This window comes from Micromys minutus, assembly GCF_963924665.1.
Source record: "Micromys minutus genome assembly, chromosome: 32".
Taxonomy (NCBI): domain Eukaryota; kingdom Metazoa; phylum Chordata; class Mammalia; order Rodentia; family Muridae; genus Micromys; species Micromys minutus.
This window is the reverse complement of record NC_137967.1, coordinates 190397-262485: the sequence shown is the minus strand read 5'-3', so window position 1 is coordinate 262485 and position 72089 is coordinate 190397.

The following is a 72089-nucleotide window of genomic DNA, read 5'->3' as shown; positions in this document are numbered from 1 at the left end:
AGATTTCCTGTATTCTGTGTGTCATGATACATACCAAAAATTCAACCACTGGCATGATACAATTTGTAATTTTGAATCAACATGGTTGAGTATATATATGTCCTAATAGCTCTGGGTAGAAGTGACACTAGAGAAAAATTATTTTTGACTGGAGGGTTGGGAAGAAAAAGTACAGTAAGATTCAGTGAGAAATTCCCTTAAATTGGGTTTTGGAAAGTGACAAATGAGTCCAATAAGGCAGTACACTCCAGGCAGAAGGACTAGCATTTGCACTCACATGTACTGTGGGGAGGACAAAATAAGTGGGGCCCATGGAGAAAAGACACAGGCATTAGAGGGATGGTTGAGAAGGACCATTCCTGATAGGTCAACAGTGCTGGCATTTGTTCAGGCCTCTGGGTTTGGCTCACACACCATCAACAGTATCTCTCTCACTGTTGTTCTACAATACTCAGCATGATCTCCTCTGCTTCAGAAAGTTGCTGTCTTAGCTATAAGTCTTTATATATCTCCTGAGGCTGGGAAACCTTTGATGTGAGCAATTAAAGGTTGTAAAATCCTTCCATCATGCCCTCTCTCTTTCCTTTCATTCAAAGTTTAAGAGGGCGTGACTTCATTCATTCGTTTGCATGCATGTTCATTGAATAGTCATCTATCACCCCCAAAGAAGGAGGTACTGGAATAATTGGTGTCAGTCATTCTAACTCTCTTTTGCCTTCTCTGTCTCCTTTTTTTCAAAGATAGCTTTCACCCAATCACCTTCCTTTTTCTCAGATATAACATTCCTCATTTATACTGGCAGAAGTATTGTTTATTTCCAAAGTAAGTGCACAATGTCTCAGTCTCAGGATTCAAGTATTTCCTTCCGCAAAGAAACTACTGTAGAAAGATCTCACTTGTGAACTAACAAAAATCAGTTGGAACTTGAGAGTAAATTTGAGAACCGTGGACTCACTGAAGAACATTGAAACAACTCACATATCAAGACTTTCACACCAAGTTGGCCATTGGCCATAACATCTTAATTGTTTTCCTACTTCAAACTGAACTTTGAAATCTTTCCTTTTGGACCAAAGTATGAATTTTAACTTTCAAATGGAGATTATGAAAGTATGCTTTATACATTTATGGCATTAGCCTTACATAAAAATTAAGGTGAGGATTAAAAGGTAAAAATTGATATGTTAATAAACTTTTGAGTTTCAATGATTCTTGATCACTTCAGGATAAAAAAAAACACAAGATACATAGTGGAAATTTAATTTAAAAAATTTGAAAAACAATATAAATGTAAATATATAATAATCCTCTGCTCCTAAGTTTCATGTGTTGATAAACTCCTGTTGTACTGGCACTCAGGAGACAGAGCAGGAAGACTGAGCATTTGAAGTTTGCCTGGGCTACATAGTGAGACCATGTATTTAAAACTGCAAACCCAGACAAGACAGGGTTCTTGTTCTCTCTGCTCTAGGTGATATTTAAAACACTATTGGTTGCTATTTTGAAAGCATGGTGGAAGAATGGCCAACACTGTGTGGAACAGGATTCTCACATATTTCCAAAGTACTTATCTTCTAATTTATTATAGCATTTGTGTTATCAAAAGTCTCTCTTTTCTAAGATAGACATACAGTTGCCATATCCATAGAACCAGGAGGTGTTCTGAAGAATGTGGTGTCTAAGTACGGCCATGAGATTGCTCACTCGTGATGGAATTTATTGGTTGGCTGAGGAGAGTACAGTCAGCTTAGGGAACAGTTTTATCTATATTAGGACATACTATTATCACTTACTAATGCAGTCTAAAACCACTTTTGTAACTATTTCTTCAGGCCATATACTAATAATGGCTTCAAAGGCCCCAGATTTTTAGTGAAGAAATTGAAAACACATGCCAAAAAGACTGCATTGGATCAGTAAAAACAGTTTCATGGTAGCTCTTAGATTTTTATTTTGTATCTGTTTTACCACTTTTTTCTAGTTAAAATTTTATCTTGTTGAAGTTAGTGGCCATATTCTTAAAAGTCAAAATGACATTATAACCACATAAGCTAAGAAGATGTCAATAATCTATATTTTATGTAACTATTTGTGTATATGTAACTTCAGAATGCTGCTTACTCTGTGAGCTTGATACTATCCATCTATAATACCCATACTGTCTTATATAATCTACAATGGGAAACACATGACACATTCAATATAAATATACATTAAAGTTTGTAAAACTCTAAACCAATTGTGAGACTATACTTCTCACCCTGTCATATACACCTTAAAACCATTCAGTATCTGAGTCTAATATCTAAATTTATAAATTAGTAATGTTTGTGTTTTGTCAGTTCCAAAAATCAATTTAAATATTACCATAAAATACACATGCTGATAATTCCACCACGTAGCAGATATTCAACATGTTAGAGTGAATATAATTTTAAAAGGGGGACTTTAAAAGATTGTAATTATTATGATGTCATTTTCCCTTTTTACTGTGAAAATTTTTTAGAAGCTATGGTGAAAAGATTTTTTAGCTTTCAGCATGGAAGAAATGGGTCCCACAGTGGTCATACTGTGTTGAAGGTCTGCTCTATGAATTTTACAGCCTTATACCAAATACAGGTTTCTGCCCAGGCAAAGAAAAAATGCAAAATTCTCACTCTCCATCCAGAGAGAATTCAAGCCAACCCAAGTGTGAAGGCCAATGTCACAGCTGAAATAGAAGTCAAGAGGGTGGCTTTGAATATAACTAAGCCATGACAATTTCTCTCAGATCCAAAACCCAAACACCTAGAAGGAGAATTTTCTCAAAGGTGGGAAGATGAAAATAAAATGTTTCAGGAATTGGGCTTTGAGCCCAAAGCAGTGAATTTCCAACTGAGTTATAATTATACAGAACTTTGACCATCAAAAAAAAAAAAAAAAAAAAAAAGATTTCAGAGATGATATTAGAATTACATGGACATCTCTGAAACTATTTCTATATAACTGTAACATTCTTCCATTTTTCTTTGTAGTGTTTTGGGATAGGAGACAGTATGCCACAACAATGTGGAGATCAGAGGACAGCTAATGCTTCCTCTTTCACATGAGAATGAGAGAAGGGTTAATGCTTCTCTCATTCACATTTCCATGGCTAGTAGTGAATGGATACTCAGGCTTCCAGGCTTACATGACAAGCACCGTTATTTCCTGAGGCATCACACTAGCCTATGTGGAAATTATTATTATAAAAAGGAGGAAAAGGGGGTTTCAACTGAGGCATTTTAGACCTCCATCCTTTAAGCAGTCTTCTGGGTTGCAGGTCTATTCTTTTTGCTTACTTCTGCCAACATTACCAGTTATGGCATGAGAAAATACCAGTATGAATTGTTTACATTTAACACTGAAAATCAAAATGTGGATTTTGTTCTACCATGGATCCCTCTTTCTCAGAGGACTAAGTTTGCTAGGTGCAACGCAAAAGACCACAAAATAAAACCCAGGTGAGAAAATCGCTTTGGTTGTGTTTGTTTTTGAATACAGGTGCTAAAATACACATTTGTGTTATAAAAACCCATGTTATTTACTGCTTCACAAAGCCCACATGCTTCCTACTCTTCTTACTTACCAGTTCTCCCACTATGAGCACAATATCAATGGACAGAGAAGAGAACAGCTATCTAGAGAATGACAACCACTGTCTGCAACCTTTTGCCATCTTTTCCAAACCTGGATTTGGTCAGGAATCTCCTGAAATACATTGTGACACTCTAACTCTTTAACACTCTGGGCAGTGATGTCCAGTAGCCAAAGTACCCTGGAAAAGTCTTCATAAATTATTTTGCTGTGTGTGTGTGTGTGTGTGTGTGTGTGTGTGTGTGTGTGTGTGTGTGTGTGTGTGTTCTACTGCATTACTGAAGCCTCTCATATTGTTTAGTCTCCCAAACTCTATCTGGCTAAGGAGTATTTTCTGGTAAGTACGGAGCTATAGGTTACATGAAAAGTGTTCATTAAGCCGCATCACATCTCAGGGTTGCCAGGTAAAGTCAGAATAGAGGGAAAGTGCTTGCTAAACAGAGATATAGATTTGGGAACTGCAGAGGAACTTGAGCTTCCCAGGCTCTAGGAGTAACCACTGGAGGCTTTAGAAACACAGGGTCAAGTTTTAAATTAGTGTATAAGGAAGGGTTTCCAACCCATGTTCCACATGATTGATCAAAGTGGCAGACTGACTCTGGATGCTTCAATTTACCTAAAGTGATGTGGATAGAAACCATCTTTTCAGACACTAAATTAAATTGCATATCCGTCTGCTCTGCCATTGCTGTTTACTTTCTAGTCCATCCTGATTGGTGGTGTTTTCTATGTCTTAAAAATTGTTGCAGCAAAAATGAGCATCCATGATAAAACTTGTAATCATTAACCTAGCTTGACATAAGTTACTGAGTTGAAATATATCTTATATCTTGGGAACACAAACAGCTAGTCTTTGTCTGTTTTTATTGTTTGCCTCTCATTTGCAAGAACTTCTACACACACACCTCTTATGATACAGACTGAGTCAGAAACCTTCCGAGTCTCCTTTTGACCTTCAGAAGACTCTGAATCTGTTACCATAACCTTTTTTCATACTCCACTTAATTTTCTTATCTTTCTGCAAGACTTTCTTCAACTTTTCCCCAAATACAGCAATCTCTTAGACACAGGTTTTCATTCCTTAAGGACTCTTACACTTTGTACCTGGGTGCTGTGTTGTTTTGCATATCATAGCTGTTGCACTGAGTATATTTGAACAGATATAATAAATCCTTGGAATAACAAAAACACAACGGTAGATCTTGTGTGCAAGTCCATTGGAATTTGAGCAAGGATTAACTGCTTTCCAGCTATTTGAACTGTAAGGAATCATTGGAATATACAAATTTTTTGGATTTACAGAAGGACGGTAAAGATTGATGAAAATATGACCATCATGACAAGTGACACATAGATATTTAACAAATATTGGTTCTTTCTCCTTGCCTCAATTTTTTTTAAACAAAACACTTTATGGTATTTTTAACTACTTAAAATATAGGGTTTCATTACAATATTTTTATGAATATTAATATTAACTTATAAAGATAAGCTATAAAAGAATGTTTTCTATACTTTCTTTAGGAACCTTTAATTATTTTAATATTTACATAAAATGCTCAAGGTAATTTAAACTTAGTCTATAAAATGATATTCTACCATACCAAACTGAAATTTAACAATCATCATAAAGATGATTGGTCTGTTATAAAGTCTTAACAACCTTAACTTTGAGACATATCTGGTTATAAAGCACAGGTTGACTTTATTTTTCAGCTTCCTAAGTTCTGGGATTAGGGTAAAGAGCAACCACACTTTCTAAGATTCTCATATAATGTTTATTTTAAAAATTGTTTTCTGTGATGATAATTGTGTGTCTAAGTACAAAAATTTCAATATAGTCCAAACATTTGTGTATATTGTTCCATATCTTGCTAACATTTTATTTATTTTATTATTTATTAATATATAAATAAGTACTCTATGTCTCAACAGCAAGCTTAAATTTTTTATATGTATGTATTATAATTTATGATTCTTTTATTAGCATTAATTTCTAAATAATTTTGGAAATATATAAAATGTTATGATAATTATGTGTGAGAAATTAATTATATGGCTTTGTACATTTAGGGAAGGAATTATCAACTAATCAATATTCCTAAAAGAGAATGTAGGCCTTTCCAAATAACACTTCAAATTTGTTAGTTTAATAAATAGTTCTATTTACAATTAATGATTTTTTTACTTTCTCTAATACCCAAAACTAGTAAATATTTAAATCTCTGCCAGTATTTTCAACATAATAGCTGATTATTTTGATTTGCCTATATTTACTTAGGTATCTAGGAATACAGAGGAATCATATTATACTTTCAAATCATATTCCTAGTCCAGAAAGTTGGGTGTGAGTGCTGTGTGTTCAAGAATAAGAACAGACAGAATTTGTGAGACATTCATCTTATGCTAGACACTGCCTTAAACGGATTTCTCAGACAGCATTTGTCACCACAGTTCTGACACAGGCAGTCAGAGAATCCTCCTTGTGTATGTAACTAAAAAGGTAGACAGAGAAGATGATATTTGGATCTAAATGCCCAACTTCAGGACGAGACAAAGCCAACCAACAGCCATAATAAAATGCCAATGACAGTGAATAAAACAGTAAACAAAACCCATTTTCCATTTTCCCTAAGAGCAAAGTAAGGAGTCAGCCAACGATTATTTTGTTAGTGAGGGCTTCTATTACTGTGATAACACATGACCAAAGAAACTTGGAAAGAACGGTTCCATCTTACAGTTATCTGTCACTGAGGGAAGGCAGGAACCTGGAAGCAGCAGCTGATGCAGAAGCCAAAAAATAACACTGATGACTGGCTTGCTCCTCAAGACTTGCTCTGACTACTTTCTTTTAGAACCCTCTACCTGCCTAGGTGAGCAACCCACAGTTGGCTGGGCCCTCCCACATAAAGAATTGATCAAGACAATACTGTGCAATCTGGAGGAATTTTCTCAATTAAGATTCTACATTTTCTGATGACTCTAGCTTGTGTCAACAAACAAACAAACAAACAAAAAAAACATACCAAAACACCAACCAGGAAATTTCTCTTTAACAATTCATCATTTCTTAAAGTAAACCCATTTTCTCAGTTTGCTGAATACAAACCATACTGGCAATGACTGATTTCCATTGCTGTACTTTGAACCATTAATAACAAGTACTCAAATACCTAATGACTGCTAAAATGATGAACGGTTTCATTTACAGGAGTGTCTTTCCCAACCCAACTCATTAGGTTTGAAGTGGGACAATTAGAGCATGGGGGATGGTCTGGGAGCTGAGGTTGGGGAGTTAAGGAGAACTGCTGTTTTAATTTTAATTTGTGGGACTTCAATTCCAATTTTTTCTGTTTTCACTTCCAATCAGAGCTGTAAACTACTTTTCTGTGCACTTTCTGCAGCATTCACTAAGCATCTCACACTTGCTCTCCTGTCTATTAATGTGCGATTTCTCCTCCTGTTTCATTATGTAGGGCTCTGGGTAAAGCAATTGAAGGCTCCCTTTTCTTTTCACCCTGGTAAATAAGGAGATCTTTTTTCATGCTGACAGTGGGGCTCTGAGGCCAGCTCTCTTTCAGAAATGCGCCTTTCTAAACCTCAAATCACTTGACCATATGTCCAGATCACATGTTGTGCTGGCTGGTTAACATAGCCCGAGCCAAGCTCTTTGCTTGGGGTGAATGCTGGAGCAGTAGCCTGCTTGCCAATGATTATGAATGTGTAAATTTGCAGGTCCCTTGTGACAGCCTCGGGTGATACACTGAGCTGTGACAGACACCTCTGCAGAGTGATTGCAATGAGAGATATTTAGAATTTTAAAATGAAATGCTGCACTCAAGTCGGATGCCTATTGTTTTATTTAGCTCATACATTCAAAGAAAATTAGTATTTTACAAATCACAATTACATTTGTGTAATTTGTGTACATTGATGACATCCAACATACTGAAGCACATGTATATGTAATGCCACTGGGTAAGATATATGTCTGTGTGACATATATATAGCACACACACATACACACACATATATTTAAGACTGAGATACCAGTGACATAATTCAATTAAAATTAAAGAATAAAGAAAAATCTGTTCTCAAAATTTACAACTGGTGGCTCCTACACCATTGCTGTGGTGTACATTAAATTACTTTTTCAACAAAACAGAGCAAAAACTTAAAGGAAAATCATTCAAAACTTATGATATATATAAGATACAAGCTGTGAAGTTTCACAGCAGTACATTAATACCCAGTAATGTGATCTGAAATAAGTTTCTGTGGGCATGAGACACTAATGTTGTGTAATGGGATTTTTCTGTGACACTATAGTCACTAATATCCTCTATGATAAATATTATAGCCAATTTTTTAATATGCTCACATATGACTTGACCTCTTTATAGTCATTATAATACATCAACATAAATTTGGTAAGGGACATAATCCAGTTGCTCATCTCTGGCAATTGCTCATGCAAGAACAAACTGTCAACTAGACATAAAGAAAAGGTAGATATAACATTGATAGAAGAATATTCTAGAAATGCATCTTACACAGGATTTTGATTGTGACTAGTATACAAAGAGACCTGGGTAGCTATCCAGCATGAAGATGGAGATCAGACCATGTTTTAATAATCAATAAAAAATAGAGAATAATATTTTAAGGGACTATCTTTCAAAAACATGTTGCTTATTGAATAGTGTTCTTCCATTGCTTCTAGATGGAAGCTACAGCAGGCTGCAGGGAGTGAGAACCAGCTTGAGTGTTGTCAGGCAGTAGGAACTCACTACATAAGAGGCAGAAGAACCTTGGCAGAGAGGCTCTGAGAGGCACACTGGACTCCTCAGAGCCATAAAACAGTGAATTGTTAATGTTCCTTCTCAAACCACAGGTTATGCTTAGGCCAGCCGGGTCTAAGCCTGGAATAGAGCCAAAAGAGTGCCCATTGTCTATATTACAAACCCGGTATGTTCCAGGATGATCAAAAAGTAAGTACCTTGAATTTCAAATACTTTTCAAATCCAAACCTACCTCTGTCACTGAATGGGTTTCATTGTACAGTCTGAAGAGTGTATCTACTTCCTGAAAGCCTGTGGTCTTAAATCCACTACTGTCAGTAGGAACATGCAAATTCTTGCCATACATTCTTCCCCAGAGACCAAATCTATCTGTCATTGTAAGCTAATATCTTGCCATGTTCCTGATATCAAACAAGACTCCAAATATTTCTGTTTAGAACAAATGCTAGTATGTGTCTTGTCATATGTAATGACATTACTCCTCAAGGAACCACTGCCATCTCATCTTGATAGTAGATTCTGACAGAGACTTCTTAACGAGTCAATGGGAAAGAAGCCCCTATGTGTCACTTCTGCAGACCCCATAGCTATCCTAGCACACTGAATAGACTTCAACTGAGTACTGGTAGTTTGCTCTGTTGATCATGGTTTAACTATGTATCACCTCTGTTGAAACATGTCTTTTAAGAATATGGATTACTGGACTGGAGAGATAGCTCAGCCATTAAAGGCTAGGATCACAACCAAAAATATAAGAATATGGATTACTTTTCGTTCATTTCTATATCACTGGAATCCTGAAAATACAGTTTAGGATGTTTTTCAAATTCTTATAAGCTACAACGAGCTACAGTCTCCCCCAATTCCATGTGTAAGCAGGGGCTCTGAGCAACAACAATAACATCCAATTGTTCTAGAGATTCTCACTAAGATCTCTGTCTCTCTGTCTCTCTGTCTCTCTGTCTCTCTGTCTCTCTGTCTCTCTCTCTCTCTCTCTCTCTCTCTCTCTCTCTCTCTCTCTCTCTCTCTCTCTCACACACACACACACACACAAACTGAATCATGTTTCTATGAGTTCTTTCATCCAAACATTTGGATTTGTTAAAAACATGCTTATAAGGAATCTTACTTAATTAAGGTGCTTCCCATGATCAACTGCTAAACACTAGAATTGCTGGCATGATGAGCCATACAAGTACCTAACGTCACACGGCTTCTAGAGTGATTTTCCCCATTTTTAAAATTTTACAACCAACAGTCAGTTCCAACTGACTATTCTAGAAAGAGATCATAGGTTGATATTGTTTTGTTCTTCTGGACCACAACTAGCATATTTACTAGAAATTGTATGGTGTTCTAAGAGAAATAATGAAAAGAGCTTATTCCCAACATGTGACCTGACAGATATTCATATAACCCCATGATGTCTGCCAAGATGGAAGTGTAACCAGGTGTCTGGGAGGAGAGGAATGGGGTGTTTTAAGAGGACAACTTGAGAGGCATTTGTTCTTAGAACTGCTTATTCTGAATGTATAAGGTCATATGGGGTTCCAGGTTATCACCAGCAGTCAGAATTAGGTGGTAGCCCCTGCAGGTGATGTGACTGATATCTGCCTATGAGAATAAAGGCAGAGCTCAACTTTTTTTTACCTGTCTTGCAATAATAATTGATTTATATAATACATAATCACATCACCATAGCTCTGGGTTGGTACAGTTTTTTAAAAATAAACACCAATCTCATAGTTGAATGTGTATGTGCTTGAGGTATTGACACTCCTTTTCCTGCTAACATAGAGGTATTACATAGGGGTCATGGGCAGCCTTCATATATCCGTGATAAAAACAGTTGAGCTTTAAGATATGCCAGGATGGTACCATGATATGGCCTCTCACACCTGCTGTTTGTATCTTTTAATGACTCTATAAAGAAAGCAGATAAATAAATCCCACCAAGCCTATTGCCAGAATTTACTCTTGAGAAGTGGAATAAAAGATCTAGGCCTGAATAAAGAGTTCATTTATTTTTCCTTTTGCTTTATGAATACTCAAGGCTGACCTACTTCTGCAGCTCTCCAACCTTCTCATTTGGGGAAACATAGCAAAGATGATAAACTTGCTATTTTATTGTTTAGACTCAATTGTTTCAAGGATTCAAGGCTAGACACACACACACACACACACACACACACAAATACACACATGAATATTTATATGAACAATTAAAATACAAATTCTGCAGCATATCTCAGGCATAACAAGAACATAATTATCCATCACCATGACATTGCTGAGTGCACATAGACTTAGATTACATATAATTAGTGTCACTTTAAGGGCATTTTAAAACTATCACACAGCCTGATGTTACTCATCTATACATCTGTAGGAGTATCAGGACCTTATAGAGCATGATCTCTGGGTTATGACCTGTACAACTTTGGATTTGACCTGACTGGGACAAATACAGAATGAAGGAAAGACATGCATGGAGACATGCAAAGAAAACACAGACAACAAATGTGGTATCCAGTGGGATATTCGCTGTGATGGAGATACACCAGAAGCTTGAAGAATTCAACTCTGAAACAAGGAGGCATGTTTATTCTATACAGATAAGCACTGGGATGGGTTTGTTATAATACAACTGACCTTGGAGGAGAGCTGTCAAATCATATCTTGGTACCAGGTCTCTGTAGAAAAGGAGTTTTAGGCTGTAGTCATCCTAAGGAGGAAAGTATGATTTATTTTTTTTAACGACTTCATTTTGAAAACAAAGATAAATGTAAAGATTTTAAACATTTTTTGCTTAAAATTATACATTTTTGTCAGTACTGTTTTTTCAGACATTAAAATAAATTTTACATAAAACCATGTGAATATGTTTTTTAGTCGGTACTTGATTTTTTTCAAGGGCTTGACAGTATGCATTGAAAACGTACTAGTTGCAATAAGCGTAAAGTACACGCAAAACAAAACGCAACATGGAAATAGTCAAAGTCTTCTTGTTTTGTGAATATATGTATAGTTTTTGTTTTCTTTATTTCTTGGACTTCATACAGTCTGTGAGTTGTTTCTGGGGGAGTGCAAGCCTCTGGGGTTAGCATCCCACTATCAGTGACTGCATATTATGTCTGTTCTTTTGTGACTGGGTTATCTCACTCAGGATGATCTTCTCTAGATGCAGCCATTTTCTTAAGAATTTGGTTAAGTCATTGTTTCTGGTGGCTGAGTAGTATTCCATTGTGTATATGTACCACAATTTTTGTATCCATTCATCTTCTGAAGGACATCTGGGTTCCTTCCAGCTTCTGGCTATTATAAATAGAGCTGCTATGAACATTGTGGTGCATATATCTTTGTTGTGTATTAAAGTGTCTCTGGGGTATATGCCCAGAAGTGGAATAGCTGGGTCTTCAGGTAGTACTATATCCAATTTTCTGAGGTATCGCCAGACAGATTTCCAGAGTGGTTGTATTAGCTTGCAACCCCACCAACAGTGGAGAAGTGTTCCTATTTCTCCGCAGCCTCGCCAGCATCTGCTGTCATCTGAGTTTTGGATCTTGGCCAATCAGACTGGTGTGAGGTGGAATCTTAGGGTTGTTTTGATTTGCATTTCCCTGATGGCTAAGGATGTCGAGCACTTCCTCAGATGTTTTTCGGCCATTCGGTGTTCCTCAACTGAAAATGATTTGTTTAGCTCTGTACCCCATTTTTAATAGGGTTATTTGATTCTCTGGTGTCTAGCTTTTTGAGTTCCTTGTACACCTTGGATATTAGGCCTCTATCTGATGTGGTGTTGGTAAAGGTCTTTTCCCATTCTGTTGGTTGCCGTTTTGTTTTCTTGATGATGTCCTTAGCCTTACAGAAACTTTGCAATCTCATTAAGTCCCATTTGTTAATCTTTGACCTTAGAGCTTGAGCCATTGGTGTTTTGTTCAGGAAATTTTCTCCTGTGCCTATGTGTTCTAAGGTTTTCCCTACTTTCTCATCTAATAGTTTCAGTGTATCTGGTTTAATGTGGAGATCTTTAATCCACTTACACTTGAGCTTTGTACAAGGAGATAAGAACAGGTCTATTTTCATTCTTTTGCATGTTGAGTGCCAGTTGGACCAGCACCATTTGTTGAATAGGCTGTCCTTTTTCCATTGAATGTTTACTGCTCCTTTGTCAAAAATCAGGTGACCATATACATGAGGGCTCATTTCTGGATCTTTTATTCTATTCCATTGATCCACTTGCCTATTTCTGTACCAGTACCATGCAGTTTTCAGCACAATTGCCTTGTAATATAGCTTGAGGTCAGGGATAGTGATTCCCGCAGATGTTTTTTTGTTGTTGAGGATGAATTTTGCTATTCTAGGTCTTTTGTTATTCCATATGAAATTGCACATTGATCTTTCCAATTCCATGAAGAACTGGGTTGGAATTTTGATGGGGATTGCATTTAATCTGTAGATTGCTTTTGTTAGGATGGCCATCTTTAAGATGTTGATCTTTCCAATTCATGAGCATGGGAGATCTTTCCATTTTCTGAGATCCTCCTCAATTTCTTTCTTTAGAGGTTTGAAGTTCTTGCCATACAGGTCCTTCACTTCCTTAGTTAGAGTCACACCAAGGTATTTCATAGTTTTTGTAACTATTGTGAAGGGTACCTTTTCCCTAATTTCTTTCTCCACATGTTTGTCCTTTGAGTATAGGAAGGCTACTGATTTGTTTGAGTTAATTTTGTATCCGGCCACTTTGCTGAACTTGTTTTTCAGCTGTAGGAGTTCTCTGGTGGAACTTTTGGGGTCACTCAAGTACACTATCATGTCATCGGCAAAGAGTGATGTTTTTATCTCTTCCTTTCCGATTTGTATCCCCTTGATCTCCTTTTGCTTTCTAATTGCTCCAGCCAGGACTTCCAGTACTATGTTGAATAGGTAGGGAGAGAGTGGGCAGCCTTGTCGAGTCCCTGATTTTAGTGGGATTGCTTCCAGTTTCTCGCCATTAAGTTTGATGTTGGCTGTTGGTTTGCTGTATATTGCTTTTATTATGTTTAAATATGGGCCTTGGATTCCTGTTCTTTCCAGGACTTTTAACATGAAGGGGTGTTGGATTTTGTCGAATGCTTTCTCAGCGTCTAGTGATATGACCATGTGATTTTGGTCTTTAAGTTCGTTTATATGGTGGATTACATTGATGGATTTCCTTATGTTAAACCATCCCTGCATCCCAGGGATGAAGCCTACTTGGTCATGATGAATGATGGTTTTGATGTGTTCTTAGATTCGGTTTGCAAGGATTTTGTTGAGTATTTTTGCATCAATGTTCATAAGTGAGATTGGTCTGAAGTTCTCTTTTCTTGTAGGGTCTTTGTGTGGCTTAGGTACGAGGGTTATTGTAGCCTCAAAAAATGAGTTGGGTAATATTCCATCTGATTCTATCTTTTGGAACAGTTTGGTGAATATTGGTGTTATATCCCCAATAAATGTCTGATAAAATTCTGCACTGAACCCGTCTGGACCTGGGCTTTTTTTCGTTGGGAGGCTTTTGATGACTTCTTCTATTTCTTTAGGTGTTATAGGGTTATTTAGATGGTTTACTTGGTCCTGGTTAAACTTTGGGACCTTGTATCTGTCTAGGAATTCGTCCATTTCCTCCAGATTTTCCAATTTTGTGGAGTATAAGTTTTTGTAGTAGGATCTGATGATTTCTTGAATTTCCTTAGTTTCAGTTGTTATGTCACCACTTTCCTTTCTGATTTTGTTAATTTGGATACTCTCTCTTTGCCCTTTAGTTAGTCTGGCTAGGGGTTTATCAATCTTGTTTATTTTCTCAAAGAACCAACTCTTTGTTTTGTTGATTTTTTCAATGGTTTTTTTTTGTTTCTATTTGGTCTATTTCTGCCCTAATTTTGATTATTTCTTGCCGTCTACTCTTTTTGGGTATATCTGCTTCCTTTTGTTCTAGGGCTTTGAGCTGTGCTGTCAGGTTGCTGATGTGAGCTCTCTCCAGTTTCTTCTTGGAAGCACTTAGGGCAATGAGTTTTCCTCTCAATACTGCCTTCATTGCATCCCATAGGTTTGGGTATGTTGTGTTTTCGTTTTCGTTGAATTCTAGAAAATCCTTAATTTTTTTCTTTATTTCTTCTTTGACCCTGCTATCCTTTAACAGAGCGTTGTTTAGTTTCCATGTGTATGTGGGCTTTTTGTTGTCTTTGTTGTTGTTAAAGACCAGCCGTAGACAATGGTGATCTGAGAGGATGCATGGGAGTATTTCAATCTTCTTATATCGATGAAGGCTCGTTCTGTGTCCAATTATGTGGTCAATTTTCGAGAAGGTGCCATGGGGTGGTGAGAAGAAGGTGTATTCTTTTACTTTAGGATAGTATGTTCTGTATATATCTATTAATTCTAGTTGGTTCAAAGTCTCTGCCAGTTTTGCAGTGTCCTTGTTCAGTTTCTGTTTCCCTGATCTGTCCATTGGTGAGAGTGGGGTGTTAAAGTCTCCCACTATTATTGTGTGGGGTGAAATGTATTTTTTGGGCTTTAGTAGGGTTTCTTTTATGAATGTGGGTAATTTTTTATTTGGAGCATATATGTTAAGGATTCAGAGTTCCTCCTGACAGATTTCCCCGGTAATGAGTAAAAAGTTTCCTTCTTTATCTTTTTTGATAACTTTTGGTTGGAAATTTACTTTATTCGATATTAGAATAGCCACTCCAGCTTGCTTCTTGGAGCTGTTTGCTTGGAAGTTTTTTTCCCACCCTTTTACTCTGAGATAGTGTCTGTCTCTGTCTCTGAGATGAGTTCCCTGTATGCAGCAAAAGGCTGGATTTTGTTTATGTATCCAGTCTGATAGTCTATGTCTCTTTATTGGGGAGTTGAGACCATTTATGTTAATAGATATCAAGGAATAATTGTTTCTGTTTCCTGCCATTTTTGCTTTTTTGGGTTGAGTTGTGTCTGTGTTTTTTTCTTCTTTTAGTTTTCTTGTTTAGGAGTTTTCTTGTTTTTACTAGGCTGTATTTTCCCTCCTTGTATTGGGTTTTCCACCTATAATTCGTTGTAGTGCTGGGTTTGTGGTCAGATATTGTGTGAATTTTGATTTGTCTTGAAATAACTTTGTCTCTCCATCGATGGTGATTGATAGTTTTGCTGGGTATAGCAGCTTGCGCTGGCACTTGTGCTCTCTTAAGGAGTGCATGATGTCTGTCCAGGCTCTTCTAGCTTTCATAGTCTCTGTTGAGGAATCGGGTGTGAGTCTGATTGGTCTGCCTTTATATGTTACCTGACCTTTTTCCCTTACTGCTTTTAGTATTCTTTCTTTACTTTGGGCACTTGATGTTTTTACTATTATGTGTCGGGAGGTATTTCTTTTCTGGTCCAACCTATTTGGAGTTCTGAAGGCTTCTTTTATGCTCGTGGTCATCTCATTTTTGAGGGTAGGGAAGTTTTCTTCTATGATTTTGTTGAAGATATTTACTGTGCCTCTTAGTTGATACTCTTCTCCCTCTTCTATTCCTATTATCCTTAGGTTCGGTCTTCTCATTGTGTCTTGGATTTCCTGGACATTTTGGGTTAGGAGCTTTTTGTTTTTTGCATCTTCTCTGGCTGTTTTGTCTATGTTTGCAATGTTTTCTTCTGCCCCCGAGATTCTCTCCTCGATCTCTTGTAATCTGTTGGAAATGCTTGCTTCTGTGACTCCTGATTTCTTTTTTTGGTGTTCTGACTCTAGGGTTATCTCTTTTAGCGCTTTCTTTATTGTGTCAATTTCTGTTTTAATTTCCCTCTTCCATTCCTTTATTTCTTTGGTTCTGTTTTCGTCTCGTTCTTTGAGTTCTTTGAGTGTTTTCTTGTTTCTTCTTTAAAAGCTTCTGAATCTTTTTGCTTTTCCTCCCTTTCTTGTTTAAGTAACTCTATCAGCGTCTTGAGGCATGATTTCAGGTCTGTGTCTTTTTTCTCTGGAGTGTTTGGAATTCCAATGTTTGCTACTATCGGAGAGCTGGGTTCTGGTGTTGCTAGATTGTCTTGGTTTCCTTGGGATATACTTTTTCTCTTTCCTCTTGCCATTTTGTTGTCAGTGATATGTTCTTGCCTTTCCCTTGTATCTGGTCTGTGTCCCTGGTACACTTCCCATGTGCACTCCGCAGAGATCTCTCTACTCCCCGGCAGCCTAGGTTCCGGGTGGCAGCTGGGCCAGGCTCCGCTCTGCGTATTGAAGTCGTCTCTGGGTGGGAACAGAAGTTCCTAAGATCTGTTCCCGGTCACTGGATCGGGGAGGACAGGGCAGGTCAGGGCAGGGAGTGCCCTTTCCGTGTGCACTCCGCAGAGATCCCTCTGCTCCCCTGCAGCCTAGGTCTCCCACTCACCGGTTGCTCAGCCTGTACGAGCCGCCTTTCTGGCTGGCGTTTGGGCCAGGCTCTGCTCTGCGTCCTGAAGTCGTCTCCGGGTGGGAACAGAAGTTCCTAAGATCTGTTCCAGGTCACAGTTGCTCAGCCTGTACGAGCCGCCTTTCCCGGAAAGTATGATTTATGACTTCTGCCCACACAGGTTTCAGATCAAGGACAATCATTCATATCAACTGTAGTTGGACAAGGGAATGTGTTGTCAGTCCTCCAGGCCTCACCTGAGGAAAGGTTTGAGGACCTTGATATGGCTGTGCTCATGTCAACAACACACATCCACTCAGAATTTCATTCACTCCTCACAATAACACACACAAATGTGCTAGCAGATATCAATTCACTTCCCCTGCAACAGCCATTTCAATCATATTCATCTATAGTCTGACCAGAGGGGTCCTGATTTCCGCCTACTAACAACCTTTTCTTCTTCATCGGCCACTCTTCTCTCCCTTTTCTCTCTGCCTCTTTCCTTTTGTCTGACTCTTCTTTTCTTTAATCTTGATCTTGTTTAGTTTCAGAATATAGCACTTGTGCTATCTTCCTTAAAATGAAGAAGGACTTTCCTGCCATCCCAGTTTATCCTTGTACAAGGGGAGATGGTTCCATGGAATAAGAGTGTTTGTTGAGCAAGCATGAGGACTTGAGTTCAGATCCCAATACACATGTAAGAAATCAGGCTCACTTCCTATTCCTATATATCCAGGGCAGAAAGGCAGAGCCGGGAAGATCACTAGGGCTCTGTGGCTGCCAAACTAGTTCTAGATATAATGAGAGATCAGATGTTAAGGCACTAAAATACAGAGTGAGAAAATTGGGTACCCAGTACCTCCTGTAGCTTCCACAATTCTTTGCAAGGGTATAAATATCCACAAGAAAGGAGGTGAGCACACATCACACAAAGGAAGAGAGAGGGGGGAGGGAGGAAGAGAAGGAAGGAAGAAAAGAAGTAAAAAATAAAGAAAAAAGAGGGAGGGAGAGAGGGAGGGAGGGAGGGAGGGAGGGAGGGAAGGAAGGAAGGAAGGAAGGAAGGAAGGAAGGAAGGAAGAAAGGAGAATGTTTACTTATCTGGTTCTTAGCTGTATCCATGCAGAGTGTGGGTGCCAGTGCCTTAGGCACCTCCTCCATGCAGAGTCAGTCCTGCTTAGCAGAAGAGCTAATTCCCTCATCTGACTTCTTACATCTTCAACTAGACTGTTTCATGCTTTACTGTCTACTTCATTTTTTTTGATGCTCTTTTGTTCTTGCTTTATTATTTTTTCTTAAAACGAAGTTGTCATATCACTTATATTTTTATATAATATTTTTATTAATTCTGTTTTATACATGCATTGTGTATTCTGATAATAGTCCCATGTGATCCCTCTCCTCACCTCCTCTGAGGTCCACTCCTACCTTCTACCAGTAACCTCTCCCACCAAATATTTCTATCTTGCTGGCTTGTCAACCGCTAATATACTTCTAAATAGGATCTATTTGAAGAGGCACAAAACAGAAACTTCTTTTTCAGAAAAGAAGGAACTAAGGTCATATACATAAGATCTGGAGTCAAGCATAAATATGAGAGAGAGTGTGATTCAACATCTAATGAAGAAATGGAACCTCAAACTCAACACTGGAATGGAGGTAAAGGCATTTGTCTACAATGGCTGCAGTTCAATTTCATGGGTACACAGTGAAAGGAGAGAACTGATTCCTGAAAGTCCTCTAACTTAACATGTGTTCCATGGCACACATGCACACACATGCACATGTGTGAATGAATACACATGCCCATATGCGAAGACACACATGCATACACATATATACACACAAACACAAATAAATGAACACAATAAAATGAAATTTTTAAAATGAGGTTTTATCATCTCAAATGAAGGGCTATTTTGTTCTACTGTGGCAGTCATCTCCTCTCTAACACTTCTTTCCCACTTGCTTTGCCTCTCAGCCCCTCCCACCTCTCTTTCTCTGGGAAGCCCTCACTGATACTGCTGATACCTCCTGGGGGCCTCAAACATAAACAATAACTCATTAAACTCATGATGCATTGAAAATCAAGAGGCTTTCTTCATTGTGTATTTTCCTTGTTAGGCTCAGTTGATCCTTCAAATTTACTAGTATCTTTTACTCATTTCACTTGGGGTCAAATTAGTTAGGTATTAAAGCCACGGGGTTCTTTTGTCATAAAGCCACTACATTACTCTTCTGATCAGTGAGCTCCATAATCAAGAACAGAGGAGGTAAAGACTTTACAAGAAATATTTCCAATGATCCTTGAGCTAATCTCAGTCAACAGCTTTATGCTTTTGAAAGACTAATGAAGACAGAAAGACATCAAAGGATGTGCTTGGTCTTGGTGTTTAAATAGAAACACCAGATGTTAGGGTTCTACCTATGACTTATTTTCAAAAACACTGCTGTCTTGGCCAAGATCTTAAAGTGTCTAAAATACTAGCCTAAGAAAGCTAGGTATGCACACACCTAAAACACATGTACACACACATATAAACAGACATATGCACACAAAAACATATGTATACATTAACATACTGGTATGTGCACTTATGAACATAATGATATGCACACATATGCACATAAATCACAAATGCACACATTTGCATTACCCACAGATTAATGTACAGATGTAGACGCACACAGCTACACATAAGATATACTTGTGCACATATGCACATGCATATGCAAACACACCCAATGGTGCATGTGCTCATACACACACACACTCAGCTCCAAAATTTTCCCTGGCAGTGTTTTGAACACAGCTGCTGGACCTGGTTGTGAATGTTGACAATGGGAGAGGCAACGCAGCAGACGGTCAGCACATTCACTCAAATGTCAGACAGCCGCATCATTAACACACTGCACTGCCCAATAACTTCCAGCTCCCTGTGGATGCAACTGTGCAGGAATAATTACTTGGCCATCACATGTACTTCATCACTTCCAAATTAGATTTTAGTAATCCACCGCTTTATTTTCAGAGTAATCTCATTAGTGCAGTGGTGTTTCTGCCTCCCCCATGTCTCAGAAAATTTATTGCCTTAAAGCAATAATAAGATTTAATGTTTATCGAAGGATGCCTCATTTTAAGATTCAGACAGAGGTGCACATCCATCCCGTTTCTCTTCTCTCTCATCCTTCACACTACAAAAAAAAAATTGCAGAGTATAAATTTCGATGTCTGTATCCTGGCTTTCCTTTATTGAAACACAAATAAAATCATATTAAAAACTGCCATGGACTACCTCAAACAAAAGAATTGGTTGGCAGATTATTAGATAAAATTCTTCTGCCTGTGAGAAATATCTGAGGAAGTGCTCGACATCCTTAGCCATCAGGGAAATGCAAATCAAAACAACCCTGAGATTCAACCTCACACCAGTCAGATTGGCCAAGATCCAAAACTCAGATGACAGCAGATGCTGGCGAGGTTGTGGAGAAAGAGGAACACTTCTCCACTGTTGGTGGGGTTGTAAACTGATACAACCACTCTGGAAATCAGTCTGGCAGTTTCTCAAAAAATTGGACATAGTACTACCTGAAGATCCAGCTATTCCACTTCTGGGCATATACCCCAGAGACACTCCAATATACAACAAAGACACATGCACCACAATGTTCATAGCAGCTCTATTTATAATAGCCAGAAGCTGGAAAGAACCCAGATGTCCTTCAGAAGATGAATGGATACAAAAATTGTGGTACATTTACACAATGGAGTACTACTCAGCCACCAGAAACAATGACTTAACCAAATTCTTAAGAAAATGGTTGTATCTAGAGAATATCATCCTGAGTGAGATAATGCAGTCACAAAAGAACAGACATAATATGCAGTCACTGATAATGGGATACTAATCCCAGAAAGCTCTGAACACCCCAGAAAAAACTCACAGACTGTGTGAAGTTCAAGAAAAAAGAAAAGAAAAAAAGAAAAAAAAACATTTTGCTCAATCCTTACACACCAAGAAAACTTTGACTAATTCCGGGTTACATCCTGTTTTACATGTACTTTATGCTCATTGTAACTAGTAAGACCTTAATGCACACTATCAAACCTTTGGGGGAAAAAAAGCCAAGCACTGACAAAAATGTATTCGTATACTTTTATGCAAAATGCTTAAAATTTGTTCATTTATCTTTGTTTTTTAAAATAAACTTGTTCAAAAATTCTTCTGCCTGTAAAAATGCAGCTATAGAAGTGTTCTGATTTATTTATTTACTGGGTGTTGCAGTGTGTGCATATGTGTGAACAGGTATGTGGGTGAGGTCACTTATTCTTGAATGGTCCAGTGGAAGACAGGGGTTGAAGTGTCTTCTTTTGTCACTCTCTGTATCTTACTCCTTCAGACAGGATCTCTCACAGAAGCTGAAGGTTGCTGTTTTGTTTATGCGAGCTGGTCAGTGAGCTCTGCAGACCTACCTTTCTCTGCTTTACCTCAGCATCTATAGCACTGGGGTAAGAGATGCACACTTCACACACAGCTTTTACTTAAGTGTTCAGAACTGGACTCAGATCCTGATGCTTATGCAACAGGCACTTCCAGCTGAGCCATCTTCCTAACACTGCACACAGAAAACAATGGAAAAAAAAGTCTTAATATCAGTGGAAATGTTCTCTATTGTTAACAAAATAAAATAAATAAAGTAATTATTCTCAGTGATTTTCTTTCACTTATACAGATCCAGAGGGTAATGTTAAAGAATGCAGACTGACTTGTCTGTCCCAAAGACAAACTCTTCAGAGCTTCAAATTAAAGGATTATTTTAGATACAAAAATATCTTGTCGGGGGGGGGGGGAACCTCAAGTATTTTCTTCTATTCTGATAGAATGAAGTAAAATGGCATTGAACAGTATGTTACGGTATGGAATGTTATGGTATTGTATGGTACTGTATGGTATGGTATAGTTTGGTAGAATATTGAATGGAATACTGATGATTTGAGCTATAATATTTGCACTATTGATTTTCTTGTCAAATGTTTAACCTATTGTTCATTGTAGTTCTAGAAAGTTGTTCACTAATAGCCCCTGTATTCGCTGTACTTTGGTGCTAGCTAGAGTTCTGTGCTCGCAGAAGTGACATATAGCTCTGAAAGACTTAGCTTTTGATCCTGAGTCTTTCAGAAATTAATAATCTGCTCTTGGGAAGTTCTCAGAATTTTATAGCAAGATACTTTTAAAGACAATTAGATCTAGAATAAAAGATAAAAAGCAGTATAAATGACAAGTGAGTATAGGTATTAGCAGTATAAATTGTACACACATACACACACACACACACACACAGAGAGAGAGAGAGAGAGAGAGAGAGAGAGAGAGAGAGAGAGAGAGAGAAAAGATGAAGACAAATTGAAGATATAGGCTACAAGGTTTATGGGCCTACCAGCAGATTGTGTATAAAGTGTCAAAACAAAAATCCAGACAAGATGGATGAAGCCAAAATCCACACAAGGTGTCTCAAGTGTGACTTTCCCAACCCACCATTTTGGACAACTAGACATATATCAATCATCCCATACAGAATCCTCCTTGTACCCTGAAGACATTTTTTGTTTTTAATTTACTGATGAACTACATTAGGAATAACCATATTTAAGTAAATAGTACTAAAACCAACAATAGAAATGACAGGAACCAAAAGCAAGCTTTGGGTGTGGGGCCTGTGATAGACTCTTTCACTTCCTCACTCTGTGGTTTTCAAGGGAATACTGGGACCTGGCAAGCATGTCACACTGCCAGCGTTGTCCACATCAGAACACCAACTAGAAACTGGGGAGGAAAAAAGGCCTACTTGGTCTAGTCTGATGATGGCATCGCTTCCTGGTACTCCATTGCTCCCATGAAAAAAATGACTACATTTTCATTTCTGCCTGGTTTCCATGGCAATAGAGCTCAGTACTTTTAAAAATTTCTATTTTCAGTGAAATATGTTGCATAAAAAGGTGTTGTTTTGCCCAAACTTTGTGGGAGGTGGTAGTGAATACTGTCACACTTAAGCAGCAATAGCAAGGCAACATAAAAGAAAGAGGAGGGGTCAGAGATCTGGGACAGAGACAATGTGTCAAATGCTTCCTACCCAGACATGGCATCTGACAGAGGTGTCAGACTTTGGGGAAACTGAACAAAAGGGAGGGCTGAGGCATCAGATCCCATGAAAAGGAATTCCAAATGTATTTGAGTATACAAAGTTGTGTTGGATTGAGGAAACACTGAAGGGCTACAATGTGGTCAATACACTGTGATTTCCTTAATATCTTTAAAATAATGTTAAATTTTATAATTATAGTAGAACTTTGGGATGTTTACAGACAGTGTTACCCAGGCAGATTTCTTGTATCTCTTAGATGTTACATAAATGATGCCACAAATTTGTTACTATTTGTTTCAGAGGTGTGAAATCTGCTGTGGAGCACATTGCACACAGTGATGGAGCTGGCAGGGCTGCAGAACCAACTGCACATGGTGCTAGCAAGGCTGTGTGCCTTCTGAATGCTTTAGATGACTACCTGCTCTTTTCCAGATTTCAGAGGCTTTCTCCTTTTATGTAGCCTCCTTTGAATTTCAAAATCAGAAACTTTTCTCCTATGGTATCATTCTGACCCTGATTCCTACACACTCTTCTTTTTCATATAAAGCTGCTATGACTAAACGTGTTCACAGATGACCTGGGTCTTTGACAAGGAAGAATTCTTTTTTTTTTTTTACCTATTACATCCTCTACCTAATTCCTTTATTATTTTTGTTCTGGTTTTGCCTCTGATGTGATGAAATTATCCTGGAAAAAAAATCAATATAGAGGAGAGAGGTGCTTATTTCAGCTTATAATTTCAGACTATGGTCTTTTATCAAGGAAGTCAAAATGCATGATCTTGAAATAGTCATATCACATACACAGTTAAGAATAGAAGAGAATAAATGCATGTTGCTTTCTTGCTTACTTCTCAGCTGGATTTCTCTATTCTTAGAAGCTTCAGGACTCTCTTCCCAGAGAATGACACCACCCACAGTGGCCTGAGATTTATTAAGACAATTCTTCATAGATATGCCCAGGCACCAACCCATTGTAGACAAACCTTCATTGCAACTATCTTCCCATGACATTCTAGGTTGTGTCAAGTTAAAATTCAAACCAACCAACCAAGTTATCATGTTGCACTACAGAACATTTGTTAGTATACATTACCAAACATTTATTTGTCAAAACTAACAAACTGATACAGGTACATTATTATGAACCAAACTCCAAATTGTATTTTGGGTTTATAGGCTCTTCTTTCTGCTCCAAAATTCTACTCAGGAAGCTTCTACTGTGTATATGGGATTTTGTCTCACATTATGTTCTATACTATGAGGAATTCTCAGCCTGCATTTGCCTTTCATCACCTCTACAGTCTGAGACATTTGTGAAGGCATGGTTTTGAAGACATGGTGTTGGACATGGTATTTGGATGGCATGTTCTACTCTAGACACTTCACATTTTCCTTTCAGTTCGAAAGCAGGAGCAAAGGGATTTGATGTCTGCTTAACTTACCAGGTCATTGTATTTCAGCTTTTCAAAGGTAGCAGAAAAAAAAACTGCTGTTCTTTAATGGAGCTTCAGAGTGGGAGGCTAATAGTTGGCTAACACAAACAAACAAAAAATAATAAGTAGAGCCTTAGCGGTCAAAGGCCAACATTCTTGAACTGTTTTCATTCATCACTAAAGGACAAAATCATATTGATAAAAGATGTATGTGCTGTAGAATCCTCTCCTCTAGGTATGGTATGCCTGTTGCCTTCTAAAACTCACAGCATCTATGATTACCCACCCAACTAACAAGATTGTACTTATTAACATTCAGTGAAAGGAGGGAAAAGTCATAATATACAAGAGAAAGGGCAGAGGAGATCATGGGTAGCTTTTGAGAAAGTGCTTGAGGACCCACCTCTCCTGAAGAATCAAAAGTAGTTACCATCACTAGGAGAAGAGACTTTTTGTTACAAGTGGCTCATGATCCTGAAGGTAACCTTTTATCCACATTCCTATAAAGATTCAAATCCAAAATTAGATATATTGGCTTATAAAGCTGCATGTGGGGAACATCTCCTAAGAGACCTTGTCAACCTGCCCTGGAGATAATTTACAGTTTATATTTAACATTTTCTTCCAGACTACGCTAAACTGTTGGGTTCTACAAAGCTTTGCAAAAACTATACATTGTTATGTGCCACCCCCTCCCCCGTTTTTAAATATATGAAGACAGGGTCTCAAGTTGCCCATGCTTGGCTTCAAACTCATTTTATAACTAAAATTTACTTTAGAAAATTAAAAGTGTTGTACCACTACACTCAGTTTTATTAGGTCCTGGGGATTAAACCCAGGGTTTTAAGCATGGTAGTTATATATCTAACCATCTGGCCAGTCATTGGTAGATTATCATATATTCTTAGTTGAAAGTAAAGACAATATTCATTTTAAAAACAGAATTACTTCACTCTTGATGAATAGGAGCACTATTTAAATTTACATATGCACTTAATATATGTAAATTCTTATTAATTAAATTCACTAGGTTTATTTCACTTACCTTATCTGATAGTGAAAATAGAATGGTTTAGAAAGATAGATAGAGATTATATAAAGTATAAATTTGATAATAATATGACAATATTGTAAAATATAAATGTTTTTGAAATGGGGAGTCCACATTCTAGTCATTTGAGCACTGTCAAGTGTTAACAATGTTAGTAATGGGAACCAAACTTTGCAGTCTAAAGTTGCATGGAAAGGCACAGCTAAGGCAACAAAGTCCTGAAATTTCTGGTGCATTGTGTATCAGTCATAATCTCTCTGTTAAAGAACTACAATGCCCATTGTTCAGAACTATGAAGAGGACTCAGTTCAATAAATCATGTTGGATACCTAATAGATACTACAAAAAAACACCAATGGATAAATAAAGTCACAACTAAATATTTATGTATAAATATTAATGTTATAAATTGCAATATATCACCTAAATATAAAAAACAGAATTTCAAGTTAAAGGGATTGTAATCTTAATTTTGTATTATTTTACTCAGTGGCTTGTAACCAAACTTTTAAACTATACTTAAAGTAGCCTTTTTCAAAGAATTTATAAATAATAAATGGTTTTTTCATGGGAAAAGAGCTTTACCAACTCCACATCAGATAAAAACCTAATATCCAAGGTATACAAAGAACTCAAAAAGCTAGACACCAGAGAATCAAACAACCCTATTAAAAAATGGGGTACAGAGCTAAACAAAACGTTCTCAATTGAGGAATATGGAATGGCTGAGCAACATCTAAGGAAGTGCTCAACATCCTTAGCCATCAGGGAAATGCAAATCAAAACAACCCTGAGATTCAACCTCACACCAGTCAGATTGGCCAAGATCCAAAACTCAGATGACAGCAGATGCTGGCGAGGTTGTGGAGAAAGAGGAACACTTCTCCACTGTTGGTGGGGTTGTAAACTGATACAACCACTCTGGAAATCAGTCTGGTGATTCCTCGGAAATTGGACATAGTACTACCTGAAGATCCAGCTATTCCACTTCTGGGCATATACCCCAGAGACACTCCAATATACAACAAAGATACATGCACCACAATGTTCATAGCAGCTCTATTTATAATATCTAGAAGCTGGAAAGAAGCCAGATGTCCTTCAGTAGATGAATGGATACAAAAATTGTGGTACATTTACACAATGGAGTACTACTCAGCTATCAGAAACAATGACTTAACGAAATTCTTAAGAAAATGGTTGCATCTAGAGAATATCATCCTGAGTGAGATAACCCAGTCACAAAAGAACAGACATAATATGCAGTCACTGATAGTGGGATGCTAACCCCAGAGGCTCGAACTGCCCCAGAAACAACTCACAGAATGTGTGAAGTTCAAGAAAAAAAGAAAACAAAACAGCAAAAAAAAACCCATTTCGCTCAATCCTTACACACCCAGAAAACGTTGACTAATTCCAGGTTACATCCTGTTTTACATATACTTTTTGCTCATTGTAACTAGTAAGACCTTAATGCAGAGTATCAAATCTTAAAAAAAAAAGAAAAAAAAAAGCCAAGCACTGACAAAAATGTATTTGTATGCATTTATGCAAAAATGTTTAAAATTTTTTTCTTTTATCTTTGTTTTTTAAAATAAAGTTTAAAAAAATGAAAATGAAAAAACATTATGCTTAATCTTTACACACCAAGAAACTTTGACTATTTCCAGGTTACATTTTGTTTTACATGTACTTTATGCTCATTGTAACTAGTAAGATTTTAATGCACACTATCAATCCTTTAAAAAAATCAAGTACTGACAAAAATGTATTCGCACACTTTTATGCATAAATACTTTAAATCAGTACATTTATCTTTGTTTTTTAAAATAACGTTGTAAAAATAATTAATTAATTTTAAAAAATGGTTTTTTCTTATACACAGAATAGAATTTAAAAATATTCCATAGGTTCACATGAACATTGGGATCCATTGGGATTTTGTTGTGGAATTAGCTGTAAAGGCTCTTTGTAATTTCAGGTTTACCCTAAGATCCTAGGTTGTCATGGTCCTGAAAAGAAGATTTTAAGCAACACAAAGCCCAAGAATTTCTTTTACCTTACTTTTTATAAGTGTGTACATCAAGGACTTCCTGTTGCCACAGGCATGAAAGCACTGTCACTGAGAGTGAAAGATAAACATTTCTCTCCATGGTGAGAATGTGACTATTTGGATTCATGCTAAGAACAGATAACAGTCGTCACTGGCTGTGTGTTCAGAAATACACCATAATATTCTAAAACCAAAATCAGATTTTGAAAGAACCTCCTTCATATTTAATTTGATTTCCTTTAAGAATATGATACACAGGTCAAATCTTTCAGCTACCAAAGGATGATATTTTACAATTATCTTCCCCCACAGCAATCACAGGAAGTCGCTTTGTTGTATTTTGCAATGTGTGAACGAGTTATTGTAACACTCGCTTCAAACACTTCCTGCTTATAGTTAATAGCATAGGGCATAGAGCCTTGCTTTCCCACAGGGTGCTAAATATATTTATTAAAAAGAAATGTGGAGCTAAGGCACAGGCTTGTCTTTGCATCTTACTGGAACAATGGTGACCAACTGATCAGCCAAGTACACTATACAGAATCATGGCCGTCTTTATGGCATGTGAACTTTACTTGGGTTTAGGGGGATCAGAGATATTTGGAGCAGCTCCTATCTGAAATCCTATGCTATTTTAACTCAGGATCTTTTTAAAAATGAATTACACACACACACACACACACACACACACACACACACACACACACACACACACTGTTTTGTTACTTTGACTCCTCACCCTCTCTCCTCCCCTTCCTGCCCATTCCTCACTTTTCTCTCTTACATGTCCACACTCAACACTGTTTTGTGGTCTATTGAGTTTAACTAGAGTGGACTGTGGGCCCATGGGTTTTGAAATATCCTCTGGAGCCTTGTGGGCACAAAACTATATTCCTCAGAAAATACTTAGAAATAATTCTTCTAATATCTTTGATTTTGTAATGAAAATGTGGGACTTCGATTTTCTGAGTATATGTTCAAAGTACAGAAAATTGGTATAGATATGGGAGTAGATTGTGGGCTTATTGTTTTCCCTGCCACAGTGTCACTTATAAATGTCTAAATTGGCTTTGTAACTTTATTTTTTAAATCCTACTCAACCTTGGTTTTCACCAGAACAGAAGCTTTGAATATTTCAATCTCTATTCAGAGCTCTCCCATGTTTCCTCAGTACCTGAAAAGCAAGAGATAACATTCTTGAGGTTAGTATTCAAGGCTCCTATGAAAACAGCCTTATCTTCCACTTCTACTTTGCACAAAGTGGAAGAATTTGCCCTTCCACAAATTCAGGAACTGGTGCAGTCTTCAGTTTTCTATGGCAAAATTGTTACTTATCCGTTAAATAAATGTCCTTATCCCTTTATATTCTATTATTCTCTGACAATAACCCTATGTGTTCTTATGTAAACACTTCTGAGGCCACTATCCAGGCTTTCAGGCAACTATCTATTTGTTGTGGCCTTTCTTTTCTGCATGTGATCTCCTGGTGCTTATTTTCTTCCTTTCTGTAAGTACCTTAGTCAGATGAGTTGGATCTTGTAACAACAGTCACTAGAATTTAATCATTTCTTTAAGAAGCCCTATTGCCAAATAATATCATTCTGAAGTATTAGAGGTTAGAATTTCAACATACAAATTTGACAAAAAGGATGTGTGCTGTTTAGATTTAATTGTCAACCTAACAACACTTTGGTCCTCTGAGAGAGAAGCCATCATTAAAGAGTTGCCTAGATTAGCCTAGACTATGGGCATGACTATGGGAGTGGGTGTTGTTAACAGATGTAGAAGAGCCCATTCCACTGTGAATGGTACCATTCCTAGGCCAGTGGTCTTGGGCAATATTTTTTTTAAAGCAGTTAATTATTAGTCATAGAATGTGCCATCAAGAAATATAATCCCATGGGTTTTTGTTGTTGTTGTTGGTTTTTTTTTTGTTTGTTTGTTTGTTTTTCTCTTCCTTGACTATAAGCAAGGTCCCTGGTTAGAGGTAATGTGGAATGAAACATCAGTCTGGCCTGCCTTCAAGTTCCTGCTTGAGTTCCTGCTTTGATTCTCCTCAATGAAGGCTGTTTCCTAGAAAGGGAAAGCCAAATAAACCCTTTTCTCCCCTAAGTTGCTTTGGGTTGGAGTGTCATCTCACAACAGAAGGGAAACCCAGCATGGTTCTCAACAATGTGATAGCTTCTGCATTGGTTTCCTAGCATTGCCATTAAAAGTTGCCTTAATCTATATGGCTTAAAAATAACAGATTCACTTTCTTATAGTCCTGAAGTCTGAAATATGAATGAAGTTGCTCCAGGCCATATTCCTTCTAAAGTCTCTTGGGAATAATTCATCCGATTTACCATCTTTCATGAATTCACATTAATATTTTGATCTCTGGGTGTAATATCAAATGCAGACTCTCTGTAGTCCACTCCGCCTTCATCTCTGTCTTCAGCAATATCACCTTCTCCTTTCTCCTTTAGTGTCTGCTAAGTATTTTCTCACAGTAGCTGTCTGGCTGCTGCTTAAGTATCTCCGGTGATTTGCAACTTCAGTTCAACCTTTCTTCTAGAAAGCTGTGCTTGACAATGTAAGTCATGGGAAAGTGACATTTATGTTATTATTATGTCTGCTGTGGTCTAAACCTTCATAGTCTTGTCCTCTGTATACACTTTAATGAAAGAAAACAAGAATTAGAAAACAGGAATTGAATCTTGTCTCTATGTTACCAACATGGGTGCACAAGGCCTAACAGGATCTCACAAAAAAATAAAACATGCTAATTAATATTGGTCACATTAACTAAGAAGATACAATTATAAGTATACTGGGTTATATTAAGCTAACAATTTTGGGAGTCCCATAATTATTTAGCCTATAGTGAGACCATGGGTCATGATGAGGAGCAGGTGGGGAAAAAAGCACTTGAAGAGAAAAAGAAAGATGTTGGGTTCTTGCATCTTTTAAAAAACTATATTTTCATTGTTCCAATAGCTCCTACTAAGTCCTTAAAGCATGTACTCCTCCTGCTAGAGTCTGGGCCTGAAGAACAAGCTTTGACCACATTGGCCTGTATAGTATCTAAACATATCTAAACAAGAATTTCAGATGAATGAAAGTGACATACTGTTGTCCATAGTCTATAATTAAATACACCCATATAATATAGACAAAGTAAATTGAATCAGAAAACAATGTGTACTTATATGCAAATAACTTCTCACACCAAATGAACTTTGCTAAATATTTTATTGTGGACTGTGACATATTGAATGTCTATACTGGACAGAAATGATTATGTTTTTACATTAATTAAACGGAAATTTCCAAAGTAATTCCAGATTGGCAGTATGGATGAAAGATTTATGTGAGTTTTAGTAAATTTAAACACAGAAACTATCTATATATTTCAGAACACTTTTCCTGAACTGTGTCTTACCCTGGGAGTCTTGGTATGTTTTCTGTATTTGTGATAAGTATTAATATTTCAAATCTTGGTTATTTGTATAGAAATGAGAAGCAAAGAAATTAAATATAATGATATTAGATTCTCATTTTCATCCTGTGGACTGATATATCTTTAGGAAATATAATTATCCTTTATAGTCGTTCTTTGCTTAACAAAAATTGATGAGCCTCTAATCAAGACCTTTCCTTTTGTTGGATGAGAATGGCCCAAGGGCTCTAATGGTCTTCTCATTTTCAGTCACTTGTGTAAGAAAGGAAAGGATGGCTTTTTAATAGGTCAAATTTCATTAGAATAAGTTCTAAGTAACTGTATATATTCTTTCCTCTGTATAGAAATGCAATTGAGCTAGACTCAATGAGAGTAATCCTGTTCTGAAAATGCTGAAGCTAGTGGATCATGAAGAAAGAGAGAGAGAGAGAGAGAGAGAGAGAGAGAGAGAGAGAGAGAGAGGGAGAGGATGGAAAGGAGGGAGGAAGTGGAGATGGAGAGAGGATAGACAGGCAACCAATATTTACTCTTTAGTCTAACAAAGAGGCAGCCTCCTGATTCCTAAACCTGAAGACTTTAATTATCGAACTGTTCTCTTTTGACATTTATGTTAATAAAAAATGACAATTGTTTTCGTTCTGAATTTTTAAAATTTTGTACTTTAAATATCATTACTGTGGTGGCTAGGAAAATTATGGTAGGCAAATTAATATCGTAGGTGAATTTTAAAAGAAAATTTCTAACATTGCACTATTTTATGATGTTTGATGAAAATATTGACAACATCTGTTTCAGATTCAGATTCCTGACTCTCCCACCTCCCTAGTTTGCTATCAGATTTTGAATTTTATCCATCAGATATCTTCTCTTAAAATGCTAACTAAATATTTTTTCTCTAAATTATATGAACTATTAATTTAGTGGGTTTTCACTCATGTTTCTATTAGAGTCTCATGTTTTTTGGTTTATCATACAAATTATAGCTTTTATCAGTTCTTAATTTTTAGCTATGTTCATTTTAAAATGCATATTTAGCAATTATTTGTCAAATTTCTCTTCAAGTCTTGATACCAGATTTCCAATTCCTTCACTCTCCCTCCCTCTCTTCTTCCATTTTTCAGTGACATGCATGCTAGGAACGTACTCTACCAGAGACAGAAAAACAGACAGACATAGAGAGAGAGAGACAAAAGAGAAAATAAAGATAGAAAATTTCAAGACATAATTGAGACAGTCATGTGAAGATGTGAAGTTAGCCTTTACATGTGATTTTTACCTCCAAAAAGTCAACCAACACACTAACCAACCAAAAATAGTCACATATCAAATTGTGCAAATTAGAGGGACTGCATGAACTGGCAAATTAAAATTTCAGTTTTATCCACACACATAGCAGAGTAGTAAAATATGGTTTTGAGTCAATTGTTGGCCAAGGTCTCAAACTCTGTGGATTTTGTTCTTTGAGTAGGATATTAATTTTAAATAAGTTTGTCCTGGGCTATATTCCTCTAGTCAAAATAATGAGTCATTCATCATGACTATTCATGGCCATATAAACATTAGAGGAATATTTGTTATGAGAGAAATACTTTTGGAAGCAGAATGCCTGCTTACCAATGCCAGTCCACACATGAGGAGCACCCTAGAGCTGGGAACACCCTAGAGCTGGGACACAGTCAGTATTAGAAGTACAGATTATATTAATGAAATGAATAATACTAACGTAGTGATGATAATTTTAGGTTTCCTAGAGTGTTCTGAGAATTTGTAGAACAGCTCTGGCTCACTGACATCTTAGCAGTCTCTTCTGCCAAGTTTTATACCAGGGCTGTGTGTATTCCAAGCTGTTCTGTTATGATTGCCAAACAGACTCCCTCCTCTGCTTCCAGCACAAACTCATAACACAGAATCTACACAGCAAAAACTGATTCATTACAAAGTTGACCTCTGAATCTAGCCATAGTCCTTACCCGAGTCCAACAACTGGACTTGTTCATTTTTCTACAACAGAGATGCCCTATGCTGTGACTTAATCTCTCAAAGACACAGAAGCATTGAAGGAGTGAATTATAAAATACAAGGAAAATGTAGGGTTTAAGCTCAATCCCTGGCTTGCTGAGCTTGTAATAAATATTTTGGTGCACTCTAGTGGTGAACTGGGAGAAAATGGATGAGGAGTCGGCACACTGGATTAGAGTACAGTAGTGTCTCTTAAGCCACAGGGTCCTGGAAAGGCTCAATGCCACAGTGTAGGAGAATGGCAGGGTGGGCAGTAGGTGGGTGGGGAAGCACCCTCATAGAAACAGGGGAGGGAGGATGGGATAGGGGGTTTCTGGAGGGGAAACCTGAAAAGGGGAATAACATTTAAAATGTAAATAAATAAAATATGTGAAAAAAGAGTACCACAAACTGAATTTCAAAATGGGGAGAGTGTGTCAGGACAGTGCTCTCATAACTTTTGAAAACATTTGCAGAAGAGTGACCCTAGTTTTAATAAGGAGAACAGAACATCTTCTGTATGAGTTGAAATATAAGGTATGGCTCCCAGAGACTGAACCACCAACCAAAGAACATACAAGTGCTGGACCCAGTCACTCCACTTCCTACGCTGCACACATGTAGCAGATGTGTAGTTTGGACTTCACACAGGTCCCCCAACTGAAATGGGGACTGCTCCTGACTCTGTTGCCTGCCTGTGGATCCCCATTCTCCTAGCTGGGCTGCCTTGTCTGGCCTCAGTGGGAGAAGATGTGCCTAGTCCTGCAGTGTGGGTTGGTACCCAGGGGGAGCCTCTTCAAGTTCTCAGAGGAGAAGGGGAGGAGTGTAGGAAGGGGATGTGGGAAGGGAGGACTGGGTAAAAGGGGGCTGTGATTGGGTGTAAAGTGAAAAAATTAATTAATGAAAAATTAATCTATAAAAATAAAAAAGGGAATAGAAAAGGGGGAAATACACCATTATATTCCTGGAGAACATACTTTTAGGTATCATTTTCTTTCTCAAAGTAATGGAATTCACTGGGACCTTCAAACTGTGACAGAAAGTGGAAAAATCATAAGAATCTCTGATTCTGGAATATATATATATATATATATATGTAAAAAATCACTCAATGTTCATGAATGTAAATCAGTTGTCTGCAAACTGAATTTTACACACTTGTTTGAGATCCTTACTATTTGTTTCCCACTTTTCCCACAGCCCAGGCTTTCTGTGTTTATCACCAAAGACATATCTCCCTCACAGCCCTGGCCTTTTCTCTGGTTGATCAAGGCTATCTCTCTTTCCTTTGTCTGCTAATCATTGGTTCTTTTCTTTTGCTTTTGTCTCACAAAAGCTTTTTTTGGCCACCAGCTCTTCTATTTGTGCATTGCCACTAATTTTAATGCTGAACATACTTATCTTGATAGCTTATGTATTTCTTAAGGTCCAGCTGTTCCCTAGCAGTCACCATCATGTCTACCACACCCAGTCTAGCATCTGATGGACTGTGGACTTTGAAAACACCAGACGAACAAGCAAAGTCGTGGACAAACTAACCCATAGCTTTAGAGTTTCTTCATAAAAATGGGTCATATTCAAACATTTAAGTCCTTCTGAGGTTTAACTCAAAAGTAGATAGAAGAAAGTTTAGATCCCTTCAGAGTAGCTAAAGGAATCATCTTTACAATGGTGATGGCCAGGTTCTCTGACCTCAAGGGCTGATTCATCCTTAGTTCTAATTAATTTTTTCTTAGTTCTCTTTCTAAGGTAAGGAGTAGAATGTTCTTACATAAGCTGTATTAAGGAGAAAGAAAAAGTTCATATGGAAAGTCCCAATGTAGAGTGTTGTTAGTCTCTCTGTCTCTGTCTCTGTCTCTGTCTCTGTCTCTCTGTCTCTCTCTCTCTCTCTCTCTCTCTCTCTCTCTGTGTGTGTGTGTGTGTGTGTGTGTGTGTGTGTGTGTGTCTGTGTGTGTGTGTGTGTGTGCTAATTAAAAGCAGGTAACAAAACATTTATTGATCCCATTACTTCATCTGTAAAACAGTGATCATGTGCAACCAGGTAAAGTTGCTGTGGTCCCACTCTGGAGGAGGATTTTAGTAACTTAGCAACAGATATTACATTGCGTTGCTATAATTCAATAGGAACCAGGAAACATAAGAGTGACAAGTAGAAGGCACTTTGCCTTTATGACTTTATATTCTAGTGAGAAAAATTGACAATGAGAAAATGGGTGAATCATGAATCAGTAAATATGCCAAACTCAGAATGGTGAAAGAAGGTAAAACATGTTGGAGAATGATGATCAGTGTAATTTCATGTAAGGTGGCTGTGTGAACCTATCTATGGAGGTGACATTTAAACCAGGACCTGCATGAATGAGATCTCTGTGTAGTTGTGTTGTTAAGAAGCATGGTTCTTGGAGAAGAAACACACCAGCAAAAGTAAAAAGTTGAGTGTTCTGGAATATTACAATACATCGCTCCAGTGAGATGGGTGGGGAAGAGGAAAGTCCTGAAGCACAAACAGAAAGTTACTGTGGGCTGAAAAGATGAATCAGTTAAGAACACATCCTACTTTTGCATAAGATCCCAATTTGTTCAATCCCCAGCACCCATATCACGTGGCTCACAACCACTTCTAACTCCAGATTCAGAATATTCACCATCTGTGGCCTCCATAGGTACCTGCACTCACATTCACATACACCCTCCCCCATAAACATATGGACACATTTCTAAAAAAAAAAAAATCACTATAGAAAGATGATTTGCAAGACAAAGGGTGTAAGACACCGATCTAAAAAATGTCACTGCTCTAATTTGGGCACATTGTCAGTGAACCACACCCAATTCCCCCAGTTGTCTCCACCTCTCAGTTTTCAAAATTCCTGCACTAACATCCAAGCTTTACTAGCACTTTTGAATGTTTGAATGACACCTCTTCTGTCTAGGGTCTTTTCCAAGAGAGGCTTCTTCTCTAGCCTTCTTATAATAGCTCATTAGACTTTCTCTGGTTTGGGTGATTTCAAGTGTTTTGAAGAGTATTATTCAGATATTTTATAGACAGCCCTTAAATTTGATTCTGTTTAGATTGGAATTTCTCATTCTTGTACAGAAGCATTTACATGCCTTTCTTATGGTATCATGTTGTAGGCACATGCTGTCAGCATGATTTATCCCTGATGCTGCTGCCCCAGGGTCACTCTACTGGGAGCATCAGTCAATGTTCATCCAAATAGGCATCTATTTTATCAATACTCTGCTCACTGCTGGATCTCATGCTTCTGGGGGAACACCTTCCTATCCTGAGGAGAAGAGAACCTGCATAACCATTGCAGACTTATTGGCTGTCTGTTTGTTCTTTCTAATTCAGTGGCATGTTCTGGTAGGCAAACAGACATGGATTTCATTCTTGTGGATAAACTAAGGTTCTCAAATTGTCATAGATTTAGCCAGTAGGAAAATTGTTACCGAGTTTTGTGTCTGTGATGTCTGTGATTACAATCTAATATTTTTAGTCATGGAGAGATTGATTTGCTTATTGGCATATATTAGTTATAAAAATACTGGGTTTCCAAACTGTTGTTTTTATATATGGATGTATTTATGTTTCATGATCATATGCACTTCAGTCACTCATCATGTCTCATTTTCTCCCCTTTTTGGTTCCTTTCTTCTTTCCAAACATTATCTACATTCACACATTCTAAAAATTTATTGATTGTACATATGACAGAAAGCATGATTATTTGTTCTTCTGGATCTGGCCTAGTTGACTTAATACTATAATGACAAGTCTACATGGTTTCCTGAAAATAACACAACTTTGTTCTGGTTGAACAAAACTACTGTGTATGTGGGGGGTGTAGTGTGTTGTGTGTGTGTGTGTGTGTGTGTGTGTGTGTGTGTGTGAGTTTATTTATCCATATTTGCTGCAGTCATGTTATAATATCACAGAGACATTTTAATAATGGTTCCAACTATATTGGAATCTATTATAGAGAGCTTTATAAGGATTCCTATGATGCAATGAAAATAATAATATTTGTAAATGGCAAGAGTTGAACTAGGAGCTTATGATATGTCTTCCTCCTGTGAGGAGACAGTATCTCAGTCAAAGGCAATAGTAGAGATGTAAGAAAGGTTGGGATACAGTTCACCATATGGGCCTGGTCATTTACTGATCAAAAAACAGAAAAGCTGAAGATGGTTCCAAGATTTGTTCATTCTATTGAATATTCTGTGTCAGGTTTCTCTCCTTAGCTGAACACTGCAGAGGGTACAGTTTGGGGACTTAAAATAATACACAGAATAAATATAGCACAGCCATTTCAGGGGAAACTCTACTTAAAAGAGCAGTTGCCTGGTGAGGATTGTTTTGACTGGTTTCTGTGGGGAAATCAGCAGCATGATTCAAATAGCAGCTCTCATGGCCAAAAGAGGCAGATGGTTGCTCTTCCTACTGCCTAGGATATTAGGGGAGGCTTTCACTGAGTTTTCAGAGATTGCCAGTCTCATAGTTTATAAATATTTCTCTCTGATGGTAATTTTGTCTGTGTATATTTAAGACTCACAGTTCTGGGTGATTTTAGGCATTTGAGAAGCAGAACACCAACTCTAAAACAATGATGAAAACCTAAAGTTCCAATAACCTCGCCAAGAACATTACCAATGGAGGACCAAGTGTTCACATTCATATGGAGGGTATTTCTCATTCAAACCACAATACATAACAATAGGTTTATGAATCCTACAACAGATGGCTTACCAAAGCATGCTGTATTTTACATGGATAAAAGAATGAGGAGGCTCCTTAACTCCCAGAGTACAATATAGCTCAGAAGGGATTCTCACTGCTTAGTTCTTGTGGACCATGAGATGATGTTTTCAAATACATTCTTTAGCACACCTTCAGAATTATTAGAAACTTCCAAGTTGGAACAGGTACTTTTCCCATATATCCAGATTTTACCACTGGTCTACTGGTTCTTACTCCGTAGAACCTGCTACTACATCTTAAGCCATGAGTTTCTACCACCAAGAAACTTAAGGGTTGGCTGTCTTTCTGTAAGAAACACATTCTTTTTTCTTCATTACTAGCCACAACTGTGTGTGTGTGTGTGTGTGTGTGTGTGTGTGTGTGTGTGTTTCTTGTGTATTTATTTAGCCTGTATTTTTTGTACAGAATGATGAGCTTTTTATGACTTTGACACACATTTGTATAATGTATCTTAATTGTATCTTTCTCTTCCCTCTCTTGCTCTCTTCTCTTTTCAATTCCCAAATACATGAAGATGCTCTACTAATGTCAATGCCCCTACTTCCTTCAGGTCTTTTTCCTTTTCATATGACATTAACATCCATTCATAAGATGCCAGTGAGTGATATTTTCTCACTTCAGCCTCTTATCACTCTGTAGAGATTTATCCTAGAAAGTAACACAAATACATTACTATTAACTATATAATTCAAAATGTTTGCTCACTGTTTTCACCTAATTTCAACTTTGTTTTATGGCATGATACTCTTAAAGTCAGCATTTTTTGTGCTTTTATTACTCAATGGAGGAAAATAAATACACATTACTAGCATAAAATGATAGCTGTTGCTTAAAATGCAAGCACAAGTCATTCCTCATAATGGGTTTCAGAACCTCCTAGGTTGTGACTCCCAGTACTTACTCTTTTTGTCTCTCTATTTCCTCTGCTTGGCAGTTTGGACCTCTCCCATTAGCAAACCCTATCTTTGATGTGGTCATGTGATTAGCTTTCATTCCTGGAATATTGGTAGGGCAAGGACTGGGTTGCAGAACAAGACCACGGTGCATCAAGGGAGGTACCTGAGGCATACTCTAAGGAGGACTTACTCACAGAATCTGGTATCTGAGCCCAGAGACTTGAAAGTGGCTATTGAGGTCTGTTTTTTTGGTTTTTGTTTTTTTTTTTTTTTTGGTTTTGTTTTACATTTCTTCCAAGACCATGAGACAACCATGCCAACTGCTAACTAGGGAAATATAAGGTATTTGAGCACAGCTGCCTGCCAACCCTCTTTAGTTAATCCCATGAGCCTAGCAAAGCCAACAAGACCTGCCAATACCAATCACTCTCAGCAGGCTCATCAATGTAGGAAATGTAAACATTTACTCTTAGCCAAATAAATTCTTGGTCTGTTACATTTTATACATTTAAAATTTTTTATTTGAATGCACCAAGGGAAATGATGTTTGAAATCAATGGGTAACCAATGCCTCCTAGTCAGGTGTTACTGGCGAAACAAATCACTACAGCACATAGGTGATAGTCACCAGAACACCACCACTCCCCACATCAGGGCATTCAGTGCTTATCATGTTCACCAAGTTCTCCTCACCTGCTTCACTGGTAATAGTGCTGTCTTCTCAGAGGCCTTTTCTGTGATCACACTGCTTAAGTCACCCCTGCCCAGGTCTAATTGCCCTGCTCCTGTTGTAGAACTTGCAATAACAAGTGTTTATTCAGTTTACTTTACTGTTTCTTTGATGGCCAATAAAAAGATAATTGTTCTCAGACTCAATTAAATATTGTACACATAGTTGATCAGGTGACACAGGCAACAAACTCATGAGGTGAATGCCACTTCATATTGCAAAACATTGTGGCACAGGGAAGCAATTAATTTTACATGGAAACTCAAGCAACAAATGTCTCAGTTATCAGCCCCACCTTAATATCACTTACCATTCATTTTGCCCAATGCAGCAGCAACTTTATATCTTGTGTTTTTCCTCATGTCTATTTTTATGGTGACTAAAATATTATTAATTGATAGTGTTACTATTCTTATTAACTGAAGAACAAAACCAGTGGGTAGATGGTTTGGGTGGTGATGTATTTTATAGATGATTTTAAACTCTGTATAATTGTATATGTGTATTTCTTTAAACATATTTTTGAGATAAATTACAAAATAAATAATTAGCCAGATAAACTATGTACAGTTTTGCAGCTTCGAACAACCTGCCAAATGTATTAAATTATTATTGTTTCTTCCTCTTCTTCTTCCTCCTCCTCCTCTTCTTCCTCTTCCTCCTCCTCCTCTTCTTCCTCTTCCTCCTCCTCCTCTTCTTCTTCCTCTTCCTCCTCCTCATTTTCTTCTTCTTTTAACAGTTTTTATTATATACTGGGAATCAAGCCCCAAGCCTTATTTATCCCAGGCAAGTTCTGTATCATTCAGCTCTGTTTCCAGCCTCTCAGGTTATTTATAAAATGTATTAATATCAACATATTTATGACCATTAATGGACAGATGTTTCTGTAAGTTCAGAATACTAAATATAAACTTTAATTGTTAAATCAGTGCTTATAGGGAACACTTCATCCATTTATTTTTTATTTCTTGGTGATTGGTAAACATTGCTTACATATTCTTATTTAATAATTCCAAGACCTTTGAAAATATTGTATCTGTATTTTTATCCATATATCTTTATTTTTCCTTTATTGATTCTTTATTTTCCTATTAAAACATTTTTCCTGATTTGGGTTCCTATGAATCATATTATAACCTATTGTGTAATTTTAATTTTGAAAAAGGTAAACTTTTGCAATATAGATGAAATTAGACCTACAGAGCTGGTACCTATGATGGTTGTTTTTAGGGAACATGCTTTTTTACTCAATGTCAAATTTTCTGGATATCTGTCTCTGGACTCATGTGTGTCCCATTTTTATTACACTTACTGTGAAATTCTCTGTTATTCAACAGTACAATAAAAAAGAGACTAAGAATTTTATAATTATTTAAAATGTTTGTATCATAAAGAAATTAAATATGCTTAAGCAGATAGATGAGCCAATTTTGTAAAAGACAAATATTACTTGTGTGTTAATATTCACACAATTTAAAATCTGTAGTTTCTTTCAAAGTAGGTTTAAATAATATAAAAATTTTAAAAACTGATTTTAGATTTTTACCTTAAGCTACATTCATCTTTGATGAGTTTTTTTATAGCAGCTAAATGCTAGTATCAGAGGTGTCATGATGACAATTAGCTACCTCATAACTTAAAATAATTCCAGCTCTTCTCTAAAATCTTGGGTTTGAATGCTAATTAAGCAATTAGAAGCATACAGGACAATCTCCAGCTGATGCCTTTTGGTTAAGTCAGCAGACCAAAATGATGAATTCTATTAATATGATATCCAAACAAACAACAAAGCCAACAGCACTCAAAGAAAAAAAAAAAAACAAAAAATATAAGGAATACAGTTTTCCTTTGGATGGGGGAGGTCATTTTTATTTTTATAGATGTATTGCCAAATGCAATTGATAAAACATCAACTAGAATTATTAATGTAAGCTACCCCCACATTTGAGTCACACTTTTTTTTCAATAGCTAGTTTGTCAAAATGAAGCACCAATCTCCATCAATCCAGGAAGTCCAGATGGGAAGGCGGGCTCTTAGTGTCAGTTTGGATAGAGGGGCCATCCCTGCTCCTCCTGACTGACTAATTCCCCATCTTCACAAATTGTTGACCAGGTTATCCCACCTGAAGTGTTTTTTGTTATGATTGATTGCCCTCCTCCTTATTTACACACACCCTCACCTGTAAACCCAAGTCCAGGAAGGCCCTGACTGTGATTACATTACATTGGGTTTTACATTTTTCATTAGTCAAGTTTATGGATGGATTAGATTTGTTTGGAGGGTGAATGTCAACCAGGTAGTTTAAGATGGAATTTCTAGCCAAACCTATGGATGGTAGCACTTTTGTGATATAGAAAAATCCCATGGGAAATGGTTCTGAGAAAAGAAGCTAAACTTGTTCCTCAGTATATAACCCATGCCAGCCAATATGGCAACTTCAAGGAAAGAGATGAGAAATAACTTTGCACAGGTTTTCCTTCCTTCCTTTTGTTTTGAAAAGGACTCTGACCCCATAATTACACAATTTCTTTTGAAAAGAACCTGTGTTCTAATCCTTCACCCCCAAAGGGTATCAACACATTTTCTATGAATTTCAGGTCTCTAAAGTGGTATATGGGCACTGGGAGGTGACATTACATGTTTGTATTGGGGTGTGTAGCTGCATAGTGTGTGATTAAATTTGTGAGTTCAGAAAAAAATGAATAATTCTAAAATTAGAGCATGAAACTTGAAACAGTTCTTCAAGAAGCAGGGGTTTCTAAATTGAGTTCATTGAGTCTCATCTCAGAATCTTGCTTAGACTGGTTCATTTTTTCATCTGATTTTTGCTTGTACTATAGTTGAATCTAAGGTTTTGGCATGGTGTCTCCATTAGATCATGTATTTGGTTGAATTTCCCTTGGACTTCACTCCCACCCCTTCAAAAATCCAAAGGTATCGGATCCCTGAAAAACATAGAGTTACTAAAACAGAGAGAAGACAGCCCAGGAACATAGCTGAGTGAGTCACTGTATATCACCAATACCTTCTGCAAAGATTACCTAGTTACTCACTCCATGGATAACTGTTAACCATCTATCCATCTACTAAAGAGAGATCTTGCTTAATATCCTCATTGTATATTACAAAACCTACATTACAAAGGACAGTATACAGATCATAGATCATAGGATAAGGGGGAAAGCTGAGAGTTCTTGGTGCTATTACTGTTTTTACAAATCAAATGAAGCACAGGGTATTCAGGGGAGGATTTGGAGATGGGTAGGGAAGTGCCTATGAATGTCATTGGCTCAAACCTCTCAGAGCCATCTTAGCTTCCAGCTGAGTCTCATGCAATTGCCTGGCTGGTTATAGGATCCATCACATCCTATGAGAAACAATATTTGGATCTTGATGCAGCTAAAGTAGGAAGAGTCAGGAAACAGCTCTATTCAGTAATAAAAGACAGTCATAGAGAATTTACTATGCACCAGAAACCATTCCAAGAACCTTGCAATCAATTCATTCAATACTAAAAATTAAAAGTGATATTGTGAAGTGACATGAACAAAATGAGGAATAGAGAGGTTTAGTCAGACCTTTAAAATGGTAGGACATGCAGATTAGGGATTGGATTCACCTTTCTGGCTCTTGTCATTATTAACCATTAAGACTCCACACTTCTCCCCTAGAGGCAGAACAGGAAGGGTAGAACACAGTTTTCCATTACTCCTTCTTTTCTCCTGCTTTTCCTAGGCTCAGACAGAGGCTTTTACATATTCCTCCAGAGAAACAGTAAAATCATGAATTCCATTTTCATCATTAGCAACACTCCATTCTCAGGAACCCTTTTGATCGGTTTCATATTGTGAATAATGAGAAGGGAAGCTGAGAGGAAGGTGAAAGTAGATTCTGAAAGCTCACACTTCCTGGTGTCCCCAGGGAGCGTGGGGACGTGTCTCATTTTGCACAGCTACTTTTAATTGTTGGTTTGGCTCATTTTTTCATCTAATTTCTGCCTCCTTAGTGTGTTCTTGGGCTTTTGGGTTAGCAGCTGTCTGAAAGTTTTCAAAGAATTAAAGGGAAGTTAACACACAATTTGTTTTATGTTTTTATTGTCTTTCCTAGAAACTTGCCTTCCAAACCAAAACTATGAGTTTCTTAAATACTTAACCAAGAAGATGAGATGTGAGTTTGGAGGGAGTAAGTATTAAAGTCTGGGCACTCCTGACTGGGTTGCAATCTGTGCTTCAATGTCTGACAGCCTATAATAGAATCACCTTTTATTCTGACCTATATATATTTCCTAAGTATATGGCTCATAAATCATTCACCTGTATTTAAGGTTAGTGTTAAAGATTCATCCCCTGGTCATCAACACACTTCAGACCCTATATAGGAAGCTCTGAGTAGATTCTTATAGTTGGATGGAAGTCAGAGAGCTTGCATCCAAGACTACAACTAGATTAACACAAAATATCATTGATCTGGATGATCTAGTCTCCTCTGTTTGCACAAACTTCCTATGAACCTTTCATGTTAGGTATGCATCTCAATGTGAACTATCAAATCTGCTGTTAGTAATTCTCATTTTCATTTGAAAAGTGGGGAGGGTGGTTTTCTCGAGATTTCTGTTAGCTTTTTGCACAAATCTGCCAGTTTCCCTGAACTTGTGCTACTCTTGGCTGCATGATATTGTACTCCTTTTGGCCTCCTACTTGGGTTTACTTACTTCCAGTCAGAAGAAGATCTGACACACACCATGTGGGTTCTAGGTACCCATGATATTTTTTCTCCTCTAGGGTGGGTTGGGCTGAGCTTCAAGCAAGGCTGTGCTTATGGCTATGATGGTTCTCTGTCCTGCAGAAAAATCTACTAGGGGAATATTATAGACTGGATGCTCATGTCCTCCTAACATCCCATGTGGAAGCTCTGCCCCTTCTCTGATGTAATTAGATGGCATGAGGAGACCTCGGGGAAGTTGCTGTGTTTAGAGCATCTTATGCGGTGACCATTACAAGATAAACAATCAATGCCCATATCAGAATATCAGTCATCAGAGCTGCCTGTCTGCCATGGCAGCAATCTATAATTTAGGAAAGCATAGCTTATCAAGAAGCAATCGTTGTAGACCTCAATCTTCACCCTCTTACCTTGTATTCCATCACTGGGTAAGTGTGGTTTGAGTATTTAATAAGAAAAAAAGGTTTGCTCTTCTCAGATGACTCACCTGCCAAGCACACATCTCTAATCTATGTTGATAGAGGCTGACCACACACAGAATGAACAGTATGAGTCCTTTTAGCTCACAGATGCCGATGAAAGCATCCTGGTCTGTAGTACTCTTTCATTGCTATAATGAATAATTGTCTGAAGGCTAAAAGTTTAAAGCAACAAATAGTCTTTACTGAAGTCAAGATGAGGAATCTAAACATCTCTGGGCTAAGTGGTTCTGGTTCAAGGTCACAGAAAGTTCCAAGAGAGAGTTAGAGAGAGTTGTAGCTGAAAGCCTGAGGCTAGAGGAAACAAAACAGACAGCTCACTCCAGCTTAAAGAAGAGAACTCATGAAATTCTCTGCAGACTATAGCAGAAAAACTTGGTCTTGAGCTGTGTAAGATTCTTTATAGGAGCAACCAAGGCTTAGCAATGGGCTTTCATCTGAATGAGTAATCCACAAAGAGACAGAAAAACTGCAGTGGCTTTTCTGGCTGTCACCACATGTTCCTACAGATCAACTCTGATAAAATGTGAGAGAAAGCAACACAGGGCATATTAGATGACCCAAAGAAGCAGGGACAGGAAAGGTTACCTTTAGAGCCAAACGATACATTCTGCGCTGGCCTCTTTCCAGAACAATGCACTATAGACCCTGGGTAAGAAATTTTCATTATAGATTTAAGTATGTATTTGTATTTGATAAATCTAGAATGTTTTGCAAGAGATTAGACTAATTACAATCTCAGAGACACAGGGATCATTTAAATCATGACATTCCAGAAAAGGGAAAAAGGAAGAAAACACATATATACACCATAAAGCTCCAGAGTTCAGGAAGCTACCACCAGGCCACTGCTATTAAAGCTTAGAGACATTGATCAATAAAAGCAGGAGCCAGAAAGGCAGGAGCCAGATCACAAAGGTCTTCAAAGCCCAAATGGAGAAGGTGAATTTCATTGTTACTTGTGGAGAACCTGTGAGGTTATATCAGGAATTGATTTACAAAACCCAGTTTGTATTTTATTAAGATTTCTTTGTCTTAAATGTAGAGATGAACCACTGAGAGTCAGCTGGGAAGCTTCCACCCATGATGGAACAAAGGCAATGGCAGATAATGATGGCCACTGGGTATAAGAGGTGAGATGGGGAATGGCCCCTTACAAGGAATGGCTTGGAGGAAAAAATGTAAAAGATATGACAGTTAATGGCTTTTGGAGAAAAAAGAAAGAGATACATGAATGAAGCTTGTGAGCATCTGCCTTGGACAACAGGAGGAGTGAAAACAGGATCTCTCCAGGGAAATGGAGGAGTGTAGAGAATTTGAGAAGCCTCTGGAGTGTGCAGATAATATACTCTTTGCGTCTTTTTCAAGACACAGTAGAAAAATAAACTATGTGATAACTGCAAAACCAATTTCCATTTTAAATAGCTGTAAAACACACATAAACATTAGCTTTGGAGAAATTTATGACCTACATTAAATATTAAAACCAAAATGACTTGTTCACTCTTTTTGTACCAAAAAGACCCATACTTTTTTAGGGCAGTGCTTTTGAAAAATGTTTGAAAATGAAACTTTTTGTTCAATGGTACTAACTTACTGAAAATATGACACTCCAGGAATGAAACAATTTTTAAGCCCCCCCCCCCCGTTGTCAACAGCACAAGAAAGCATCATTTTAGTTTTGCATAAACCACAGTAAACCCTTATGGAATTTTTTTCTGATGTTCTTTGAAATTTACAAAAAAAAAAGTGACATTTATATTTTTACTATTATTTTTGTCATTTTACTACTTCAATGTTTGTAATTTTATCAGCCAGAAGTAAAACAAACAAGGTTTTTAAATCATACAATGGTTTATACATTCAACTACAAAATGTGTCATCCTAGCTGAAGTCATAACAAAGCGTCTAGCCTGACTCAACATTGCCTGTTGACTACCACAATAGTGTAAACCGATATTATCAGCCCTTGGGAAGCTGACACTAAAGAATAATAAGGCCAAAGCTGTCCGAGGTAAGATGGAACTTTAAGCAAACCTGGATTATAGGGCAAGTTTTTAAAAGTCGCTTGTGGCTACATAACAACTTGCTTGCAAAAGCACTGGTACTTTTAAATACTTATAACAAAAAAATATATGCCCTGGATGCAAATTGAAATAATGTCAATTTTTTAAAATGGTTGCTGCTTGCAAGTGTCTGACTTGAGGACTGAACTTTAGGATTGTCATTGGGATTGAAGTCTGTTTTTGTGAGTTAAGAACAATATTTAGCAGGCAGACAGCAAAGCTGGTAGTTCCTAAAGCTGAATAGAAAAATATATCCTCTTATATATGAGTGGAAATGGAGGCTGTCTCTTACTTTTTGTGCCTGCTTTTGGGACCCCTTTTCTCCTACTGGGTTGCCTCAGCAAGCCTTAAAAACAAAGGGAGGTGCCTAGTCTTACTGCAACTTGATATGCCATTGCTGCCCTATTCTGAAGGGAAATGGAGGAGTGAATGAGGGGAGAGGAGGAGGGGGAGCAGGGGAAAGAGAGACTGGGTGGAAGTGGGGAATTGTGGTCAGGATGTAATATATGAGACAAGAATCAATTAAAATAAATAAAAAAAGAATTATGTTCTCACTGTTAAAGAAATGCCACCACAGAAAATCTCCAAAGAGGTAAGAATTTGCTCCTAACATATAGTGGCTTTTAAAATCGAAGTTTTAAATCAGAACCCCAATAGCCTGTCAGACTTTGGGAAAAGCTGGTTTTTGGTGGTTGAACATGTTGTGAAAAGTTGGTGGTTACATGGGTGAACAGGCTTTGTGAAGGACTCATGGTGAAGTGGATGAAGGTTCAGCTCTACAAGAAGGCCTGAGTTAGTTTCTGTGGCATGAACAAGTAAAATAACTTCTTTGTGATTTTGGCTTATCTCAAAGGAAGGAATAATCATACCTATTTTTGTGACTTCCTGAGAATAAAATGTTGACTTACAAATGCCTTCAATTAATATAAGCAATTGTTATTATCAGCAAATTGCTATTCCCACATAAAATCCAGATCACTCTCACACAAAAACAAATGGTAAAGATTTCACAGTGGTCACACAGTAACAACAATAGCTTAAATCTAAACTGTGCTTTAGAGTCTGTAAGCACCTCTCCCTCTCTAAGCCCATTAATAATAAAGCTCACTTGTCTGCAGAGAATCTGCTAGTGAGACTCTGTCCAGCCATTGGTGAGAAACGGGTGAGCAGTGAGCCAGGCAAGCTCAGAGCCGACAGCCATTAGTGAGAAATAACAGATGGTGTCTCACTTTTTGCTATAGGCAAAGAGCCAAATGACATGACTAAATAGAAAGACGGCCCCAGAGGACAGCATTTGGTTTCCTACTGAGCATGGAGCCTGAAAGGCAGGGACATTTTTAATAACCTTTCTTTGACAAGCTTAAAGCTATTTAATGCCTAAACCTGTCATACCTATCCGGCCAGGAGAACAGGTCTCCAGAGAGAAACCCCACAGTGTGCAGTCCTAACTCCTCAGGAAAAGGTATAAATTGCACACACATAAAAAATATTATAGAACAAGGTCACCAAACAAGAACTTTCCATTTAAATAAAAACAGCCATTGTCCTTTCTGGTAACCCTATGGACCTAGTTCCTAGTCTACAAGCGGGGATGGTGGGGGGAGCTAAGGTTCTGTTCAGTTGTGATTAAAATAAAACAGTAAGAGTATTCTGTCTGCTTTGGCTGAAATTTGAGTCTAGTTTAATTAAACAGAAAAGCATTGTAAAATATTATTTGCTGAAATTCTACCCAAAAATGAAAAATAAAATAAAAATTAACTCATAAATCTTCCTATATTGGGTCTTACTTTTTATCAAACCAAATGAAACAGCAAACAAATACTTCTCTAATCAGTTTCTGGAGTAAATGGGGAAATCAGCAATCTTCTTGATTAAAGTACCTTATTATCCCACGGTTGCAGTACTCAGCAGGTCTGAACCAGCCTGCTGCAGAACACTATGAACTACAGCAAATTTACTTAATGAATTATGTTGCTTTTTCAACAAAGTAGTAGAACCTTATTGTGGGCACGGGTTTGATTCTACCCAGAGTCCATGGCTCATTTTGCCCAAGGTGCTTAATTTTCTTGCCAACACCAAACCATCATGTTTTAATAGCTCTCTATTTTTCTATTGTGTTATATGAATGCAAGGACACTGGAGAGACTACTATGATAAGTGGCTAGTTTGGGGATCTTTGGACAACCCCAGGATCATGCAAGTGGTCACTCTGTCAACTTGTCTGATTTCTGTTGTAAGCAGACCTGATTGCTATGTTAATGCCAGTACTTTTAGTGTAGGGTAGAAAGAAAATGATCAGAAAAATGTTTATAAAATAATTGAGGATGTGGCTTAGTTAGCAGACTGCTTACCTAGCATGCGCAAAGCCCTTAGTGCCATCCCAAATGGTATGATGGTACATACCTATAATTCCAGCTCTAGGGGGCATAATGCAGAGGATTTAAGGTCATCATTCTTGGCTACGCAGTAAATTAAGTGCTTGCCTGCAGTACGTGAGTCTCTATCTGAAAAGAAAAACAAACAAACAAAAACCATTTTTCAGATAAATAGATATAAGCAAATATATAAACTTCTTTTTAGTTTAGTTTAAGTTAGAAACCTAAATGTTATTTAAAATCCATGTACACACTTGGAGAGATATGTCAGTAGTGAAAACACTTATTGTTTTTGTGGAGGACCTGGGTTGTTTTCAGCACCTACACGCTGGCTCAGAGTCATCTAAAACTCCAGTTCCAGGGTACCTGATACTCTATTCTAGCCATGGACATTGTATTCATATGGTGCCCAAACATACAGGCAAAACACTTATACTCATAAAAGCATAAACGAGTAAAAATTCAAAATTACTTACATTTTGACTCTCGAGGAACAAGTTTTAAGGAACTTGCAATAAGCCATGTCACACATACATGAGCAATTTAGTTTTACATAAACACAAATATTTTCTTAATAACCTACAACCTACCACTTCATTTTAGCTGCAAAGACACACCCCCAATATGAGGACCTTGATCAACACACATGCTCTCAACATCTACAAACCATGAATTTTGTGTAGAGTATTCAGTAATATTTATTGTTTATTAAAAATAGGATTACACACAATAAATAGAAAACATATGCCTCTTGTGTTTTTCTATCTTCAAAGTTCCACCATCTAGGTCACCATAAATATTTTTATATCAAGATGTCTTTTGGACTTTCTCTTTTAGACTCACAATCTATAAAAGCATGGCTCATGTATTTTTACCTGAACTAGAGTAATTCTTTCTCTCCTAAGGAGGGAAAGTGTCCTGAGGATAGGCAACTCCCATGTGTTTTCATCTTTTATCTCTTGGTTTAGTACAAGGCACATTCAGAATCCAAATAAAGGTGGTATGTGAAGCTTATAAGGAATCAGGGTGCATTTTCCTTTCCACTCTTTGAAGGTGTCACACACTAAGATTGTGCAGCCTGTCTTCCAGAATAAGCATATCATATACCAGACTTATAGATCATATTTGCATATATCACATTTGCATATATTATAATTGCATATATCTGGCTTACAGGTCACATTTGCATACTTAAAATTTATATGCTATCATGACAGTGTTGCAATGACAGGTAAAGTATAATTGGCCTTATTCATGAAAGACATGTTCTCTGAAGGCATTCTCAAAAGCTCACAGTGAAGTTCAAGGGAGAATTGACTAGTCAATGCAGCTCTTGACTCACAAAGCCACATGCATATCTGTGCTGTATTTCCACTGCAAAAATGACTCAAATTCATCATGCCCTTCACAATATCTTCCTTCAGATGTAGTATGTATTGGTGAAAGCCTCACTCTATACTATGTAATGTGTCAATCAATGATAAATCAGAAAGGAAAATAAGTCCTAGTCTCAGAGTTTATGATCCAGTAAGGTGAGTGGAAAAAGATATGGATCAACCAAATGCTCACCAAATAGCTAATCGCGGTAGCTGTAGAATCACAGAACACTGCAGGAGTGTGTGTCATCATGGTCTTTCTTTAAAAAGAGTGTACTTGTATTCATGTTCTAAGGAAAGATGCTTTATGAATAATTTTTATTTTTCCGGCTCCTGTTTGGAGAGGAGTAAGAGTCCCTCATGGTAAGGGGGCATGACAGCAAGCAGCAGGCATGGTCACAGGAGCAGGAAGCTGAGAGATCATATCTTCAAAGACAAGCATGAAGCAGAAAGAGCAAACTAGAAGCAGTATAGTTCTATGAGCTTCAAAACCCATCCCAAGTGACATACTTACTCCAGAAAGACTGTAACTCCTCCCCCATGAAGTGCCACACACTAGGGACTAGGTAATCAAATACCTGAGCCTGGGGACAAGGGTGTTGTCATTCAAACTACAACACCATTTAAAATAAGCTCACTTTTAAATTGTTTTGCATTATTTTCATCTATTGAGGTTATATGATATAAAATGAAGAGCCAAAACTTAGATTAACAATTAAATAAAGAACTGTATGCACAGCACTAAATGTGGTGCTTAGAACACAGTTGTTCTTACCCATCTTCTCTATGCCAAGCAATCTCTTTTTTGAGTTAATTCTGGTATTCATAACCCTTTCCACTCCTCAATGAGAGATATTGTTACTCTATTTCTATCACAACCATTTTATCTAAATTCTAAGATCAAAGGGTTCAAGTATATCCTGAGATCACGAAGTAGCAAGCATTGGTGAAGCTACGATTGAATGTCTAAATTCATGTCTGCTTTTCCTATTGCTCTCTGTTAACCTCCGTATTTCCTCAGAACTTAATGCAACACATGTTACACTAGATAGTCACTTTGATTCTGTCCAAATGTCTAATAGGAGTCTGAATCTGTTCCTGATTATCACACAAATCCTGCTTTCCATCTTCCCACTCACCACTTTTGCTTGGCTTCCTCTAGCTCCAATGATTCTAAACCTTCCTAATGCTGTGACCCACAGTTTCCTATGATATAAAATTACCATAAAATTATTTTGTTGTTACTTCATATCTGTAATTTTGCTACTGTTATGAATCATAATTAAATATCTTGTATGTAAAATGCAATATTAAGACCCACTGTTCCTGCTAAGTTGTCCAGGTTCCAGGCCTCTGGTCTTGATTTTTTTTTTAAGATTTCACTAATTTCATATATGTGAGAACACTGTCCCTGTCTTTAGACCCACAAGAAGAGGGTGTCAGATCCCATTACGGATGGTTGTGAGCCACTGTGTGATTGCTGGGATTGAACTCAAGACCTCTGGAAGAGCAGTCAGTGCCCTTAACTACTGTGCCATCTTTTTAGCCCTCTGGCATTGAACTTTCAATGCCCTTTCTTCACCCTCATGAATAGGCTGACGAGAGCCCTGGCCATCTGAACATGCGGTACAGCAGTTTTTTCATACTTTCTCCATAGCCAAGATGTTGAAATACTGAATGATATTAGACAGTTTAAAGGAGATGCTCTAGGGATCTGTAAGCATTAATTTTTACTTGGAGGATTATAAATAATCAGATTGTTTTAGGCCAAACTCCAAAGGGGGAAAAACTCATCACCTCTATGTGGCTTTGTGTTTCAATTCCTCTTCAGAAAAATAACAAACACCATGAAAGCTTGTAATGGAGACAGAATTTAAAATCAGTCTCAGATATTACAGAATGACAGTGATTGATAAAAAACCTTCCCATAATTCAAAGCTCTACACAGTTCTCCTGTAGTTGCCTGTGTATGTGATTTAGTCTTTACTCATTTTAAAGTGGTTGTAAGTTTATTTGTTTTTATTATTATTACTAGTATTAGTATTATTTTGCAAAATATTAAGATATGATTCAGTTATAATCTCAGAATCTGAGATAGGGTTTTCTGAAAGGATCCCAATTTGAATTCAGTATAAATCATCAGAAGTTAGTTGAAAGTGCTCTGATGATTACTATAGACTATCATACATGTCAGAAGGATAGAAACACTATGACTTATTACCCAGCCAAAGCATCTGATGTCTGCACTACTGCCTTTTGAGAATGTTATGGAATCTGAGTTTCTAATTTCAAGCCACAGCTAGAAATTCATGCTTTTTTAACCACTGTAGGCTTTATCTAATCAAGTGTGTGTGTGTGTGTGAGAGAGAGAGAGAGAGAGAGAGAGAGAGAGAGAGAGAGAGAGAGACAGAGAGAGAGAGAGAGAGAGAGAGAGAGAGAGAGAGAGAGAGAGAGAGAGAGAGATTACACAGATACAGGTATGTGCATACACACACAGACATGTATATATCAATACACGTACAGAGAGACAAACATACATGCACAGTGGAAAGGTTCTATGTGAAGGTGTAAGACATTGTGAAACCTAAGAAGTGACCATAAATCATGGCAATCTGTGGAGACATAAGCACTGCATCTAATTTTAAACTCTTAGAAAAAGAAAATCTTATCTGTCATTTACCTCAAACTCTGTCCTTTATCTAATACTGCAGGCTCAAAGGCCACCATGGGGCACAGACACACCAGAAAGCCCTCTTCCCTATTAACTGCCAGCTTTTAATTATTCCTAGCTGATGCTTTCATGGCTCAACTCTCTTTTATTTATGGTTCCACCTCTGAGTGAACAATTTTACAAAATCATTTTTATTTTATCAAGTTCTCTGTACACATGGTTAAAAAAAAAAACACAAAAAACCATCTACTTATATATAAGGCTTATATTGTACCATAACCATGCCTAGACTGACACTGTTTATTCTAGATTCTTCTCTCAAAGACAGATCCCTCCTAACATGAGCAATTTCACTCCATTTTCACTTCAATAGTCCCTTAACACAGTCAACCACATGAAGTACACTTATCTGCAAGCACAGAGTCCCATGATGCAGCTGTCATCCTTTGAGCATGACCATGGCCAGGGAAGTGGGCCAGGCACATCATTTACATTCCTTTACACTGTGGAGTTAGATGTTTATCATCACTAGTTTTAATAGTCAATGTGCACAGAATACTGGTGATAGAAGGTTAGATTTCTATAATAGCAAGTTTCTTCCTCCATAAAATGACTTTGTCAGAGTAATGGTGCAGTAAAGTGCAGGAAGTTTCATGCTTATGGAGTTATATTTTGATTAAACTGTAGCTTTCAGCATGACTATTCTCTTTTCTTTCATATGTATGCTTGGATGTATGCATACATATGAGGAGCAAAGGTCAACAGTGGGTACTATCTTCCACAATCACTCTCTATGTTATTTTTTGAGACAAGGTGTCGCTGAACGCACATCTCACTCAGTGGGCTCAGTTTGCAGAGTACCAAACAAGCCCCAAGGATCTACCCGCTGTCTCAACACTGAGATTACAAGCTCATCCCACCCCCTTTACATGGTTGCTGCTGATAGAACTCAGGCTGGCATGCTTGTTTACCAGTTGATCCAACCCTCTAAAGCACTATGACCACCAATCTCTCAGACATGTGATTTTTCAGGGTTTTATTGGTGTATTGCTTCCGGTCTAGGTAGGCTCACTCATACAGAGCTTGACTGGACAAGTGGGGATGCTTTTTATGGTGCCTTTCATTTAATGCTTTTCCAGAGCCTATTCACGTGATGGTGGTTGCAGAGTTCTCAAATCTTTTTCATTTTTGCAAAATAGTAGCTAACATGGGGCTGGAGATATGGCTCAGTGGTTAAGAATGCTTGCTACTCTTCCAAAGGACCCAGGTTCAACTCCTAATGTTCACATGAAAGCTCACAACCATATGTAACTCCAGTTTCAGGGGTTCCAACTACTCTTTTAGTTCATGTGCACGTACCATATATACATGCATGTAAGTGCACATGTGCGTGTGTGTGTTCATGCACACATACATACAGATACACACTCACAACATAAATAAATAAAAGTAAAATATATAAGAAAATTTATACTCTATGGTAAGAAGAAAAGGGTTTTTTTATGTTTTTAATTTTTTTTTTCTTCTCCTTCTCCTTTCTCTTCCTCCTTCTCCTTCTTCTGTAGATCTGTAATTGTTCATGAAGTAATTTTAAATCAGAAGCATGGCAGCTTTGGCAAGGTATTACATCCAAAAATGTTGCAGAAATGTTTAAGTCCAACCTGGGGTTTCTACCCTAACTTTAAACATTTCCACAATTTTTATATTTACAATAAGCCTTCATCAGCAATAAAGCTGGGCAGATATCTTTCCGCTATGCTGTTAAAATCTATTTCTTATTGATAACCCTGAGTGATTACTTACTATGTTTCATCTGGGTTGGCTCCTCTTAACTCTAATTGGCCACCCCTCGGGGCCATGTTTCCTTGACTCCTAACCAACGGTAACTTTTGCTTTCTCTTCCTTTCTTCTCTCCTTCATGGTTCTCCTTTGATCCCCCAGGCCCAAAAACTCTAAAACTTGCCTATGTCTCCTCTCCCTAGCTATTAGCTGTTGGCATCTTTATTCACCAATTATAAATAACTTGGAGGCAAGATCACATAACATCACTTGGGTGAAGACTATCTTGTCCGGGGCAACCAGGTCTTGAGGAACCAGTATTAGCATTAGAATACAAGCAACAACATGCCAATCCATTACACAAAGATATGATCCAGCTGAAATACACACCTTTAATTTCTCTAGTTAGAATACAGACACAATGTTAGTACACACTTTTAATCCTAAACAATGAAGTCAAATTGAGGGATAGACAAAGTGAGAAAGATTTGCCTGAATGAGTCAGAGATATATTATGCCCAACTCACACAAAAACAGACAAGAAAGAGAGGCTATTTAAAAGCAGCAAGTGAGAGAGAGTTCAGTTCAATTCAGCCTGGCTTATTTCAGAGCAGTTCAATTCAAGAAGTTTAGAGATAGTCCTTCCAAGCAGAGCAATTCACTGAGAAGCTATGAGAAGCCAATTTGATTAAGTAAGCTTGGAGAGAAGTTTAAGCCAAAACAGCTGGGTTGAACCAACCATCAAGAGTTCAGAAAGCACTAGAAAGAGTGACTTTACTCAGCAATAAGTCTTGGAGGCTGAAACATTCTAAGCCTAGGTTAGAGACAGAGGCTGGAAACTGAAGACTTAGAAGTCTGAGCTAGCAGACGATTAGATTGTACAGAGAATAGATTCTTCCAGGCCTAAACCTAGGCGTAGTTAGTATGGAGAAAACAACAACAACAACAACAACAACAACAACAACAACAACAACACACACACACACACACACACACACACACACACACACACACACACACTGGCCTCAGCCCAAGCCATTTATTAGAACAGGTTGGATAAGGTTCTCAACTCATCTCATCACTTCCTCTGAGGAAAAACAAAAGGTCCACATTTACATTGACAGTTGTTCTTCCCCTAAGTAGCTTAATATACCAGAGGCCTTAACTCAGATGATTATAGATAGGCAACTCAAGTGAGACTCCAAGTAGAAATCAAGTGAGTAAAGCAAATTCTCACAGAAAAGCAGTTCACAGTCACTAGTTTGTATAGCATATGATGTGGCCAAAACATGGGTATTTAGCCAGAATCTTAGCGACTCAAGTAAAATGTCCACATGCCCCTTACTTTCTGCTTGGCAGCTACTCAGGCAGTATGTATGATTTAGGTACTCAAGAACTGCATGAACCTCCTGTTCTTCCAGTATGAAAAGAAAGATGATATGTTTTACAAATGGATTCTGAAGCTGTCTCTGGAGCATAATAAATGTGTAAGATTTACAAATAAATTTACCAAACATTTTAATTATTTTTTAGAAATATTTTGGAGACTAAAAAAATTAATGATTCACTATGTGAATTAGCAGCCATTTGATCAGTGAGGCCAAAGAGGAGAGATTCTGTATTATTGTTGTTGTTTATAAATGACGTTCATGCTTAAAGAACAGTTAGGGGAGATGTGATGGCTTGATTGTTATATGAGAACTTGCTGCTCTTCCAAAGGACCTGGTTCCCAGGATTCACATTGGATAGCTTACAGCTCACCTGTAACTTAAGCTCCAAAGAAGTTCAGTGAACTTTTATGGCTTCCAAGGACACCCTAAAAACATGGCAGATACTCATACAGACACTAATACATATAATACAAATAATAATAATGATAATAATTAATAATAAACATTTTCATAAAAAATAAGAGTACGTACTGAGCAAGTATATGATAGATCTTAGAAGGGCAAAAGAGAACAGGGAGAGATGAAGTAACTGTAATACTCTAGCAGGAGGAATTGGAATATATAAAGTTCAAAAAGTAAAGAAATCCCCCAATCCCTGATGGTGAGAAATACAAAGAGAAAGATGCTCAGGAAGCAGAGTCAGGTTGTAGACAGCTGAGTTTTAATCAACTAATTAACTAGTTAGTTAACTTTATATCCTAACTGTAGTTTCCCCTCCCTTCTCTTCTCCCAGTCCTTCTCCTCATCTTCCCTCAGGCTCCCATCCACGCCCCCCCTTTCTCTTTAGAAAAGGAAAGACCTCCCATGGGTACCAACTAGTCTTGGCAAATCAATTTGCAGTAAGACTATGAGCATCTTCTAATAAGGCTAGGCAAGGCAGTAAAGGGAAAGGGTCCCAAAGACAGGCAACAGAAACAGAGACAGCCCCCGCTTCTGCTGTAGGAGTCCCAATGAATCCCAAGCTGCAAAACTGTTACATATGTGCAGAGAGCCTAGGTCAATTCCATGCATGTCCCCTGGTTGGCTAGTTAGTTTCTATGGGCCCCTATGGGCCTGAGTTAGTTGATTCTGTAGGTTTTCTTGTGGTTGCCCAGTGATATCTCTCTGATAACTGTTATACTAGGCTCCTTTCTGCAAGTATAGCAGAATATCATTAACAGTGTCAGGTGTGGGCTCCCTCTGATGGCATGGGTCTCAAGATGGACCAGTCACTGGTTGGCTACTCACTCACTTTCTGCTCCATCATTACCCCTGCACATCTTGTAGACAGGACAAATTGTAGGTTGAAGTTTGTGGTTGGGTTGGTGTCCCAATTGCTCCATTGTAAATCTTGCTTTATTAGAGGAGATGGCTGATTCAGGTTCCAGATCCTCCATTGCTAGGAGTCTTAGCTAGGGTCACTCTCATAGATTCCAGGAAGTTTCCATTGCCCTGGGTTTCTAACTTCTTAATTGCAGTGAAGGCTGTGCACCAGGAAATAACAGCATCTAAGCATCTAAGCACAAGGAAATAACCAGAATCATGCTTAGTGACTGAACTCAGAGTCCACCACCAACTCAGCTAGACTTGCTGGCCCATGGGCTCCAGGAACCTCTGTCTCAGCACCTCCTCATTCCACAGCAGTAGAGCTGCTGATACACACTGTCCCCATCTTTTAGGTGAAAATGAAGGTCCTCATCCTTGTGCATCAGGCACTTGACCCACTGAGCCATCTTCCCAGCCCATCACTGACGTTTTCTGTACTTTTATTTTTGAAATTCAATATGGTGCAAAAGCCAGAAGATGGTGTGGTGTCCTGTTGCTCAGCCGTGCCAACATGTCCCATTTTATAAGGTGATTTTACAGTTTTCTAAGACAGTTTAATTGAGGCAAACGCTGTGGCTACTTCTCCAATTTTATAAGCAACCAACATGCTGCTAAATTGCTCTGCATGCTAGAGACAAGCTAAGCTCTGGATTTTAATTTAGGCTCGGATGAAAGAAAAAGGTGCTGCTTCAAATGCATTACTTACAAGAAAACTATGTTCCTGATCTTTCTATGGGTGAAAACAGATTAAATTCTAAACTGATATACATTGTTTAAATTATTCAAATGTTACAAATAGAAATCCTTCATCACACAAAATGATTTTTTTCTTTTTAAAATTTGAGATCACTGTTTTAGCTTCCTAATTTTCCTATTCTGAATCTTTAATTCAGTCCCCACATACATGCAGGTGATCAGACAGGAGTACCTATGGCTGAAATGCAAAGATAATGTTGAGAAACTATCACACCCCTTCTATTAAGAAAGAGTTTTTGATTCTTGCCATTTTTAGAGCAAAAAGTCAGGGGGCTATGGGAAGGAAAGGGGAGAGGAAGGAATACAGGACACTGATGGGCCATATTTACTACTTGCTGACTACTAACAGGACTGAGTATGTTCATGCTGACCAGTATGTGAACTGAGGCATTTCTTCAATGTTGACCCAACCTTCTGCCTCTCTGCTTTTTATTTCTACCTTGTGTGTTATATACCACTGCCTTTCTTATGATCCAGATTCCAGATAAGAGTAAGGCACAAATTTGGGCTAAAATAAAAGATGGGGACTATATTTATATTCAAATCTGTTTTCTTCCAAAAGAGCTTGGTATGGCTTGGTATGGCTATAGAGGCACACGCTTGAAATCCTAGCATTCAGAAAGGGAAGACAAGGTTTCCAGAATCAAGATTCTGACTCAGGGAAACAAATACATATGCAAATAATCAAATAAATAATATAGATAAGCAAATGAATGAATGAATAAAGCTTGCTTAATGGGAATATCAAAAGGCTATAAAAAGTGATACCAGAATTTTGCAAAGTAGTAACACTTGTTTCTAGACAATTTTTCTGTGTAGAGAACTGTACAGTTTTAGTGCTCCAGAAACTCATTCCACTGTACTAGAGGTACTTTCTGGGGCACTGAATTCTAGATGTCTGATGTTGAGTACTAGAGAGTAGAACTCTATCACTCTACCACTGTTAATGTGGTGACTTTTATGGACAAAAGTCAAGCCAAGATTTTGGCTATAAAATGGAAAAAAAGGCCTTATTCTGTTCAAGATAAAATTCACACTTAACAGGATAGCACTTGAGAGGATCCTTGACCTACTTAGGGGAGGAGTTTTAGAAGTGGCAGATATTCTACACTGCAGTGTAGGGATGTTACCTCCTGAAACACTAATGCTCTATTGAGTCACTAGTTTTCATTTTCTTCTCTCTTAAAATGTTTTTTTAAGTTTCCATTTTAACTTGGGGTATTAAGTTGGAAATGAGCACTTTCTATGTTTATCTCTCCTTTATAAACTATGGTGCATACCTGGTCAGTCTAGACTCTGGACACAGTGTCAATATGCTGGCTCAGTTGTAATTTTGGGCCTTATATCTCCAAGATTGCATATTATATTTATTAATAGTCTGATAAGCAGACACAAACATGGAAGCACACACATATGTGATCTTTTCTATACTGGAGACCTCTCTTCACTCTATAAGCAATTCCAGTTTATAGTTTTTTATATTCACAATTTGTTTGAGAATCTTGTTGGTTTCATCAGCTGTCTCTGCTTACAGGCATGCATACAATCATGTCTTATATTTGAGTCCTAGAGACTCAACTTCCTGGAAATCAACAAATGTAGGAGGTCCAGCTGTGTGTTGGGGCCTTGTGAGGAAACAAATGTAATTTAAAAAATCATGAAAATATGGGGATTTTTTCTGGAAAAAATGCTTCAAGAGAAGAAAAGTAGAAAAGGGAGAAAGAAAAGTGCTAAGAAGGGAGACCTTGAGATCAGATTCATGATATGTAGAAAAATAAGGGTATTTTCCAAGGGATCCAGCAAAAGAGATGAGACTGACCTGGCAAGACGTGGGCTCTCAGTGAACTCTGGAAAAAGGTACTACCGTGGAGTAGCCAGGGACCCTCTGACCCTTTTTCATGGGTTACCTAAGGCCATTGGAAAAGAGATACTTACAATTCATCACAGTAGCAAAATTACAGTTATGATGTAGGAACAAAAACAATTTTATGGTTGAAGGGTTCACCACAACATAAGGAAATGCATTAAATGGTCACAGCATTAGGAATGTTGAGAACCATTGCTCTGGACTATAAATTATCCCACAGCTTAGGAAACAGATGTGACCGAGGACCTACAACTTTTCATTGTAAGACATGGTGTTTCCTGAGCATCAGAGGTATTTTTCAACATAAGATCTTTGATTTTTGTTCTTTGGCATATTTAAAACAATCATTTCTCAGCTGGAGAACCAGTAAATTAAGCAGCTGTAAGTGTTAGCAACATTGAAGTGAAGATCACATATAATAAAATTAGGGGAAAAATCTAGCATTGTGTCCCAGAGAAAGGTATGTGCAAAAACTGTACCTTGCCATGAAAAAGTATTTATTAAAGTATTTATGATATAACAACTGCTCACCCTTTTGACTTACAGTCTGACTTTATGAAATGAATAATTCTGCTTGAATAATGCAGAACTGAGTCAATGACATAATGAATTATGTCCAAAGCTGATATGCAAATTCATATTTCATAACTTGACTGCAGAAAAGGTAACAGCTAAACATAGAGTCTCTTGAGGTAAAAATAGTGTCTCCTTTAGTCAAGCCCTTGAATGTAGCTCCGAATTGCTCACAACTGAATTTGAAGTAGAAAACTATAAATACCCAGACCCTGTTTTCAGTATTTATAACTGAAATATGGACATTTGAAGAGGAAGTGTTAGCTTTCCCCAAAATTATTACTCATGCTTCCCTTAAATTTTGAGACTTTATTTACATAAGGCAGGTTTTATGTGAATCTTCAAACAGCAGAAACCTGAGTACCCAACAAATGTATGTGTGTGAATACTCACAAAGATTTTACATGTAGCAAGACATATTCATTATTGACATGATTGACAGGAATGGGTGCCTTTCATTTAAAATTGCTTAATATATTCTAGAGCCAAGGGTTACAAACATGGCAAAACTCAGAATAAATAACAATTTATCAAGAAATAATATAATTACAAATTATATTATTATAAAAATTATTTGTAAAAGCCTTAAAAGTTAAAAGAGATATAGTTTTTCCAGAAAAGCTAAAAATCACCAAGATGTAAATCCCCAAAACCAATGAATAAGACTGATGTCATGGATACAACATGGAAGATTACCAGAAATCAAATTACATTAAAAGTACATAGAAAGTTGTTAAAAAAGTAACTTTACTCAAACAACAGATCAAATGGATTAAAACGTCTATAAAGAGTTCCAAGATGTTAGGATGAAAACTGAACAGCTCAGGCAGGTATGGTGTTCCTTCCATGTCTGACCTGTAATCCCAAAAGCAGAAGGACTAGGAGGTCAATATCATCACCAGCTACATAGTGAGTTCAAGGCAAGCCTGGGCTACATAATATCCTGCCTCAAACAAAGAAACAAACAATAGCATAAAACAGTATGGAAAGCTTTAGTAATTTAAACATAACGGTGATAAAACTGTATTTTCTTTGTTCCTCTAAACACAAAAGTTTTAGATGAATTAAAGAAGCTTTAAGTTGGGATGCAGAGCAGAGCCTGGCCCATCTACCACCTGGAACGGTGGCTCATAGAGGCTGAGCAACTGGTGAGTGGGAGACCTAGGCTGCAGGGGAGCAGAGAGATCTCTGTGGAGTGCACACGGAAAGTGCACACCCTACCTTGCCCTGCCCTGCTTTGCCCGATCCAGCGATTGGGAACAGAAAATTAGAACTTCTGTTTCCACCTGGAGGCGACTTCAGGACGCAGAGCGGAACCTGGCCCATCTACCACCCGGAACGGCGGCTCATAGAGGCTGAGCAACTGGTGAGTGAAAGACCTAGGCTGCAGGGGAGCAGAGAGATCTCTGTGGAGTGCACACGGAAAGTGCACACCCTAACTTGCCCTGCCCTGCCTTGCCCGATCCAGCGATTGGGAACAGAAAATTAGAACTTCTGTTTCCACCCGGAGGCGACTTACGGACGCAGAGCGGAACCTGGAACATCTGCCACCCGGAACGGCGGCTCATAGAGGCTGAGGAACTGGTGAGTGGAAGACCTAGGCTGCAGGGGAGCAGAGAGATCTCTTCGGAGTGCACGCGGAAAGTGCACCCCCTGCCTTGCCCTGCCCTGCCGTGCCTGATCCAGCAACCAGAAACAGAACATTGGAACTTCTGCTCACACCTGACGACTCAGAGGCATAAAACAGGGCTCGGCCCATCTGACACCTGGACCAGTGGAGAACCAGGGACACAGACCAGATACAAGGGAAAGGCAAGAACATATCACTGACAACAAAATGGCAAGAGGAAAGAGAAAGAGTATATCCCAAGGAAACCAAGACAATCTAGCAACACCAGAATCCAGCTCTCCTATAACAGCAAACATCGGAATTCCAAACACTCCAGAAAAAGAAGACACAGACCTGAAATCATACCTCAAGATGCTGATAGAGATACTTAAACAAGAAAGGGAGGAAAAGCAAAAAGATTCAGAAGCTTTTAAAGAAGAAACAAGAAAACACTCAAAGAACTCAAAGAACTAGAGGAAAACAGAACCAAAGCAATAAAGGAATGGAAGAGGGAAATTAAAACAGAAATTGACACAATAAAGAAAACGCTAAAAGAGATAACCCTAGAGTCAGAACACCAAAAAAAGAAATCAGGAGTCACAGAAGCAAGCATTTCCAATAGATTACAAGAGATCGAAGAGAGAATCTCGGGGGCAGAAGACAACATTGCAAACATAGACAAAACAGCCAAAGAAGATGCAAAAAACAAAAAGCTCCTAACCCAAAATGTCCAGGAAATCCAAGACACAATGAGAAGACCGAACCTAAGGATAATAGGAATAGAAGAGGGAGAAGAGTATCAACTAAGAGGCACAGTAAATATCTTCAACAAAATCATAGAAGAAAACTTCCCAACCCTCAAAAATGAGATGACCAAGAGCATAAAAGAAGCCTTCAGAACTCCAAATAGGTTGGACCAGAAAAGAAATACCTCCCGACACATAATAGTAAAAACATCAAGCGCCCAAAGTAAAGAAAGAATACTAAAAGCAGTAAGGGAAAAAGGTCAGGTAACATATAAAGGCAGACCAATCAGACTCACACCCGATTTCTCAACAGAGACTATGAAAGCTAGAAGAGCCTGGACAGACATCATGCACTCCTTAAGAGAGCACAAGTGCCAGCCCAAGCTGCTATACCCAGCAAAACTATCAATCACCATCGATGGAGAGACGAAGATATTTCAAGACAAATCAAAATTCACACAATATCTGACCACAAACCCAGCACTACAACGAATTATAGGTGGAAAAACCAATACAATGAGGGAAAATACAGCCTAGTAAAAACAAGAAAACTCCTAAACAAGAAAACTAAAAGAAGAAAAAAACAAAGACACAACTCAACCCAAAAAAGCAATAATGGCAGGAAACAGAAACAACTATTCCTTGATATCTATTAACATAAATGGTCTCAACTCGCCAATAAAGAGACATAGACTATCAGACTGGATACATAAACAAAATCCAGCCTTTTGCTGCATACAGGAACTCAGAGACAGAGACAGACACTATCTCAGAGTAAAAGGGTGGGAAAAAAACTTCCAAGCAAACAGCTCCAAGAAACAAGCTGGAGTGGCTATTCTAATGTCGAATAAAGTAAATTTCCAACCAAAAGTTATCAAAAAAGATAAGGAAGAACACTTTTTACTCATTACCGGGGAAATCTGTCAGGAGGAACTCTCAATCTTTAACATATATGCTCCAAATAAAAAATCACCCACATTCATAAAGGAAACCCTACTAAAGCTCAAAAAATACATTTCACCCCACACAATCATAGTGGGAGACTTTAATACCCACCTCTCACCAATGAACAGATCAGGGAAACAGAAAATGAAAAAGGACACTGCAAAACTAGCAGAGACTTTGAACCAACTAGAATTAATAGATATATACAGAACATACTATCCTAAAGTAAAAGAATACACCTTCTACTCACCACCCCATGGCACCTTCTCGAAAATTGACCACATAATTGGACACAGAACGAGCCTCCATCGATATAAGAAGATTGAAATACTCCCATGCATCCTCTCAGATCACCATGGTCTACGGCTGGACTTTAACAACAACAAAGACAACAAAAAGCCCACATACACATGGAAACTAAACAACGCTCTGTTAAACGATAGCAGGGTCAAAGAAGAAATAAAGAAAGAAATTAAGGATTTTCTAGAATTCAACAAAAACGAAAACACAACATACCCAAACCTATGGGGTGCAATGAAAGCAGTATTGAGAGGAAAACTCATAGCCCTAAGTGCTTCCAAAAAGAAACTGGAGAGAGCTCACATCAGCAACCTGACAGCACAGCTAAAAGCCCTAGAACAAAAGGAAGCAGATATACCCAAAGAGAGTAGACGGCAAGAAATAATCAAAATTAGGGCAGAAATAGACCAAATAGAAACAAAAAGAACCATTGAAAAAAATCAACAAAACCAAGAATTGGTTCTTTGAGAAAATCAACAAGATTGATAAACCCCTAGCCAGACTAACTAGAGGGCAAAGAGAGAGTATCCAAATTAACAAAATCAGAAAGGAAAGTGGGGACATAACAACTGAAACTGAGGAAATTCAAGAAATCATCAGATCCTACTACAAAAACTTATACTCCACAAAATTGGAAAATCTGGAGGAAATGGATGAATTCCTAGACAGATACAAGGTCCCAAAGTTAAACCAGGACCAAGTAAACCATCTAAATAACCCTATAACACCTAAAGAAATAGAAGAAGTCATCAAAAGCCTCCCAACCAAAAAAAGCCCAGGTCCAGACGGGTTCAGTGCAGAATTTTATCAGACTTTTATTGAGGATATAACACCAATACTCGCCAAACTATTCTAAAAGATAGAATCAGATGTAATATTACCCAACTCATTTTTTGAGGCTACAATAACCCTCGTACCTAAACCACACAAAGACCCTACAAGGAAAGAGAATCAGACCAATCTCACTTATGAACATTGATGCAAAAATACTCAACAAAATACTTGCAAACCGAATCCAAGAACACATCAAAACGATCATTCATCATGACCAGGTAGGCTTCATCCCTGGGATGCAGGATGGTTTAACATAAGGAAATCCATCAAATTAATCCACCATATAAACAAACTCAAAGACCAAAATCACATGGTCATCTCACTAGACGCTGAGAAAGTATTCGACAAAATCCAACACCCCTTCATGTTAAAAGTCCTGGAAAGAACAGGAATCCAAGGCCCATACTTAAACATAATAAAAGCAATATACAGCAAACCAACAGCCAACATCAAACTTAATGGCGAGAAACTTGAAGCAATCCCACTAAAGTCAGGGACTCGACAAGGCTGCCCACTCTCCCCCTACCTATTCAACATAGTACTGGAAGTCCTGGCTGGAGCAATTAGACAGCAAAAGGAGATCAAGGGGATACAAATCAGAAAGGAAGAGAAAAACATCACTCTTTGCCAATAACATGATAGTGTACTTGAGTGACCCCAAAAATTCCACCAGAGAACTCCTACAACTGATAAACAAGTTCAGCAAAGTGGCTGGATACAAAATTAACTCAAACAAATCAGTAGCCTTCCTATACTCAAAGGACAAACATGTGGAGAAAGAAATTAGGGAAAAGGTACCCTTCACAATCGTCACAAAAACTATGAAATACCTTGGTGTGACTCTAACTAAGGAAGTGAAGGACCTGTAAATAAGAACTTCAAACCTCTAAAGAAAGAAATTGAGGAGGATCTCAGAAAATGGAAAGATCTCCCATGCTCATGGATTGGAAAAATCAACATCTTAAAAATGGCCATCCTACCAAAAGCAATCTACAGATTCAATGCAATCCCCATCAAAATTCCAACCCAGTTCTTCATGGAATTGGAAAGATCAATGTGCAATTTCATATGGAATAACAAAAGACCTAGAATAGCAAAATCCATCCTCAACAACAAAAAAAAACATCTGCGGGAATCACTATCCCTGACCTCAAGCTATATTACAAGGCAATTGTGCTGAAAACTGCATGGTACTGGTACAGAAATAGGCATGCGGATCAATGGAATAGAATAGAAGATCCAGAAATGAGTCCTCATGTATATGGTAACCTGATTTTTGACAAAGGAGCAGTAAACATTCAATGGAAAAAGGACAGCCTATTCAACAAATGGTGCTGGTCCAACTGGCACTCAACATGCAAAAGAATCAAAATAGACCCGTTCTTATCTCCTTGTACAAAGCTCAAGTGTAAGTGGATTAAAGATCTCCACATTAAACCATATACACTGAAACTATTAGATGAGAAAGTAGGGAAAACCTTAGAACACATAGGCACAGGAGAAAATTTCCTGAACAAAACACCAATGGCTCAAGCTCTAAGGTCAAAGATTAACAAATGGGACTTAATGAGATTGCAACGTTTATGTAAGGCTAAGGACATCGTCAAGAAAACAAAATGGCAACCAACAGAATGGGAAAAGATCTTTACCAACACCATATCAGATAGAGCCCTAATATCCAAGGTGTACAAGGAACTCAAAAAGCTAGACACCAGAGAATCAAATAACCCTATTAAAAAATGGGGTACAGAGCTAAACAAAACGTTTTCAGTTGAGGAACACCGAATGGCCAAGAAACATCTGAGGAAGTTCTCAACATCCTTAGCCATCAGGGAAATGCAAATCAAAACAACCCTAAGATTCCACCCCACACCAGTCAGATTGGCCAAGATCCAAAACTCAGATGACAGCATATGCTGGCGAGACTACGGAGAAAGAAGAACACTTCTCCACTGTTGGTGGTTTTGCAAGCTAATACAACCACTCTGGAAATCTGTCTGGCGATACCTCAGAAAATTGGATATAGTACTACCTGAAGACCCAGCTATTCCATTGCTGGGCATATACCCCAGAGGCACTTTAATACACAACAAAGATATATGCACCACAATGTTCATAGCGGCTCTATTTATAATAGCCAGAAGCTGGAAGGAACCCAGATGTCCTTCAGAAGATAAATGGATACAAAAATTGTGGTACATATACACAATGGAATACTACTCAGCCACCAGAAACAATGACTTAACCAAATTCTTAAGAAAATGACTGCATCTAGAGAATATCATCCTGAGTGAGATAACCCAGTCACAAAAGAACAGACATAATATGCAGTCACTGATAGTGGGATGCTAACCCCAGAGGCTTGCACTCCCCCAGAAACAACTCACAGACTGTATGAAGTCCAAGAAATAAAGAAAAAAAAATATTTACAAAACAAGAAAACTTTAACTATTTTCATGTTACATTTTTTTACATGTACTTTAGCTCATTGTAACCTTTAAGTTTTCAAGGCATACAATTAAACCTTGAAAAAAATCAAGTACTGACTAAAAAATATATTCACATAGTTTTATATAAAAATTATGTTAAAATCTGAAAAAAAAGTACTGACAAAAAATGTATAATTTTAAGCAAAAAATGTTTAAAATCTGTACATTTATCTTTGTTTTGTAAAGTAAAGTTGTTTAAAAAAAAGAAGCTTTAAGTTAATTTAACACAAAGCTCATATATACATATGAATGGACTGAAAATAAAAGGTATGCATATGTACACATTTGGAGTTAAATATTAACTGGCCTTTTAATGGACTGAAATGCTTTTTCACAAGACAAGCATGGTACTAGACAGTGTTAAGTTAATTAAGCCAGCAGAGAAGGAGAAGTGTCACATGATCTTGTTTTATGTGGAGTATAAAAGGTTGATTTCCTGGAAATAATACAGTGCTGGTTAACAGATACTGAAATTAGGAGACAGGAGGCATAACCTCCCAGGGAGAAAAAAGAGCTCAAGCCCCCTGTGGTGAACACAGCTAACAGAATGCACTTCAGATTTGAATACTACTCAGTAATTCTAAGTATTTGCATCACCTGAGTTAGTATGTGAAGGAGTATGTGTGTTCACCTACATGATGTAGCCTTTGTTACAATATACACAAGTACCTTAAAGTCATAAAGGTATATGGATTTGATCAACAACTAAAGAATAAACAGATTGAGAAGAAGTATGAAGAGAGCTATGTGTTATTTTGATAGCAATAAAATGGAAATCTAGTAAGTTTATTGTCATTGAGATGATATAGGATATGTGTATTTATGCATTTTTGAATTGTAATATATAATGATGTCTGGTATTACAGAGCATTATATAAGCATTACAAGCAGCTAATTAAGTGGTGATTGTGAACAGCTGTTAATTTATACATATTAAAACTGCAAGGCAATGAACAAGAAGGATACTTGAGGCTGGAGAGATGACTCAGAGGTTAAGAGCACTGTCTGCTCTTCCAGAAGTCTGAGTTCTATCCCCAGCAATGGTGGCTCATAACTATCTATAGTGTGACTTGATGTCCTCTTCTGACATGCAAATGCACATACATATTTTGCACTCATGTACATAAATTTTAAAAATCTTTCTTTAAAAGGTACTAGTATTAATAATTTAAAATTTCTCTTCTACATGAAGTAAATATAATCAGTTTGCTAGACAGAGTACTTCCGAATAATAAAGACTGGTAACACACAGACGACTCAGCAGTGTGACAGCAAGTTTACCATTTTGGCTCTTTGTCTGGATTTTAACTATTTTTGAACTTTGAAAATCTAGAGATTATTATGAGTTGTGAAAGACAAGAGATATCCCTGAACTCTTCTGAAAGACAGTAGTGTCTGAGGGTCCTTGCATGTTCCCACTGTGACATAGATGTTGAAAAGGGAATCTGTAGTCTTCAGCAATGCTGAGAAGGTATTTCAAATCTGTGAGGTGCATGCTAGAAAGAATAGAATCCATCTTTGCTAGTACACATGGAATTCCCATTATAAAAATGCTTCCCTGGTTTCAGTTTTTGACTAAAAATAAAAAGAAAGCTTACTCATAATCATTACAATTTTAAATGATAAATGTGATAACTTTGGCAAAGAGTATACAATGCATTTTCTACAAAACATGGAACTAATATAAGCAAATTGTTTCTTAAGTTATTTGCAAGTGACTGCTTTGTATTGATCTACCATCTGAACCTACTCTTTTATGCTATAAACATGAGAAATGAACCAAATCATCAGGAGGAATTTCTTTTTCTCATCCAGGAGCTATATGCCAGGTAAAATGTGGATATTCACGCCTACCAATGTCTTTCTTAAAGCCTGCTCAGCCAGAACTACAGCTGAACCAATAGGATAACTATGAAGACTTTGGTGACCCACACAGCAATATCCCTACTGGAACGTGCAGGGCAGTTCAGGAGCATGCTCTCCTTCACATAGATGGAGCTGGAAGAAATCAATCAGCAAACACTGAGCACAGCATGCAGCCCTGCACAAAGGTGCTATCAATCATGTACAATGTCACTGGTGTGACTGGAAGTGAAAATATCCAATCTGATTTGAATCTATCTCTCCATGGGAATGTTTCTTGTAGCTGAAGATATATGGCTCTTCTGTTGTTTTTGGTAGTTTCATAGTTTAGATAATTTTTATAGTTTAATTTTGATAGGCTATGAAAATAGTAAGGAGACTCAGATTCAATAAAAAAAAAACATTTTCTTTGTAACCCTGTGATTTTATCACTGCATAAGTCATATATACTGTGAGTTAAATGGGGTGTTGAGAATTAGTGGTCTATCCAATATTTAAGAAATCTAGATTGAAAACATATTTTCAAAGTTTGTCAAACCTCTTTTGAAAACAATTTTAACTTTAATGTGTGCTTTCCAAGTTAGAAAGACCAGCCTTTCTCTTTACAAAATCTATCCACTAGTATTGCTAGTATATAACTAGTATAGTTATCATAGCACACTTTCCACTACTCCGGACAAAGAAACATTGTCATATCAGAACAAAAAGCAAAGAAAGTCTAACACAAGGTTTTGACCTCTTCTGGGTGCTTAGTTTTGCTTCAGTTTAAGAGTTGAAGAAATAATAACTCAATTAAAGCCTTAGTATATCACATTTACTATTTATACATTAACATACACGTTCCTAAATATAATTGTATGAAAATGATATCTCAAAACGCTTCTATTAAGTAACTTCTGTGGAGTAAGGTGGGTCTTTTCCTTAGATTGGGTAGAAGAGTAAGTAAATGTGTCACAAGAAAAGGAATGAGTATAGACAGTCTAGAGAGATTACCACAGAGACAAGACACATGCTGTGATTACCCAACAGAGACTTTAGAGCAAGAATTCCAAAAATGATCCAAGAAATTTCAGATACTCTTAAAACAAGTGGGGGGAAAAGCTTCAATGTTGTAAGAAAAGAAAAATAATTATTATATATATTATATTGTAATTATTTACAATTACTTTGTAATTATTGTATCTTTCAACAATTATACTGTAATTACTCCATACATTAGTGTATATATATATATATATATATATATATATGTATATATATATATATATATATATATGTATATATATATATATATGTATATATATATGGTGTTCAATTACTACTTTTTTATAAATGTGTATAATGTCTTTTAATGACATTCATCCTCACAAGTCTTCTTCCTTTTCCCAAATAATTGATCTTTTATTCTTTTTAAAGACTAGATATAAAATGAAAGCCACATTCTTGAACTAAAGTTTAGTGGGTGAGGTCAAGGGCAGAATGAGCGGCTAGAGAGAATTATTGCCCTCAAAGGTAGCACTAGAAACTACCCAGGTGGAAACAAAGAAACTAGATGTGGACTGGGGACATAACCATGAACAGACAAGGTCCTGATGATCCCAAATAAGCAAAGCTCCAACATCACATCATTAGGGTCTAGAACAGAGAAAGTAAGTGATGTTGAAAACATTCTAAAACTCAATGGTGTAATGTTTCCTCCTTACTTGGAAAAAAATTCCTTCCCCCAGAGATTCCAAATATGAAATGTAACTGAAATAGGACCGAAGTATATAGAAATACACCAGCATCAAAGTTCTGCAAAGGATAGTCAAAAAAAAGTGTGGAAGCTGTGGGAATTGGCATTTTACCCATGGAGGAAAAACAGTGAAAATGACAAGACTTTCCATGAGAAACCTGGAAAAAAATATCTCAGAGTTTTTAAAGGCCAGAAGAAAAGGTATGTCTCAAGTTGTGTCTCTGGTTAAATTCTTTTCCAAAGCTTACAGCACAGTCAGATGGAGCACCGGTATTCTAACATGCCACTAAGAAGCTCCATTCTAGAAAGTGCTAAAAGCAGGGTTTTTTTTTTTAATTAAACAACTTTATTTTAGAAAACAAAGACAAATATACAGATTTTAAGCACTTTTGCATAAAAGTATATGAATACATTTTTGTCAGTACTTGATTTTTTAAAGGTTTGATAGTATGCATTAAAATCTTACCAGTTACAATGAACATAAAGCACATGCAAAACAAGATGTAACCTGGAAATAGTCAAAGTTTTCTTGGTGTGTAAAAATAAAGCATCCAGGAACAGCGGAGACCTGGAGACACAGGCCTGGTGAGAAGGGGTTCTGACTAGCCAGGGGGCAGAGAGATCTCTGCCGAACACACGCGGAAAGTGCGCCCCTGCCCGATCCAGGGACCAGGAACCCAGCATTGGGCCCTCTGCCTCATTTTAAGATTCAGACAGAGGTGCACATCCATCCCTTTTCTCTCTCATCCTTCACACTACAAAAAAAAAAAAAGAAAAATTGCAGAGTATAAATTTCAATGTCTGTATCCTGGCTTTCCTTTATTGAAACACAAATAAAATGATATTAAAGACTGCCGTG